This window comes from Arachis ipaensis, chromosome B1, assembly GCF_059453495.1.
Source record: "Arachis ipaensis isolate K30076 ecotype BB chromosome B1, ASM5945349v1, whole genome shotgun sequence".
Classification (NCBI taxonomy): Eukaryota; Viridiplantae; Streptophyta; class Magnoliopsida; order Fabales; family Fabaceae; genus Arachis; species Arachis ipaensis.
In genome coordinates, this window is record NC_142436.1 from 46792093 (window position 1) to 46858842 (window position 66750).

The window sequence follows — 66750 nt, forward strand, 5'->3', positions numbered from 1 at the left end:
AAAGCCACGACTATGCTTTTGTTACTCTCTTGAAGGATGTTGTTAATTAACCTTTCTTTTAGATTGCGAAGTGGTTTTTCCGCAAGTTTCGGTTCCTTTATGAACAATGTATTTGGGAGTACTTTTAATCGTGCTCTTGAGTTTTATGAGCTTTGTCTTGGGTTTGATATTCCTTTTTATAAACCTCCTACTTCTTCGACTCAATTTGAATTTGTTTCGAACTAAGGCGCTGGTTCTCTTCTTATTAGTCCTATTGAATTTCTTGGATTCAAGGGTTATCTTTGAAGTTGTCAATTGATTTATTTCTAGCAAACTTCATTGCTTGAGCGTCTTTGTTTATCTGGGAATTGGATACATTCTCTTAAATCTATGAGTATTACCCTTGACAATTGTCTCTCCGTTCTAAATCTGGTATCCTTCTGAGTAGACTCGAGAATTATTTTGATATCACGTGCGACTTGTAGACGTAGTAACGTGATGCGTTAGTTCTTTAAGACGTGATATGTGTACACGGAAGTTGAAGCGGTAGGTGTGCAACGTTATGAATTTTAGGTGTTTCGTTCCTTGCGAACGGGCTTGCAGTTGTCTGGCCTATGATCGGATATGAGGATTGTAAAGTGCTTAATGGGGTTGAAAAGTTGAAGCTTGGAGGTTGAGATGAGATTAGTGTGCGGAGGTTAAGCACGTCGTTTTAACCCCATCATGTTTTATAGCCTTCGATGCCTTGCCTTACTATCACATGTTTGAACCATGTCATCATTGCTTTGTGAACGCCCATCTTGATTTGCATCCTATTTGGTACCTCAAGTTTTTGTAAAGTTTTGAGATCATATGACCTTGTGCATCGAGCCTATCTTGTAACGTTTACTTTGCAATCACACTCCTACCTTTACATCCTTATGCTTATGACAATCAAAGTATTTAAAAAAATCGTATATATGATTATATTTTGAGATATTTTTGCTTCTTCCTTAAATGTTTTCAAGGATGAACTGTTATGGAAGTTCTTTCATTTTGTATCAATTTTCGAGGGCAAAAATTTTTATAAGGTGGGTAGGATGTAAGACCCTGAACTTTTGAAAAGTCTTATTATGATCAAGTCTCAAATCCTACAGTTATTTATAGCCTTAATTTCAGAGATTATTTTATTAAAGATAATTAAGGCAAGCTTTGATTTATTGGATTTGAGATAAGCTATGATTATTATCCAATTTTATAATTATTGGATTATTTTCTATATTTAAAGTATAAGGTTGATAGTTATGAAACAATAAGGATTTTATATGATTTGAATTAGATAAGTAATATTTTAAATATTATTACTGCTATTTTGGAAAATGAAGAAATTAAGTATATTATTTCTAATTTTTAGATTTGGGCATTTTATTGAAAATAATTTGTGAAATTGATGAGCAAGTAGTATTTTCTATATACCTCTAGTGTTGGATTTAATTTGGGTTTCAATTACCATATTATTCTCAACTTTATTTGAAATTACCAAAATGCCCCTAACTCTAGCTTTTGAAAATAAAACCCTAATTCCTAAGCATAGCAGCCGCCACCCCTTTTCTTCTTCCCTTCAGCAAACCTGCAAGCCAATAATTTCCTAAGAGAAAACGAAACAGAAGCAGAAAACGCAGAGAAGGGAGAGTGCACCGGCCAGGGGGGGAGAGAGAGAGAGCTCGCTGCCGTCGCGCTGTGCAGAGCCGCCGCTGTTCGCTCCCCAGTTCGCCGTGCCCTGTCGATGCCACGGCGCCGCCGCCACCGTGCCACGCCTCGCCGTCGAAGCTCGTCATTCGCCACTGCCAATCGCGAAGAGAGAGAGACAGCAGCGCCGAGAGGGGGGTTCGAGGGGGCAGCTACCATGTGCGAGCTAGAGGAGCTCGTCCCTACCGTTCTGCCGTCGACGTTGAACCTTGACCGCCGCCGTCGGAGGAGCCCGAGGAGACAGAGAGATGATGCGACGGGAGGAAGGGGATAAGCCACCGCGACGCCACTGGAGCTCCTGTCGCTGTCAGAAGCGGCCACTACCGCCGCGCCCAGCTGCCGCTGCCTGCTCCGCCGCTGGGAACGCCTCAGATCCGTACTGTCTCCACTACCGTTCACCGCCGCTGATGTTGGCATTCGCTACTTGCCGAAAACCCCCAGTGCTCCATAACACTTCTGTTGCTCTAGGCCACCGCTGCTGCTTGCGCTTTGAGCGGCTGCACCGCTACTGCTGTGGTTGGGGGTCTGCTGTGTATGGTCGCTGGAAAACCTTTCTGCCGCCGGAGAACGCTTTGCTGGTAAGGGTTTTATTTGAGGTTCTTGTCCTTTTTGAATTCCGAGAATACCGTAGTCACTGCGTGTTGGTTTCAGTTGGCGCGATCGAAAATTGTCGTCGCTGTCGCTCAAGGTGGCTGCTGGGCTGCCGCTGAACCAGTTCGCAGACCATCGTCGTTTCTTCTTCGGTTCGGTAAACGTTTCGATTTGAAAGCCCTTTTGTTACTGTTCTGTTATCTTACGCTGAGGTTTGTGGCGTTAATTGCTATACGATTGAGTTTCGGTTGTTATATGTTGCGATTAGAGTTGTTGAGACTGTTGCGAAAGTGGCGTGGAACCGAGGTTTTGGCTGACGGGATTTTGTTTGTTGATCTTGGGTCAAGGCGGAAAGGATTCTTGACGCGTTTGGGCTATGGTTTTGCATTTCGAGGTAGGGGCGCTTTCCGAAAACTACAGTTTATTATTGGAATTATTACATATGGATACTGATGTGAGATATGGTGTAATTAGTGATTGTATCTGCCTTATGTATTATTTGATTGACTCGAATGATTATGGATGTTGGCTTGGCTGAATTGTTGTGTGGCTTGTGAAATGTAATGTTTGAAGTTGACTCTTTAAATATTTGAAATGAGTTTAATCCGTTGAGGATTGGTTTGAATTGAGTCAATTATTTTGATGATGTGAAAGATAGAATGTTCTTGAAATTCAGCCTGGGTTGCTTTAATTGCTCTGGTTTTGATAAATGATTTATTGCTGAACCGATTCTTTAAAGCTTTATAAATGAGTTAAATCGGTTGATATTGAGTTGATTTTTAAAGTGGTTTCCTTGAGGTATGCCATTGAGGCGACTGTTGGATTTAGCTTGCTTTTGAATTAATTTCTGGTTTTGAGCTGTTGAAAAGGAATAAGAAACGGTTTAGTTGGGACTCGAACCGGGTGGCAAAAGTCCAAGTTTTAGGGGAGGTGCTGCCGAAATTTCTATAAAATCCGAGTCTTTATTGAAATGTTGTCTGGAAAATGATGAGTTAAAGACTTCTACTATTTTATTTGAATTATCGAGAAAAGGATGATTCATGCTTTCGAAATGAATTAATAAAGAGGAAATTGTGATTTAGTCTTGCTTCATAAGAAAGGCATTGTATCTCTTTCAGGAGAAGGTTATTTAGATGAAACTTGTGTTTTAAAGTTGTTTGGATGTGAAAGGGGTTTATGCCTTTGAATTTGACTTGGGGGTTTCAATTAAAGAAGTTTTAATGACTTTGAAAGAACCTGAATGTCTATTGACAAGTTTCATTTTGAAATGTTTTGAGAAAGGTTTTAAGTACTCTTTGAATTCTGAATTCTTGCAAGACTAAAACAATTTTGAACAGTTGAAACGTTCTAGAATTTATCATGGGGGTTGAAGTTGGTTTTGCCTAAGTAAAGGAAACGGCTTTGAAAGAAGTAAATGATTACATGACTCGGTTTGGCTCAGATCCTATTTTCTTACTCAAATCAGAAAGCCAATGTTTTAATGATTTTAAATGAATTTGGCGAAATGAGTTATGTTATTCTCCCCTAAAGACTTGGGACTCTGCCGAGAAACTTTTGTTATGAAATCCCATTGTTGTATAGGTGATTTTGAATACTTTGAAATAAATCTTTAATTTGCCATGGTTTTGGAAGTTTTGGAAAGAGAATGCCGAGAGTGGCTTTGTTTTAAAAAGGGAACTCACTTTGAGTAAATTTGGCTTATGAGCCTGAGATGATTTGAGAAACGAGATTTCTAAAGCCAAGGCTGAAAAGAGTTGAAACTTGATTTCAAAGTGAAGCGATTTGAGAAAAAGTGATTTATGGCTTAAATGCCGGTTTTATGAATTTGATGATGTTAGATGGAGGAAGTGCTGTTTTGTTATGGGCCGGAATGGCTGTGTATGATTATGAATATTGGCTGGTTCTGGATTGAACCGTGAGCCGGAATGGCTGTGTATGATATTGATTTATGGCTGATTGCCGAATGAGCTATGGGCCGTATGGCTGACTATGAATTATGAATTTAAGCCGGATGGCTAAGATGGATGTTGATCCATGGTTGGGACTGAATGAATATATGCTTGAGATACCTGGGTAGTAGCAAGGGTTGTGGTTCGTCCCACTTGCTCCAGGTCAGAGATTGTGGCGCTAGGTAGTAGCGGTAGTAGTGGTGATTCCACTCGCTCCAGGTTGAGCTTTTAAACACCCGCCTGGGTAGTAGCCGCAGTAGTGGTTGTTCCACTGGCTCTGGGTTGAGCGGGTAGTAGCAATGGGGTTGTAGCTTAAACCTACTTACTCCGCGAGGGGTGTTTCTGTCCATGGTTAGCTACCAGGACGTGTCGGGTTGGCTATATAATCGACAGATGATATCATCAGCCACTAGGGACAGGCATGCATCATATGCATTTATGTGACATTGTTTGGGTGTGCATATTATACTTGGTTTGCCTATGTGACTAATTGCTAATTATTCTACTTGCAATAACTGTTTGTTTGTGCCTGCATCCTTCTATTTGTGTTTGCATCTGGGACTCTGTTGGATTGTGGTGATTTGGTTGATGGTTGGATTGTTTGGGCCTAGGGCCGTGGTTGAATTGAGATGGACCGATAGTTGGTTTCGGTTTGGTGTTTCTGTTTGGAAAGATATGAAAGTCTATTTTGGTTCAGCATAGATAAACCTTTTTGAAAGGCTTTTGAGTTTTTGAGAATTGAATGGTTCCTCTTTCAGAAAAGATTTTCCGACTTTACTTTTACTGTAAATCGTTGATTTTGAAAAGAGGCATAAGACGGTTATTAATCACTGGTGCGATTATCTTCACGTATCCTATTACAGTAATTCCCAAAAACCCTCTACTGAGAACCCTTTCGAGGATGATGTTCTCACCCCCTGGTGCACGAAATTGTGATCTCTGGTAATGGCTCCAAAAACTTGGTGCTCTAATCTCAATTCATGATTTGTCACAACTTCGATACATCTAACCAGCAAGTGCACTGGGTCGTCCAAGTAATAAACCTTATGTGAGTAAGGGTTGATCCCACGGAGATTGTTGGTATGAAGCAAGCTATGGTCACCTTGTAAATCTCAGTCAGGCGGATATAAAATAATTATGGAGTTTTCGAAATTAAATAATAAAAGAAGGATAGAAACACTTATGTAACTCATTGGTGAGAATTTCAGATAAGCGTATGGAGATGCTTTCGTCCCTCTGAACCTCTGCTTTCCCGCTGTCTTCATCCAATCAGTCTTACTCCTTTCCATGGCAAGCTTTATGCAAGGGCATCACCGTTGTCAGTGGCTACAATCCCCTCCTCTTGTGAAAATGGTCCAAATACTCTGTCACGGCACGGCTAATCATCCGAGGTTCCCGATCATACTGGAATAGGATTTACTATCCTTTTGCGTCTGTCACTACGCCCAGCACTCGCGAGTTTGAAGTACGTCACAGCCATCCCTTCCTGGATCCTACTCGGAATACCACAGACGAGGTTTAGACTTTCCGGACCTCAGGAATGGCCATCCATGGGTTCTAACTTATACCACGAAGATCCTGATTAAGAGATCCAAGAGATATTCATTCTAGCTTGTTCGCATGTAGAACGGAAGTGTTTGTCAGGCACGCGTTCATAAGGGAGAATGATGATGAGCGTCACAGAATCATCACATTCATCATGTTCTTGGGTGCGAATGGATATCTTAGAAGCGGAATAAGTTGAATTGAATAGAAAACAGTAGTACTTTGCATTAATCTTTGAGGAACAGCAGAGCTCCACACCTTAATCTATGGAGTGTAGAAACTCTACCGTGGAAAATACATAAGTGAAAGGTTCAGGCATGGCCAAGAGGCCAGCCCTCAAACGTGATCTAAAATAGCATACAACTGATCAAAGATGTCTAATACAATAGTAAAAAGTCCTATTTATAATAAACTAGCTACTAGGGTTTACAGAAGTAAGTAATTGATGCATAAATCCACTTCCGGGGCCCACTTGGTGTGTGCTTGGACTGAGCTTGAAGTCTACACATGGAGAGGTCATTCTTGGAGTTTAACGCCAGCTTTTGTGCCAGTTTGGGCGTTGAACTCCACTTTGCAACTTGTTTCTGGCGCTGGACGCCAGAATTGGGCAGAGAGCTGGCGTTGAACGCCAGTTTGCGTCATCTAAACTTGGGCAAAGTATGGACTATTATATATTGCTGGAAAGCCCTGGATGTCTACTTTCTAATGCAATTTGAAGCGCGCCATTTAGAGTTCTGTAGCTCCAGAAAATCCATTTTGAGTGCAGGGAGGTTAGAATCCAACAGCATCAGTAGTCCTTCTTCAACCTCTGAATCTGATTTTTGCTCAAGTCCCTCAATTTCAGCCAGAAAATACCTGAAATCACAGAAAAACACACAAACTCATAGTAAAGTCCAGAAATGTGGATTTAACATAAAAACTAATGAAAACATCCCTAAAAGTAACTAGATCCTACTAAAAACATACTAAAAACAATGCCAAAAAGCGTATAAATTATCCGCTCATCACAACACCAAACTTAAATTGTTACTTGTCCCCAAGCAACTGAAAATCAATTAGGATAAAAAGAAGAGAATATACTATAAATTCCAAACTATCAATGAAACATAGCTCCAATCAGATGAGCGGGACTTGTAGATTTTTGCCTCGTGAATAGTTTTGGCATCTCACTTTATCCATTGAAGTTCAGAATGATTGGCATCTATAGGAACTCAGAGTTCAGATAGTGTTATTGATTCTCCTAGTTCAGTATGATGATTCTTGAACACAGCTATTTTATGAGTCTTGGCCGTGGCCCTAAGCACTTTGTTTTCGAGTATTACCACCGGATACATAAATGCCACAGACACATAATTGGGTGAACCTTTTCAGATTGTGACTCAGCTTTGCTAAAGTCCCCAATTAGAGGTGTCCAGGGTTCTTAAGCACACTCTTTTTTTGCTTTGGACCTTGAATTTAACCGCTCAGTCTCAAGTTTTCACTTGACACCTTCACGCCACAAGCACATGGTTAGGGACAGCTTGGTTTAGCCGCTTAGGCCAGGATTTTATTCCTTTAGGCCCTCCTATCCACTGATGCTCAAAGCCTTGGGATCCTTTTTATTTACCCTTGCCTTTTGGTTTTAAGGGTTATTGGCTTTTTGCTCTTGCCTCTTGGTTTTAAGAGCTTTTGGCTTTTTCTGCTTGCTTTTTCTTTTTCTTTCTATTTTTTTTCGCCTATTTTTTTCTGCAAGCTTTATTCTTTGCTGCTTTTTCTTGCTTCAAGAATCATTTTTTTTTATTTTTCAGATTATCAAATAACATGTCTCCTTGTCATCATTCTTTTAAGAGCCAACATATTTAACATTCTTAAACAACAACTTCAAAAGACATATGCACTGTTCAAGCATTCATTCAGAAAACAAGAAGCATTGTCACCACATCAATATAATTAAACTAAGTTCAAGGATAAATTCAAAACTCATGTACTTCTTGTTCTTTTGAATTAAAACATTTTTTATTTAAGAGAGGTGATGGATTCATAGGACATTCATAACTTTAAGACATAGTTACTAACTACTAATGATCATGTAATGAAGACACAAACACAGATAAGCACTTAACATAGAAAACGAAAAATAGAAGAAATAAGAACAAGGAATGAATCCACCTTAGTGATGATGGCGTTTCCTTCTTGAGGAACCAATGATGTTCTTGAGCTCTTCTATGTCTCTTCCTTGCCTTTGTGGCTTGATTTCTAGTGATTTTTGGTATTTCTATCCTCAGTTGCTTCCAATAACTATGTGGAGGGAAGTGCATCCCCTGAGGTATCTCAGGGATCTCTTGATTTGCAGCCACATGTTCTACCACTGAGCTATAGATCCTTCACATAATTGTTTTACCACACCAAACTTAGAATGTTACTCGCCCTCGAGCAAAAGAAGAAGGAATAGATGAAGAAGAAGATGTGGAAAAAAAACTAGGATTATAAGGAAGGAAGGTGGGGATCCTGTGGGGTCCACAGATCTTGAGATGATCCTGTGAGGTCCACAGATCTTGAGGTGTCAAGGCATTTACATCCCTGCACCAATTTAGGCATGCAAAATGTCCTTGCACACAACTCTGGGCGTTCAGTGCCAGGTTGGTGCCCATTTTGGGCGTTCAACGCCCATTTGTTGCCCATTTCTGGCGTTGAACGCCAGAACCATGCTTGTTCTGGGCGTTCAGCGCCAGCTCCTCTCCAGGGTGCAATTCTGGCGTTCAGCGCCCAGATGATGCCCATTTTGGGCGTTCAGCACCCAGATACTGCCCATTTTGGGCGTTCAGTGTCAGAACCATGCTCTGTTCTGGCGTTGAACGCCAGGCAGGTGCTTCCTCTAGGGTGTGATTTTTCTTCTGCTGTTTTTGATTCTGTTTCTAAATTTTTCGTTTATTTTGTGACTCCACATGATCATGAACCTATAAAGACATATAACTAAGAAAAATATAGTTAGATAAATAAAAATTGGGTTGTCTCCCAATAAGCGCTTCTTTAATGTCAATAGCTTGACAGTGGGCTCTCATGGAGCCTCACAGATGTGCAGAGCTTTGTTGAGACTTCCCAACACCAAACTTAGAGTTTGGATATGGGGGTTTGACACCAAACTTAGAGTATGGTTGTGGCCTCCCAACACCAAACTTAGAGTTTGACTGTGGGGGCTTTGGTTGACTCTGCTTTGAGAGAAGTTTTTTCTACTTCCTCTCCATGGATGCAGAGAGAGATCCTTGAGTTGTAAACACAAGGTTGTCCTCATTTATTTGAAGGATCAATTCTCCTCTGTCCATATCAATCACAGCTCTTGCTGTTGCCAGGAAAGGTCTTCCTTGGATGATGGATTCATCCTCATCCTTCCCAGTATCTAGGACTATGAAATCTGTAGGGATGTAAAGGCCTTCAACCTTTACTAACACGTCCTCTACTTGTCCATAAGCCTGTTTTCTTGAATTATCTGCCATCTCTAATGAGATTTTAGCAGCTTGCACCCCATAGATTCCCAGTTTCTCTATTACAGAGAGGGGCATGAGGTTTATCCCTGAACCAAGGTCACACAGGGCCTTGAAGATCATGGTGCCTATGGTACAAGGTATTATGAACTTTCCAGGATCCTGTTTCTTCTGAGGCAATGTCAGTTGATCCAGATCACTTAGTTCATTGGTGAACAAGGGAGGTTCATCTTCCCAAGTCTCAATACCAAATAATTTGGCATTTAGCTTCATGATTGCACCAAGGAACTTGGCAGCTTGCTCTTCAGTAACATCCTCATTCTCTTCAGAAGAGGAATACTCATCAGAGCTCATAAATGGCATAAGGAGGTTCAATGGAATCTCTATGGTCTCTAGATGAGCCTCAGAGTCCTTTGGTTCCTCAGAGGGAAGCTCCTTATTGATCACTGGACGTCCCAGGAGGTCTTCCTCCTTGGGATTCACGTCCTCTCCTTCCCTTACAGGTTCGACCATGGTGCTTATGTCAATGGCCTTGCACTCTCCTTTTGGATTCTCTTCTGTATTGCTTAGGAGGGTACTAGGAGGGATTTCAGTGATCCTTTTACTCAGCTGGCCCACTTGTGCTTCCAAATTTCTAATGGAAGACCTTGTTTCATTCATGAAACTTACAGTGGTCTTAGATAGATCAGAGACTAAATTTGCTAAGCTAGATGGATTCTGCTCAGAATTCTCTGTCTGTTGCTGAGTGGATGATGGAAAAGGCTTACTATTGCTAAACCTATTTCTTCCACCATTATTAAAGCCTTGTTGAGGCTTTTGATCATTCCATGAGAAATTTGGATGATTTCTCCATGATGCATTATAGGTGTTTCCATAAGGTTCACCCATGTAATTTACTTCTGCTATTGCAGGGTTCTCAGGATCATAAGCTTCTTCTTCATACGAAGCCTCTTGAGTACTGTTGGATGCAGCTTGCATTCCAGTCAGACTCTGAGAAATCATATTGACTTGTTGAGTCAATATTTTGTTCTGAGCCAATATGGCATTCAGAGTATCAATTTCAAGAACTACCTTCTTCATAGGCGTCCCATTACTCACAGGATTCCTCTCAGAAGTGTACATGAACTGGTTATTAGCAACCATGTCAATGAGTTCTTGAGCTTCTGCAGGCATTTTCTTTAGGTGAATGGATCCACCTGCAGAAGTATCCAATGACATCTTTGATAGCTCAGATAAACCATCATAGAATATATCCAGGATGGTCCATTCTGAAAGCATGTCAGAAGGACACTTTTTGGTCAGCTGCTTGTATCTTTCCCAAGCTTCATAGAGGGATTCACCTTCTTTCTGTCTGAAGGTTTGAACATCCACTCTAAGCTTGCTCAGCTTTTGAGGAGGAAAGAACTTGGCTAAGAAAGCCGTGACCAGCTTATCCCAAGAATTTAGGCTATCTCTGGGTTAAAAATCCAACCACACTCTAGCTCTGTCTCTTACAGCAAAAGGGAAAAGCATAAGCCTGTAGACTTCAGGATATACTCCATTAGTCTTAACAGTATCATAGATCTGCAAGAATTCAGTTAAGAACTGAAAAGGATCTTCAGATGGAAGTCCATGAAACTTGCAGTTCTGCTGCATCAGAGAAACTAGCTGAGGTTTCAGCTCAAAGTTGTTTGCTCCAATGGTAGGAATGGAGATGCTCCTTCCATGTAAATTGGAATTAGGTGCAGTAAAGTCACCAAGCATTCTCCTTGCATTATTGTTGTTGGGTTCGGCTGCCATCTCCTTTACTTGTTCGAAATTTTCAATAAGGTTGTCTCTGGATTGTTGTAATTTAGCTTCTCTTAATTTTCTCTTCAGAGTCCTTTCAGGTTCTGGATCAGCTTCAACAAGAATGCCTTTTTCTTTGTCCCTACTCATAAGAAAGAGAAGAGAACAAGAAAAGAAGAGGAATCCTCTATGTCACAGTAAAGAGGTTCCTTATTGTTAGTAGAAGAAGAAAAGGAATAGGGATGAAGAAGAATGAAGAATCCAAACACAAGGGTAAGGATAGGAGTAGTGATGTGAGATGAAGAGAAGTGTTAGTAGATGAATAAATAATTAGAAGGAGATGAGGGAGAAGAATTTTCGAAAATTATTTTTGAAAAAGAGTTAGTGATTTTCGAAAATAGTTTTTGAAAAAGGTTAGTAATTTTTGAAAATTAAAATAAAAAATTAAAATAATTAGTTAATTAAAAAGAATTTTTGAAAAAGAGGGAAGATATTTTCGAAAATTAGAGAGAGAGAGGGTTAGTTAGGTAGTTTTGAAAAAGATAAGAAACAAACAAAAAGTTAGTTAGTTAGTTGAAACAAATTTTGAAAAGATAAGAAGTTAGGAAGTTAGAAAAGATATTTTGAAATCAAAATTTTGAAAAAGGTAAGATAAGAAGATATTTTTGAAAAGATATGATAGAAATTAGTTTTTGAAAAAGATTTGATTTTTAAAATCTCAATTAATGACTTGATTCACAAGAAATCACAAGATATGATTCTAGAACTTAAAGTTTGAATCTTTCTTAACAAGTAAGTAACAAACTTGAAATTTTTTGAATCAAAACATTAATTGATGATGTTATTTTCGAAAATATGATGTAAAATTAAGAAAAAGATTTTTGAAAAATATTTTTGGAATTTTCGAAAATAACTAAGAAATTTGAAAAAGATTTGATTTTTGAAAAAGATTTTGAAAAAGATAAGATTTTCAAATTGAAAATTTGATTTGACTCATAAGAAACAACTTGATTTTAAAAATTTTTGAAAAAGTCAATCCAAATTTTCGAATTTGATGAGAGAAAAAAGGGAAAGATATTTTTTTTTATTTTTGAATTTTGAATGATGAGAGAGAAAAACATGAAAATGATGCAATGCATGAGATTTTTAGATCAAAACAATGAATGCATGCAAGAATGCTATGAATGTCAAGATGAACACCAAGAACACTATGAAGATCATGATGAACATCAAGAACACACATTTTTTTTTTGAAAATTTTTATATGCAAAGAAAACATGCATGACACCAAACTTAGAAATCTTTAATGCTTAGGCACTAAGAATTCAAGAATGCATATGAAAAACACCATACAACACAAAAACAATGTAATATGAAGATCAATCAAGAAGGTTTATCAAGAACAACTTGAAGATCATGATGAATGCAATGCATGAATGCAATTTTCGAAAAATGCAAGATGATTATGCAATTGACACCAAACTTATAACATGACACATGACTCAAACAAGAAACATGAAAAAATATTTTTGATTTTTATGATTTTATGATTTTTTTGTATTTTCTTTTAATTTTTTTTCGAAAATCATTTTGAAAAAATAAGGATTCCAAAATTTTTAATATGAATTCCAGGAATCTAGCATTCTTAGTCTAAAGCTCCAATCAAAGGGTCAGGTATGGCTTAATAGCCAGCCAAGCTTTAGTATGTACTTCAGACATGACACGGCTAACATGCCCTACAGTCGTGGCTTTACAGCCAGCCAGGCTTCAACATGCTTTATGAAACACTAGAATTCATTCTTAAAAATTCTGAAGAAAAATATATTTTTGAAAACATTTTTATTTTTAAAAATTTTTTTTTCGAAAACAAAGGAGAAATTTTTGAAAGATTTTTGAAAACTTTTTGAAAAGAAAACAAAAAGAAAGTTACCTAATCTGAGCAACAAGATGAACCGTCAGTTGTCCAAACTCGAACAATCCCCGGCAACGGCGCCAAAAACTTGGTGCACGAAATTGTGATCTCTGGTAATGGCTCTAAAAACTTGGTGCTCTAATCTCAATTCATGATTTGTCACAACTTCGATACATCTAACCAGCAAGTGCACTGGGTCGTCCAAGTAATAAACCTTACGTGAGTAAGGGTCGATCCCACGGAGATTGTTGGTATGAAGCAAGCTATGGTCACCTTGTAAATCTCAGTCAGGCGGATATAAAATAATTATGGAGTTTTCAAAATTAAATAATAAAAGAAGGATAGAAACACTTATGTAACTCATTGGTGAGAATTTCAGATAAGCGTATGGAGATGCTTTCGTCCCTCTGAACCTCTGCTTTCCCGCTGTCTTCATCCAATCAGTCTTACTCCTTTCCATGGCAAGCTTTATGCAAGGGCATCACCGTTGTCAGTGGCTACAATCCCCTCCTCTTGTGAAAATGGTCCAAATGCTCTGTCACGGCACGGCTAATCATCTGAGGTTCCCGATCATACTGGAATAGGATTTACTATCCTTTTGCGTCTGTCACTACTCCCAGCACTCGCGACTTTGAAGTACGTCACAGCCATCCCTTCCCGGATCCTACTCGGAATACCACAGATAAGGTTTAGACTTTCCAGACCTCAGGAATGGCCATCCATGGGTTCTAACTTATACCACGAAGATCCTGATTAAGAGATCCAAGAGATATTCATTCTAGCTTGTTCGCATGTAGAACGGAAGTGTTTGTCAGGCACGCGTTCATAAGGGAGAATGATGATGAGCGTCACATAATCATCACATTCATCATGTTCTTGGGTGTGAATGGATATCTTAGAAGCGGAATAAGTTGAATTGAATAGAAAACAGTAGTACTTTGCATTAATCTTTGAGGAACAGCAGAGCTCCACACCTTAATCTATGGAGTGTAGAAACTCTACCGTTGAAAATACATAAGTGAAAGGTTCAGGCATGGCTGAGAGGCCAGCCATCAAACGTGATCTAAAATAGCATACAACTGATCAAAGATGTCTAATACAATAGTAAAAGGTCCTATTTATAATAAACTAGCTACTAGGGTTTACAGAAGTAAGTAATTGATGCATAAATCCACTTCCGGGGCCCACTTGGTGTGTGCTTGGGCTGAGCTTGAAGTCTACACGTGGAGAGGTCATTCTTGGAGTTTAACACCAGCTTTTGTGCCAGTTTGGGCATTGAACTCCACTTTGCAACTTGTTTCTGGCGCTGGACGCCAGAATTGGGCAGAGAGCTGGCGTTGAACGCCAGTTTGCGTCATCTAAACTTGGGCAAAGTATGGACTATTATATATTGCTGGAAAGCCCTAAATGTCTACTTTCCAATGCAATTGGAAGCGCGCCATTTTGTGTTCTGTAGCTCCAGAAACTTCATTTTGAGTACAGGGAGGTCAGAATCCAACAATATCAGCAGTCCTTCTTCAACCTCTGAATCTGATTTTTGCTCAAGTCCCTCAATTTCAGCCAGAAAATACATGAAATCACAGAAAAATACACAAACTCATAGTAAAGTCCAGAAATGTGGATTTAACATAAAAACTAATGAAAACATCCCTAAAAGTAACTAGATCCTACTAAAAACAAACTAAAAACAATGCCAAAAAGCGTATAAATTATCCGCTCATCACCCCCCTACATTTTTCCCCTTTTAGATTATTATTCTTGTACCCTCGCCTTTATCTTGATATAATCTGTAAGAGGGATAGGGATTGTATTGGATTATGTTTGTAATATTATTTATATATATATATATATATATATATATATGGATGTACTCTTTATGAGTTGTTGAGATGCTCTGTATTGCTTTAGATTATTATTCTTGTACCCTCGCCTTTATCTTGATATAATCTGTAAGAGGGATAAGGATTGTATTGGATTATGTTTGTAATATCATTTATATATATTTGTATATATATATGGATGTACTCTTTATGAGTTGTTCTAAGTTGTATGGTATTTATGGAAGTATGTTATCGAACGAGAGTATTTTTGGGAGCGGTGTTGCGGTTTAAAGTTTCAAACAGGCTCATATTTTAGTATTAAATAGTATAAGTGTCGTCGTAATATCCGAGCTATCAGAGTTGCGCAGCCGAAAGCGTGAGCTTTGGTAGTTAGGGTGTTACATCTCCACTCTCTATGTGAAAATGAATGAAATTTGGGAGTGACGGGGGTGTGTGTCACGTTTTTCTCTAAACGGATGAGGGGCATTTTTGTCCTTTTGCCCATTGGCCCCACCTAAGGCCAAAATTTTAAAAATAATTATTCTATTTTTTTATTCTAAATATTTTTTTGGTTAATCCTACATTTTTACTTTTCTGATACGCAATATCAGACAGACTTAAGTCGGTACAGTTAATTATAACGCCGGTACACGTTTTCCATAAATAATTACATTTTTGCGCTCCAATTAATTTTCTAAGTTAAATCTTTATTGGTAAATTTTCAAATTATACATTTTAATTTTTTAACCCAGTCCGAACAATTTAAAACCTTCTTAATTCCCTCTTAATCAATCGGTGAATTAATTATCTAATTACTATTTTTTCGGGTCTTACAAGAGAGGGTTGCGATAGAGGGTGCTAGAGAGGGTTAGGAGAGAGAGCTAGGAGAGAGGGTTCTCAGTTATTAAGATGGGTTAACGTTCGATAGTTCTCATAGTGTGAGTGAATGTTGAAAGTGAGGGTTGAGGGTCCTCACTTCTCAGTAGGGTTCTCACTTCTCATTTTAAAAAAAAAATTAAAGTGTTTGGACAAAAAATTAATTTTTTGTGGGAACTCTATTGCTACACTTTTTTAGCGTACCAAAATAATTAGAGGATATTAGCACACTTTAAAAATGTGACTGTAGAAATATAAACTAGCCACACGTTTAAAAGCATGCCTTTTTTCCCTCTGTGACCGTGCTTTTGAAGCGTAGCAAAAAAAAGCGTGCCCAAATCACTAATTAGTCACCGCCCTCATAAAAGCATGCTTGTTTCCCTCTATGGCCACGTTTTGAAGCGTGAAAAGAAAAAGTGTGGTCAAATCTCTAATCAATTGCCACCCTCATAAAAGCATGGTCGTTGACCATTTTTGGCCACGCTTTTAAAGCGTGGCAAGAAAAAGGTGTGTGGTGCGGATTTTGAATACCACAAACTTACCGGCAAGTGCATCAGGTCGTTCCAAGTAATAACTCAGGTGAGTGAGTGTCGATTCCCACGAGGATTAATGGATCAAGCAACAGCAGTTGAATGATTAAACTAGTTAGACAAGCAAAAAGGGAGTGTTTCCAAGTTCAAATGGCATAAAACAGTAATTTAGAGGAATCAAGAAAGCAAACAGTGATTGGTTGGTGAAAATAGTATGAGAAAATAGTTAAGGTTTTGGAGATATTAAATTTTTGGTTAATAGTTCTTATCACTCACTTTAATCATGCAAAGGTCCAATTCATGGTAAACCCTAATTGATTAAACCCTAATTCCTTAGCAATTTAATCTCTTTTAACCAAACCAACTGCAAATTCTTTGGTCACTTAATTTATATTAGAAGTTTAAGTCCAATCCTAGTTTATGAGCAACACAAACCCTAGGTACCCAAAGATAAGATGATTATATGTCATGTATCACGTTAAGTCCAGGTAATTAGAGAATTATGAGGAATTGATTTCAAGCTGTTATTTAAGTGATTTAACTTTTCCAAGATTCAACAAGAATTAAATTAGAAAAAGAGTTATCTTCTAATATACTCTAATTCCTAGGATGAAGAACGAAACCAATCCTTGAAAATAAACCAGTGCATTGACTAAGAGAAGAATGACAATAGTATTAGTCAATTAAAATAACAGAGCTCCTAACCTTAACAATGGAGAATTAGTTGCTCATGGTGCGAAAAAATCCCAGTAGAGAAAAAGTGTAAAAGTGCGGAGAAGAGGAGGAAAAAGAAGATAGTAGAAGAGAAGAGAGAAGATATCTTCTTTTTTATATATAATCCTAATTGATACAAAATTTAAATTCTAAAATCTAAAAATATCTTTTCTTAATTCAAAATTGATAAAAAAATCAAATTAGAACAAGGGATTTGGTGCTGAATCACGTGGGGATCATTCCGGTTTGCGCTACTAGTGCCAAAATTTGGGTTGATGGCGTTTGGCATCACCTAGGCAGCAACTTTTCATGCAAAATGAGGTCCCTGGTGCCAAACTTGGCCATCTGGCATTTGGCGCTACCATGGCAGAGACGATAGTGAGCTTTCTGTGTTCTGGCGCCAAACTTGGCTATCTGACGTTTGGCGCCGGGACTCCCGCATGGTGTAAGACCCAGAACTTTTAAAAAGTCTTATTATGAACTAATTTAAAATTATATATTTATTTATAGTTTTGATTTCAGAAATTATTTTATTGAAGATAATTAAAGGCAGTTTTGATTAATTGAATTTAAAATAAATTAATGTTTTTATCCAAACTCTAACATGGGTTATTTTCCTATTTTACAATTTAAAATTTTATAAATTCAAAAATAATGAGATTTGGCTATTTAAATTAGGATTTTATTTAATTTTATAATTATTGAGTTATTTTCTATATTTAAATTATAAAATTAGTAGTTATGAAATAATAAGAGTTTTTATATGATTTAATTCAACTAATTGATATTTTTATGATTTAATACTTTAAGTTTTAGAAATAAAGAAAATTAATTTTATTATCTTATAATTTCAATTTGATTAATTGATTTCAAACCAACTAGTATTTTGATACAACAAATAATATTTTAAAGTAATTTTGAGAACTAAGTTAGATTTTAACTTAAATCCAAAAATTTTCAAATTAAAACTCTAACCCTAATTACACTCAAACACACTCTGCCTCACCTAAGTGAAACCCTAGCCGCCACCCCCTCCATCAGCAAACAAAAACAAAACAAAAGAAAACACACACACCCAGCAAAAGAAAGAAGAAAGGGAAGAGAAGAGAGGGGAGCCGCGGGAAAGGGAAGGATGGGGGGAAGAGGAAGGACGGCGTCGGCGGGCATCGCTGCCGTCGCGCTACTGTGTTGCATTGAGGAGGGAGAGAGCGCGAAGAGCAAAGGCAAGAGAGAGGAAGAAGGCGCACACGAGGAAGTTCAGCCGCGAAGAGAGGGAGTCGTGCCGCCCAGTCGCGTCGCCGTCCGTGAAGCTCACCGCTGCTGCTGCTGTCCATCCATCCCAACCCGTCGTCGTCACGGCTGGTCCACCTTGGAGCCGCCGTCATCACCATTGAAGCCGAAGAGAGAAAGAGAGAGAGAGAGAGAGAGAGAGAGAGAGAGAGAGAGAGAGAGAGAGAGAGAGAGAGAGAGAGAGAGAGAGAGAGAGAGAGAGAGAGTTCGCGAGGAGAGAGGGGACGCACGTATGGCATCGCCGTTGCTGTCATACCAGCCGCTGCCGTCGCGTGCTCCGTCGCCGCTCATGGAGGTGGGTGGCTGAGCCTCTACCACCGGAGAATGCCACTATTGCCACTGAGATCCACTGTCAGTAAGGGTTTTAAGTTGGTTTCTGTTCTTTTGGGTTCCGGGAAGATTTTTTACGCTGCGTGGTTATTACAGTCGCTGTCACCCAGGTTTTTGCTCGCTGCTGTTGCTCGAAGTTATTGTCGGAGCTGCTCCTGGGTCGATTCAGAGTTTCAGTCGCTTTGTTTTTCCATTATAGTAAGTATTTATGTTTCGAAAACTCCTGCGTTAGTATTCTGTTATGTTGGTTATAAACTCTGAGGTTTGGTAACGTATGTTCGAGTTCTGATTGTTGCATGCCGCTTTTAAGTTGCTGTGGTTGCTGCAACAGTGGTTAGGGACTGAGGTTGCGGATGCCGTTGGTTTCGGGTTGAGAGAAAAGGTTCCTTTGACGCGTTTGGTTTATGGCTTCGACGAGTCAAGGTAGGGACTTTTTCTAAAAACTAATTTATTTTAAATTAGAATTGTTATAAATTGATATGATGTGCAAAATGCATTTCTAGTGATTATTTGAGTCTTATGAATTTTCTGATTTATCTTGGATGAATATGGTTTTCTGTTTGATTGAAATATTGTCTGATTTTGTTAAATTGGAGATTTCTGATTGGTATGATTTGAAATGATTTTGATAGTTTGAAAGTCTGGATTTTATTTTATTAGAAACTGATTTGGTTTTGAACCCGTTGGAAAAGGTTGAGGATTGGTTTGGTTGGGACCCATAAAGGGTGGCAAAGTCCAAGTTTTAGGGGAGGTGCTGCCGAAATTTCTATAAAATTCGAGACTTTGTTTGAAATATTGTTTTGAAAATAATGAATTATGATTTGAATTGGATTATTGATAAATGAATCATGTTTGAAATTATTTATTAGGAAAAATATTATATTTTTTAGTGTAATTTATTTACGAAAAGAATTATGTTTTAAAGTCGATTTAAAGATGAAAATACTTATGTTTTAGAAATTAATTAAATAAGTAAAATCGAAGGAGTTTTAGTGGATTTAAGAGAAACTTGAATTTCGATTGACTAATTTCATTTTACGACGTTTTAGGAAACGTTTGAAGCATTCTTTGAAATTTTGATTTAGCAAATCTAAAACAATTTCCGAGCCCTTGAAAAATGCTTCAGATTTAAGAATGAAATTAAAATTGGTTTATTGTTCAAATGATTTAGTTTTAGTTTAAGTAAGTTGGTTTTGAAATTGGTTCGGAATATTTGGATACATGACTTGGTTTTGGTTTAAATTCTATTTCTTTATTTTTAATTATTCAAATAAAAAAGCCAAGGTTTTAGAAGTTTTAATTGAATTTAAGGAAATGAGTTAGTTTATTTTCCCCTAAAATCTTAAAGCTCTGCTGAGGGATTTAAGACCAAATCCTAATTTAGAATGAATGATTTTGAGTCTTTCAGAAGAGATTTTGAATTTGGCATAGTTTTAAAGTCGTTTGGGAGTTTTGGAAAGATGTTGCAAAAAGTGGCTCTGTTGTGAAAGGAAATTGACTCGAGAAAAAGTGATTCTTGAATACGTTTGTTATTTGAAAGTAAATGGGCCGAGGATGAGTTTGATTATGATTTGAGACTGATTTGGAACCTATGATTGAATGATGAATATATGTTGAGATTAGGACAAGCTGAGAATATGACCAATGACAATTGAACTGTTTTCAAAATGATATTCTGTTTTTTACTGGTACATATGTATTCCATAAAGCGGCCGAGCACTATATCTCTGAAAAAGTGAGCCGAGCACTATATCTTTGGGAGTAAGCATAAATACAGTGATTAATCTCGTACGCCGAACAATCTTTCGGTTATAAGAGTGAGCCGAACACTATATCTCTGGGAAAGTGGCCGGGCACTATAACCCTGGGGAGGTTCCCTTTTTTATAAACGTAACCGAAAGTGACATTCCTATGGGAATGTTTCGGGTTGGCAATTGAACCGACAATGTGATATCATATCCAGTAGAACAGGCATTCATCATATGCATCTATGTGATATTATTTAGGTGTGCATATTGTAATTGGTTTGCCTATGTGAATAATTATGATTAACTGCTAATTGCTATACTTGATGTAACTACTTGATTGTGTTTGAACTTCTCTACTTGTGTTTGTGACTGAAATTGGTTGGATTGTGGTAGATTGGATGTTGATTGAGTTGTGTGGGCCAGAGGCCGTGTTTGATTATGTGATGGGCCTAAGGCCGTGATTGGTTTGTGCTGGAGGTCTAGTTCTGTATGAAAAATCAAATTGGTTCAGCATAGACTTAATGAACCTATGTTTGGAACAGGTTGATCATTCATACTGTTTAGGAAAATATTTAAGATTTTACAAGAAAGGAAAAAGGTTTTGGATTTTGAGGAATTAACTAAGTTCTCTTTAAAAAGGATTTTTGGATATTTTAATGTGAATCTTTAGATTTTAAAAAGGCACATAAGACGAGCAATGATCACTGTACTTTAAAAATAACTTTATTTTACGTATCTTATTATAGCAATTCTGTAACCTTATAGTGAGAACCAGTGAGGACGATGTTCTCACTCCCTTACAGATTTTCTCCTTTTCAGGACATGGGTGAAGATATTATGAAGGCTCTACTTCTAGTTTTGTTATATGATATGTTTTTGTACTATTTTAGATGTTATACTTTTCTCCTCGTCTTTATCTTTACCAATTTTGTAAGAGGGATAGGATTTAGATATGTAAAGTTTGTATATTGGTACTATGTGTATATATGTATTCTTTGTATGTATGTATATATATATATATATATATATATATATATATATATATATATATGTTTTCAACGAAAAAGTCTTTCGAAAGGTTATGCGTATTTTAAGTTTTAAACAGGCTACTATTATTAAATTAAATATATTTAGAGTCATCGTAATATCTAAGCTATCAGAGTGGCACAGCTGGAAGCATGACATTCTGATAGTAAGGGTGTTACACATGGAATGGTGATGCTGGATGCGGTTTGTCGCTAAACTCCAATGTCGCGGAGTTTAGCGCCATGATGCTAGAGAAAAAGTATAAACTATTATACATTGTTGGAAATCTCTGAAAGTTAGTTTTCTAATGCTGCTAGAACCGCATCAATTGGACTTATATAGCTCAAGTTTTGCTCGTTGGAGTGTAAAGAGGTCAGGGTTAACAGTATCCACAAATTCTCTTTGTACTTGTCTTTAATTCTTGGTTCCTCCTTATTCTTTTGCTTCTTTTTTCCTAACAATTTTCTATAAGAATCATGAAACCAAGAAAATTAAAGTACTAATAGAAAAGTCTTAAAAATCATATAATTATTAAGCAAAAGTCACAACTTTTCTATAAAAAAATGCTAATGAAAAGTGCTTAAGATGCTCACGCATTAGTGTGGCGACAGGCCTTTTTTCTTCTAATGATGATTTAACCATGAGACATGGAAAAATAAATAAAAGTCAATGATTTAGTTTGTGGATCCAAATATTTTGAAGGTATAAATAGCTCGCACTAGCGTGGAGAGTGTAGCAGAGTGAAGAAATGAGTGATAGTTTCTTAGCACTTGTCCTTTGTAACGGAGAGATTAAAGAAACTAGGGAGGGTCTCACCTTTATTGAAAAGAAGAAGCTATATGCTATATTTATCATGCCATCTACAATATTTGAGAGTTGCAGGATAATATTTTACAAAAAACTGGGTTATATGGAGAAGGGAAAGTGGGTCAATTATTATATAGGATTCCGATTGCAATTGGGAAATGATTTGTGAGTTCTATTCCTTTGAGACTTTAAGTTATAGAGCGATTATGACTTGCAGGAATATTTCATTACCGTAAAAGCTTTTCGGAGATTGTACGACAAAGTTATATGCAAAACTTGAAGAGGTGGTTCCAATTTTTGGAGGATCGGTTCTAAATCCCCATTATCTGGGCACAATTAGAGCTTCAAGCTCAACACCTGTGGGTTTAGCTCCTACACCATTGGTGGCATCAACTTCTTTCGCCGCAAATTTCAATTATAAAGTGGACCATGCATATGACATAGGAGATAATTGCACATTTTGTGAGCCTACGCTTACAATATCATCACCTATTAGAGTGGCTGGAGATTCCATGGATGTTAGGAAGGCAGATTCAAGCGAAGAAGCGCTTGGTGATCACGATGACAATGAGGAGCCTCCTACAATTGGTGTTGCTAGTAATAAGGACAGTGGTACTATTCCGGTCAGATCCGCCAGCGGTCCGTCTGAACGTTCAGCCACACAACAATACCCTCTTCACTTGTCAACCTTCAATCTTGATGTTATGGCTGAGTAGGGATTTCCAAACTTAGGCTATAGGATTGGCCAAGCTGAGGCATCTGGGCTCCTTCATCGACTTATGCTCGATGCCCCTATGGTAATTTTTGACTCTCCATGGTTTTGATTTACATGTTAATCGTGGTATTATCACATGAAATAGGTTTACTTTTTTTAACCTTATAAAATTAGCATATTTGCCATGAATTATGCATGATACTTTACCATATAAGTCGTGGTATTTCTATATGTTTTATTCCAAAAAATTGTAGAGAAACCACAATTTATATTAAAGATGGGAGAACAAAATTATAGTACATTCATTTTTAGGATTATCTAGTAATATTGATCTTCAACTAGTTTAAATAAGTAAATTATCCATATATAATAGGAATATGAGACAGCTTTGGTGTCCAATTTTTTTTCTAAAATACCCTTTATTATATATAACTTATAAACTTTTTTTTCTATTATATCAAAGACTTGAACCGAAAATCTTTTTTTAGGCTATAAACAACTCACTATCTCAATTAATTTCATTTTTATTATTTTTACATCTATTTAATAAATAAAAGAGTAAATCAAGAGGTACTTGAGTTTCTATTGATACACTAGTTATTACAAATGAAAAAGTGTAGTAGAAAAATAAAAAAGAAAAAAAATATATAAAAAATATTATTAGATAAAATTAAATTGCACAAATATGTATAGATAATTAATTTTTTCTTTTTATCCATATTTTTATTTGCAATAAGATAGTTATTTTGAGAAGCTAGACTTCTTAGCATGGTAAATCAAAATAGGCCTTCTTAGCATAGTAAATAAAAATAGGCCAATTCAATTTACAGAATAGTAAAAAATATTTATTAAGAATTTATAACAAACTTCACACAATCAATAAATAACTTGATTAAAAAAATTTAATATTATTCATAACTGGTTGAAAAAAATTGTATAATAGCCCAATTCATAATCTTATAATTTATTAACTTTTCCTTAAGTGATGATAATTTTATCCTAAAAAGTTAAAGTCCAATCATGTCATATATGCAAAATCCAATTTTGGTGTCTTCACCGCATATGCTCTAATCTTATCCGTAAAAATCAAATTCCTAAAATTCTATATTTAACTATAATCACTACCTATATATATTTAGTTAAGTCCTGCTAGAGAGCCAATGGACTATTTGTACAATATATACAATGAGCTATTGAGTTACAAAATGAACATTCTCCATAATAACCATCTGAGTACTAGGGATAATAAACATCTTCCCAAAAACTTAAACTGATTTTGGAGTTCACCCAAGATCGAACTCTTGACCTTTCAGATCCAGAGCTCTAATACCATGTCATGATACCACTCATCCCAAAAGTTTCAGCTGATGGCAAAAGGTAATACTAATAGTTATATCTCTAATACTCCATAATCCTCCATTGTACACATTGTACAAATATTCCATTGGCTCCTCATACTTTCCCATTTAGTTATGATCAACTATTCTAAATCACTACTGTCACTAACAAATCCAATTTAAAAATTCTAGTTAACAATTCTAAATTACTAAAAATTCTAACATTTCAAATCTAACATGAAGAAAAAAAATTTGGGTAGTCACCTCCTCATTGATGTTACCAGCAATACGAGCAATTTCATTTAGTCTATAGAATTCAATTCGGATCGTCCTCTATGATCGCAGTTTTGAACTTGATCGCTTTCTGCCCTTTGGATTCTCTCTCATAGTTAGTAAATCGAATTAGAATAATTTGATTTACTCTTTATCTCTCTCTCTTATAATTCGATATTGCCTATTTCGATTTACCATGAAACGAAGCACTCTCTCTCCTTTTTTAGTAAATCGAATTAGGTTAGTTCGATTTACCTAGATTTTTACATTTGTGCACAAATTGAATTGGGCATATTTGATTTATGTGTATATGCTTAAATTAAGTTTATCTGATTTGATTTATATAGATTTATTTAGGACAGGCGTGTAACTAATTTTTATTTAGAACATTTGCATAATTTTAGCTTCCAATCAATTTATTAACGTAAATTACCCAATTTTTAATACATGAAGAAATTACAACTGAATAAAATTTTTATTTTGATCTGTCATTTTTATTTTGTGTGTGTGAATCACTTAAATCCTAAGGTTGCGTTTGGAGGAGAGACTGAGACTAAAAGACAAATACTGGGAGATAGAGACTGAGAGACTGTGACTAAATTAAGTTTCTGTATTGTGTTTGGTGTAAAAAGTATAGGACCGAGTTATGTCTCAGTATCCTGTTTGATTTAAGATAAATACAGAGACTGAAATAAACAAAATTACTTAAATAACCCATTTTTCTTTCCCCTTCTCCTTCTCAAATTTCTTTTTCTGTTACACTGCCTTGTAACGACCCAAGTTTCGGTAGTTCAAATCACTACCAGTCATCAGGTGTTTGATGGAGGCCAAAAGTAGGTTTGGAATTTTTCTCAAAATAGAATTGGTGTTGCAAGTATAGTCCAAACCCAACAATTGACCAACATCAAAGTTTAAAAATCAAAGATATCACAATTAACACAAATTAACTGGGAGTTTTGAAGTCCCGGGTCATTTTCCTATGAATTTTAATGAAGTGTACAATTATTGGCTATGAGAGAATAGGGGTTAAGGTAGCAATTGACAAGAAAATAAAAGGCAAGAAAGTAAATGAGCTTGCAAGGAATTAAATGAAAGCAATTAAAGCAATAAAAAAAGGAAATTCAAATGCTAAAAAGACCCTCTTGGCAATGATTGAGGGTTAAGGTTATCTATCATAGCCATTGACCACAAGTATGGTAATTGTGAAGAATTAATCCCAATTAGTTAACCCTAACATCGAGGATAAGTCAAAAGGGGATAATTGATCTCAATCCACAAGTTCTATCCAACTTATTAATTAACTTAGTGAAAGACTAGCGTTAGTGGAAACCAAACCAACTAACAATCCTAATCACAATTAGTCTTGGACATCAATGACTCAAGGTCGCCTAAGTCTTCAATCACAAGACAAGAGTGCTAAAATCTACTCAAAAATCCAACCAAGAATTTTATCAAACACTTGGAAGGCATAAAAGGAAAGTATGGTAAAATAGTAAGAAATATAAAATCTACAACTACCCAAATGCAATAAAGTAACAACTAACAATTAAAGAAAGCAATAATGACATGAAAACATAAATTGCATTAAATAAAATCAAAACTAAATAAGAGTCATGAACCTAAAGGCAACAAAATAAAGGAAATTGCAAGTAAAACTAAAGGAACAAAGATACAAGAACAATAAAGTGCAAGGAAAAGTAAATCAAGACAAGAAGTAAACCTAAATCTAACCTAATTCTAGAGAAAAGAGAGAGCTTCTCTCTCTAGAATATGACCTACAACATGTTTCTATTCCACCCTAATTGCTCTCCCCTTGTTTCTCTTGAATTAGGCTTGAAATAGCTTCAAAAATAAGTCGGATTGGGCTCTGGAAGCCTAGAATTTGCCCCCAGTGTTTTGCATTAAATGAAGTCACGTGCCAGGACTTGTGCGTACGCACAGGTGTGTGCGTACGCACACTTGCTAATTTTCTTCTCGTGCGTACGCATGCATAACTGTGCGTACGCACACTTGCTGAAGAGCTCCAAACTCTATTTTTTCAATGAATCCTCCACTTTTGCATGCTTTCTCCTCTCTTCTTCAATCCATACTTTGCCTTGGAAACTTGAAATTACTCAACAAATACATCAAGGCATCGAATGAGATTAAAGTGAATGAAATTTAGCAATTATAAGGCCTAAAAAGCATGTTTAAGCACAAATTAGGAGGAAATCATGAAATTATGCCATTTCAATGAATAAATGCAAGAAAAGGCAATGAAATCCACTAAATTAAAGCAAATAAATACCATGAAATGTGGATTCATCACATTTCCACCTTAAACAATAGCATGTCCTCATGCTATACCAAAGATGGATACAAGAAAGGGATACCAATATTTATTCAATGCAAGTAAACTATCTAAATCATGCAACTACTTAGTCAAAATAAGTCAATTTCCAAGAATACATATATGAACATAGGGCTAAAGCAATCACAATCAAATCAACAATTGAATTGAGTTATTGAAAATAATTATAAACTTGCAAGATAAGAGATAAAATAGGTGAAAACATAGAATTGAGCAATCAAACCCTCACCGAATGTGTATATACTCTAGTCACTCAAGTGTTTAGGGTCAATTCACTCAATTCTCCTCTAATCATGCTTTCTAAGATTTGTTTTTTATCTAACAATTAATAATTATTCAATGCATGCATACAAATATCATGAGGACTTTCAAAGGTTGTAATCGGGCTAGGATCAAGGTAAGATTGTATTTGGTCAAGTAGACTAAAATTTGAATCTTTGATTAACTTAAACTTCCTAACTAACTTATGACAACCTATTTAATTCTAATGCAAAACTAGCTACCCATTATTCACTTTTTCACACACTCATACATTCTTTTCAATTCACAACCTATATGCATTATTCTTATTACTTTCCTTTGGGGTTAACATTTGTACCCTTTTTATTGCTTTCTTTTTCTCTTTTTCTTTTTTTTTTAATTTTCTTTCTTTTTTTTCAAGATAAAATATATACAAAAGTATCAATGCATATGGTTTAAACATTTAATGCATGAGTATATATCCAATTCCCAAGATCTTCAACAAAAACACACTTTTATCTCATCCCATATTCTCAAACTTTCCCATACTTAAATGATGCACACTCTCACCAGACTAAGCTAATCAAAGATCCAAATAAGTACATTTATTGATTTTCACTTAGGGGTAGTGATGTGCTAAAATTAAGAACAAATGGGGATTAACATAGGCTCATCAGTGTCACTTCTCAGTAACCCTAGAACTTTCTAGACTCTTTAATATTTAATACATATGAGTCTTTCGTACTAACAGAATCGTGTATGTTAGCTTATATTTATCATATTCTTTTCTTTAATAAACCCGCTAGTAACAACCAAAAACATTATCAGAGATATACAATATAAAATAAATACTAAACTAACAGCAAAATCAAATAACGACGAGATTACAGAAAAGCTTTCATGCATATATACATCCCAAATTAGTTCATACAAACTCGACATACTTAGATATATATTCATATAGACATATATACAACTGACAACTTTCCAGATACTTGGTTCATGTAGATCCTAGGCTGGTACCTGGGTTAACAAAAGAAAATATTAAGTCTTATCCCTAAAAAATGCTACAAAAGTGATGCACGGAAACTTGTCTCTCAACAATTTTCCTTCGACAAGTATACCGAATTGTCGTCAAGTAAAAACTCATAATAGAGTGAGGTCGAATCCCACAGGGATTGATTGGTCAAGCAACTTTAATTAGAGGAATGTTCTAGTTGAGCGAAGTAGAATTTGGTGTGAGAGTTGCAGGAAATTAAATGGCGGAAAAGTAAATAGCAGAAAATGTAAATGCTGGAAGTAAAGAGCTGAAAATAAATGGCGGAAAGTAAATTGCAGGATTGTAAATGGGAATGGGGAAGATGCTCATAAAAGTAAATTGCAGAAATTAAAAAGAATGGGTAAGATCAGAATGGGAAATTCATTGGGTTTAGGAGATGTTGCATTCTCCGGATCAAGTTCATTTTCATCTCTTCCTCAATCAATGCGTTCATTGATCTCCTTGGCAATCTTAAGTGATCGAATTACAATTCCTTGTAATTCAATCTCTCAAATCTTGATCAATAGCCAATTTCTTGGTCAATTGCTCATGAGAAGAGATGAAGTATGGTCACTAATTATACCACATGCATTCCCAAATCAAGTGTTGGTAGGATTATAGTCACCATATCCTTCCAACCCCAATTTGGTCTAACATGAGAAAGTATTTCTAGCATGATCTCTTCATTCCTCTTCCAAGGTTCAGAAGAGATCCAAGTATGAATAGCTTCTTTTCCAAGATAACTACCCAATTGGATGAAGATTGAAAGCTTTCTAGTAAAATCAAGAGAAAAGATAGAAGAAGAATAATGAAAACTAATATTGATCCATCAAATTACAACAGAGCTCCCTAACCCAATGAAGGGGGTTTAGTTGTTCATAGCTCTGGAAATGGAAAACGAAGATGGAAGATACATTCTGAAAAGTAAACTAGAAGTGCAAAGAAAGTAAAATTATACAGAGAGTAGTTCTCCAATTTCCAACTCCCCCAAAAGCTCCTCTCTAATTCAAAACTACCCCTATATATACTACTCTTCTGATCTTCTAGTTGATTCTTCAAGTCTTGGATATGGGCCTTTGGATCTTGAGTTTGAAGCAGTTATCTTCTGCAGTGGGCTTAGCTTTACTTGTAGAGAGAAAGTGTGAAGTAGGCAGGGTGTTTAGCTCAGGACGTTAGTGGCGTTAACGTTAAGTGAGAGTGTGGGTTTGAGAACGTTAGTGACAATCACATTTTTTACTAACGTTCCTAACCCAGAGATGATCCACGTTAACTTCAACGTTAGTAGCATCGACGTGACCACTAACGTTGCCTCTTGGTCCTTCGCACATGTTATTGGGACTCACCTTTTCCAATAACGTTGAGAGTCCTCCCTTCCCCCTACGTTAGAGTTCACGTTAACTTAGTTAACGTGGCTCTTAACGTAGGCTTGCCAATTCTTCGAGAACGTTAGTGACACTTACCTTTGTCACTAACATTCCAAGGTGCCCCTACTTCCCACGTTAAAGTCCACGTTAACTAAGTTAACGTGGCTTCTAACATGGTAATGATAGCCATCTCCAACGTTAGTGACAAAGGTGAGTGTCACTAACGTTGGCTCATCATCCTATCCTCCATGTTAGCTTCCACGTTAACTAAAGTTAACGTGGGAGTTAACGTGGCTCATAGTGGCTCATTGTGGCTCATTCCAATGTTAGTGACAAAGGTGAGTGTCACTAACGTTGGTGATTGTTTGCTTTCTCTACGTTAGCTTCCATGTTAACTAAGTTAACGTGGGAGTTAACGTAGCTCAAGGTGGCTTAGTCCAACGTTAGTGACAATGGTGAGCGTCACTAACATTGGCCACTCTTTTGCTTCCCAACGTTAGAGTCCACGTTAACTAAGTTAACGTGGAAGCTAACGTGGCCAATATGAGCTTGGTCCAACGTTAGTGACAAAGGTGAGTGTCACTAACGTTGGCTCCACTTTCTTTCTTTCATGTTAGAGTTCACGTTAACTTAGTTAACATGACTCTTAACGTGGGCTATGATGGCTTCGAGGACGTTATTGGCGATTACTTTTCTCATTAATGTTGCAAGCTAGCTCCCATTCCACGTTAGTGGTCACGTTAGTTAGACTAACGTGGCTACTAATGTGGTTCTTTCTTGCTTCCTTTGTCCTGAAATCAAGCAATAAAGTGCATCAAAGTTCTAATCCACATCATAAGACATGCATCATCTAATTTGTCATATAATTCATGCATAATTCTCATGAAATCATGTAAAGTGCATCATGTTTGCTTGAATTAAGATGTAAGTGAAATTCTACCCAAAACTTACTTATTTCCTAAGAAAATGCATGAAACTACCCTAAAACAGTAAAAAAAAGGTCAGTGAAACTGGCCAAAATGCCCCGGCATCACAACACCAAACTTAAAGCTTGCTTGTCCCTAAGCAAGTACTGGAACAAGAGAATGATGAATGAAATGCCAAGAGAAATGAGTCATTATTGTGGAAGTTATGTCCTTGGTTTTATGGTGGTTTCATGCATAGCAACTTAGGTTCATTCCTTCACTGGCTTTCAGACCTTTATCATGTCATGGAATACTCACTTGACTGCACCCTATGAGACTCTTATTCATTGATCCTTTTTGTCATTTCAAGACTTATTTGTGTTCTCAGACTAGGTGCTCTGTAAGGGGGCGACTCTTTAAGATAAGCTTTCAGCCAGCACTCCCGAACCAGTTGGTTCAAGGTGCTAGGTGTTAAGACACCCCTAAGGACTTACTCCCTCAAGTCTCTTTCCCCCATACATACACACCATAGGCACATGGTTTGTTATTTTCTTTCCTTGAGGTCTTGGTGTCCAGCACCTCTTTGGGTTACTAAATGTTCTGTAGCAAGGTTGCTCTTGATAGTGGATTTTCAGTTGATAATCCCGGGTTAGTTAACCTAAGTTACCAAGTGATGAAGCACTCCTAAGAACTTATTCATCCAAGTAGATCCTTGGTACAAGAGCACCACAGACACATCCCTCAAGTTTCAAGCCCTTGGTGCCTAGCCTTATTTTTTTATTAACTTTTCTTTCTTTTTCAACTCTTATTGTTCTTTTCCTTTTTCTTATTAGGATCTTGTTATTCAGCTAGTCTCATGGGGTGTGTTTCAAGCACATGATTCAGGATAGATAGTTGCCTTCCCACCTTATTGGTGAACCAACTTAGCTAATCTATTACCACACCACAGAATTAGGAACTTACTCCACAATATGGATTCCACTCTGGTCTTTGATAACACACATTCTCTTTTTATTTGATTCAAAAGGAGACAAGCATACAAGTAAGCAAGGTGAAGATGCAACAGTGACATTCAGACTAGCAAGCATAGACCTAAGCAATGAAAAACTTAAAGGCATAATTCAAAATCCTAACTACCATGGAACATGTTCTATTTCATATATGATTTTCCTTATTAAAGCTTGAAAAATATGGATTAAAGAGGGAACTCCACCACCTTTTAATCATGGGGTTGCCCATGCTCTTCCTCTTGCTGGTCCTCTTTGTGTTTTTCTTGAGTGCTTGCACTCCCGCTTCCCTTGCTTTTTCCAATCAACTTCTTTCAGAAGCCAGCATCTTCCATCTTCTTCTTCAATATTTCCTTCTGCTGTTTCACCTTCCTTTCCTCTTGTTCTGTAAAATCTTTTTGGACCTCATCATACTTAGGGATTGCAGAGTGTAGATTATGCAGATGACTAGACATGTAGTTCAACTTGGCTTGAGTGTTTATGTTGAACTCCTCCCTATGTAGTTGCCGTCCTTTATTAAGTACACTGAATTCATTGAACACCTTCGTTTGAGCTAGCTAACGTTGGTTGAGTTCTTGAAGGCATTTGTCTTGACGCTCTTACCTTTCAGTCACCTGATTGATGGCTTGAGTGAGCTGGGAGTAGTGTTCCATTTGCTGTTTTTGCCATTCTCCTTGTTGATTCATCCAATTAGAAAGGAGTTCTTCTTAACGATCCATCCTTTGAGCTTGAATGTGCAGTTGTTGTTCTTGTTCCTCCATATAACTCCTTGCTAGCTCCTCAATGGCTCCATGAATGTTATTCATGTTTATGTTGGTTGGGTCATAATATTCTCTTTGTTGGTGTTCTTCCTGATGAGACTCTTCTTGGTGAGATCCTCCTTTTGGTTTTGGCTTTCCTATGTGAGGTCTTCTTTGTTGTTGGGCTGGTGTCACATAAGTTAGACGCTGAAACGTAATTAGCCTCCCAGGATTTAACCAATCTGGGTTGCTATCTTCGAAGACAACCTTGGCCTTCGTGCACAGTCTGAGGATGGTGCTGGGGTACCAAAGCCTGGCACCCGAATCAATCTTCTTAGCTGACTCTTGAATTTCCTCAGCTATAAGTTCGTGCACATTGATATCTCCACCTTGTACTAAGTAATGTACCATAGTAGCTCGAGTGACGTTGACCTCAGAATTGTTCGCTGCTGGGAGGATAGATCTCCTCACGAGTTCAAACCATCCCTTGGCTTCAGGGCTGAGGTCTCCTCTCTAGATGAACCTGGGTCTCTTATCCGCATACCTTTCCCAGTCAGCTCCTATAACACATATGTCATTCACAATTTGTTCGAGTTCATCATTGTCAGGGCTCTTACTTACTCTTGCTTGATAACCAAGCTCATCAAAATGTGGTGATTTCAACTGAAGAGTCCTTGTTATAGCATTGGGGCTAAAGTCCACCTCTCTTCCTCTTACGTAACTTTTGAAGGTGGGGGCCTTGGTTTTGTCTTCTCTGACCACATTTGCATAGAACTCTTTGATGAGGTTTGCATTTATCTTTCCCTCTGGGTTCGTCAGCCTTTGCCAACCCCTTTGTTCAATCTTCTCTCGAATCTGTGGGCACTCATCCTCATCAATTTGGAATGTTAACTCAGGCAGTATCTTCTTGAGCTTTATCCGTTCAAATTCGAGTTCATGGAATGCAGTTTTGAATCTCTTCTCATCGAAAAGAATGCTCTCCACTGGTTCCTTCCTCTTTTGCCTCTTGGAGCTTGATGATGCCATGAGTCTGGGTTGATGTGTGAAAAGGATGGAAGGTACGGATAGATGAGGAATTCGGTTGGTTAGGACAAGGTGTGATGAAGGGGTTTGGATGCCGAAGGTGTGTAGTGTGAGGAATGGGAATTGGAATGTGAAGGTGGGGTACGGAACAAGGATCACTTATATAGAGAGGTGGTGTGTGAATGAAAGGTTTGGATTGATGGAGTGGTTGTGTGATGAACGGATGGGGTTTTTGCATAGGATGAGCACAAGGATCCTCATCTTTATGAAGGAGATTGGTTCGGTCTCCAAGGGTCTCATTCTTTCAATTTTTGCATGGCAACATTTCCCAATGCATTCCCCCTTGAGACACGTGTGAAATACTCCCCTTTTGTGGTGGCCGAATCTTCCTTTCAATTGTCCATCAATTTTCCTACAAAACAAGAAAAAGTGTAATTATTAATTGTGTGGATAGTGGCGGCAAAATAAAAATGGGAACAACTACCACCCTTTTTTTTAGTTTTTGTTTATAACTAACTAAGTAGTATTCATGAATGCCAACCAACTGATTAACTGAATGTGTCCGTGTATGCAACATTGGTGACACCATGGGTGACACCAAACTTAGTTTGTGGCCATGTGATGTAAGATTTTTTTTTTGTTCAAGGCTCTAAGAGTAACATCACAATTATGCTCTCTTAGTATGCCTTGAACACCAAACTTGTTCTTTACTATATGCTGCATAAAAGGATTCATTCAAGTGTATGTCAGGGTTGGTTTGGAATTCATGAACCTTGCATTATTAACTCTTCTAAAAGCATGTAAAACATGGGTTGCCTCCCATGAAGCGCTTCTTTAGCGTCACTAGCTTGACGTTTTTCCTTTGTCAGGGTGGCTGGTAGTGCTTCAAGTCCTCCCCCCTTGCAGTAAATCTATCTCCATTGGCTTCATCAAGGATTTTCACATGTTCTAGGGAGAGAACTCTGTTGATGGTAAAAACCTTAGGTAGCTGAGATGGGATGGTGGGGAGATCGGGGAGAATAGCTGGGAAGTACGCTGAGATTACTTTATCCCCTAGAGAGAAGTCCTCTGTAGGGATCTTCTTGTTCCTCCACCTCCTTGGTACCTTCTTCTTTGTTCCTTTTGATGTTGCCTTGCTCTTTGTGACCTCCTCTTCCAAATCGGTTTTGTTGCTGGTCTCATATAGCTCTGGTGGTTTAGGTTTCTCCTGATTTTCTTTGAGCTGTGACAGCTGCTGATTGCCTTGTTCCTCAACTAAGGGGATTCCCAGATGTGCTGATTGTGCTTCAGTGCCTGTTTCTTCCTTCAGTATCTCACTGTGATCTTTGCTTGGTTCTTTGTTCTCTTGATCTGTTTTTTGTGAGGGCTTGAAAACATTGAAAGTAAGTTGTTCATCATGAATCCTCAAAATTAGCTCCCCTCGCTCCACATCTATAAGTACTCTGGCTGTAGCTAGGAATGGTCTTCCCAATATGATTGGGTGGAGGTGACTCTATTCCATGTCCAAGATGACAAAGTCTGTGGGCAGGAAGTATTTTCCAACCTTCACCAGCACATTTTCAACCACTCCTACTGCTTGTTTTTGAGTTTTATCAGCCAGCCTGATAACTACATCTGTGGGTATTATCTCATTGATCTGTAGCTTCTTCATAAGTGATAAAGGCATTAAGTTGATGCTTGCTCCCAGATCGCAAAGTCCTTTATCAAACATTATTTCTCCTATGGCACAGGGGATGTGAAAACTCCCGGGGTCATTCCTTTTCGTAGGCAGCTCTGGTTGAATGAGAGCACTGCACTCCTTGTTCATCACTATGGTTTGTCCTCCCTTGAGTGAGCTTTTCCTGGTCAGCAGCTCCTTCATATACTTAATGTATGAGGGCATTTGTTGGAGGGCCTTGATGAATGGTATGTTTACATGGAGAGATGCAAACATGTCAATAAACCTCGAGTATAGTCTCTTCTCTACACAGCCATTTAGTAATTGGGGAAAGGGTGCATATAGTCTCAGCAGCTCCTTCTGTGTCAGCTCCTTCTGTGTAATTGTGGTTTCTTGATGATTCTCCCCCTGCTTTCCTGCTGAAGTATCTTCAGGTTGTTCTAATGGGTTGTTCAGCTCTTCCTTAGTCTCCTTATTACTTATAGTAACCATCTTGCAATCTTCCCATCTGACCTTCTTTGCTTCACCTCTCGGATTTTTCTCTGTGTTACTTAGGAAGCTATCAGTAGGTTTGGGAATCTTCTCAGATAAGTATCCCACTTGAAATTCCAGCCTCTTGATGGTGTCTCCCTAGTTCTTGATACTGGCTCGCACCTCCTCTTTAAACACCTTGTTATCTTGAATCTCTTTGCATATGCCCTCAAGTAGAGTCTCAATTCTGGAGAGTCTATCTTCAGATGATGGTGGGTTGGGATTGGAGAGATGAGAAGGGTTGTTTTGGTTTTGGTATGGATATTAAGAGGTGTTGTTAGGGTGATGTTAATATGATCTTTGTGTGGAATGTTGGTGAGCCGCATGGTTGTTGGGGTTGTGACGTCTCTGATCTTGGCTTTGATCTTGTTGATTTTCCCACCCAAAGTTTGGGTGATTCCTCCAACCAGGGTTGTAGGTCTTGGAGTATGGATCATGGGTCTGCCTGGGTGAGTTTCCAATGTAGTTGGCTTGTTCTTGCTCATCCTCTGCTTCTGCATTCACTCTCTCTTGGGTTGTTGATAAGGTGGTGATTGCTGCTACTTGGTTCCTCTTCATCTTCTTGGTAAGGTCAGCTAATTGCTTGGTAATGAGCTTGTTTTGGGCTAGCAGTGCATCTACATTGTTTAGCTCCATCACTCCTCTAGTGTTGCCTTTTTCGGAGGCATAGAAGTAGTCATTCTCTGCTACAGTCTCAATAACATCTATGGCCTCCTCAATAGTCTTCTTCTTGTTCAGAGATCCCTCGGATGAGTGGTCTACTGCCTTCTTTGATTCATAGGAAAGGCCTTCGTAGAAAATGTTCAGTTGCACCCATTCATTGAACATATCTGGTGGACACCTTCTTGTCAAGTCCTTAAACCTCTCCCATGCTTCATATAAGGTCTCACCATCTTGCTGCCTGAAGGTTTGCACCTCAGCTCTCAGCCTGTTGATCCGTTGAGGAGGATAGAACTTTGCCAAGAATTTGTTCACCACATCTTCCCAGGTTGCTAAACTCTCTTTTGGGAAGGATTCCAGCCATTTAGATGCCTTGTCCTTGAGTGAGAAAGGGAACAGAAGTAATCTATAGGTGTCAGGATGAACACCATTAGACTTCACAGTATCACATATCCTCAGGAAGGTGGTTAGATGTTGATTGGGGTCTTCTTGGACGCCTCCTCCGAATGAACAGTTGTTCTGAACAAGGGTGATGAGCTGTGATTTTAGTTCAAAATTGTTGGCATGTATGGTTGGCTTTTGGATGCTACTCCCATAATTTCCTGGGTTTGGATTGATGTAAGAGCCTAAAACTCTTCTCTCTTGCCCAGCATGATTTGCTAGACCTTCTCTGCCATGGTTGTGAGCCTCTTCTTCATGATGGTTCTCCATATTCTCCTCCATGTCTGGTTCAAAGTACTCTTCCTCTTCCTTAGCACCCACTACTCTTTTTCCTCTTGCTTCCCTCCTTAATCTAAGGAAGGTCCTCTCAGGTTCAGAATCAAAAGAAGTTGAAGCCCCGCTTCTTCTCCCTGTCATACAACCAACAAGGCACAAGCAAGAAAATAGATGCAGAAACTATTCTTGTTAGAAATGCTGTTAGTATGAGTGATGCAATATATCAAACAGTTAGTGGGTTAGTGGACTGAATTGTAAACAACTAAGAAAATGGGTAGGGGAAAGGGAAGAAAATAACTAAAACTGAAAGTAAATTACTCAAACAGAAATTTAAATCAAACAAAAGAAAAATGCTCAATATAGTTATCCTCCAATCTAATCATTGTTGATACAAAATCAATCCCCGGCAACGGCGCCATAAACTTGATGCACGGAAACTTGTCTCTCAACAATTTTCCTTTGGCAAGTATACCGAATTGTCATCAAGTAAAAACTCACAATAGAGTGAGGTCGAATCCCACAGGGATTGATTGGTCAAGCAACTTTAATTAGAGGAATGTTCTAGTTGAGCGAAGCAGAATTTGGTGTGAGAGTTGCAGGAAATTAAATGGCGGAAAAGTAAATAGCATAAAATGTAAATGCTGGAAGTAAAGAGCTGAAAATAAATGGCGGAAAGTAAATTGCAGGATTGTAAATGGGAATGGGGAAGATGCTCATAAAAGTAAATTACAGAAATTAAAAAGAATGGGTAAGATCAGAATGGGAAATTCATTGGGTTTAGGAGATGTTGCATTCTCCGGATCAAGTTCATTTTCATCTCTTCCTCAATTAATGCGTTCATTGATCTCCTTGGCAATCTTAAGTGATCGAATTACAATTCCTTGTAATTCAATCTCTCAAATCTTGATCAATAGCCAATTCCTTGGTCAATTGCTCATGAGAAGAGATGAAGTATGGTCACTGATTATACCACATGCATTCCCAAATCAAGTGTTGGTAGGATTATAGTCACTATATCCTTCCAACCCCAATTTGGTCCAACATGAGAAAGTATTTCTAGCATGATCTCTTCATTCCTCTTCCAAGGTTCAGAAGAGATCCGAGTATGAATAGCTTCTTTTCCAAGATAACTACCCAATTGGATGAAGATTGAAAGCTTTCTAGTAAAATCAAGAGAAAAGAAGAAGAAGAATAATAAAAACTAATATTGATCCATCAAATTACAACAGAGCTCCCTAACCCAATGAAGGGGGTTTAGTTGTTCATAGCTCTAGAAATGGAAAACGAAGATGGAAGATACATTATGAAAAGTAAACTAGAAGTGCAGAGAAAGTAAAATTATACAGAGAGTAGTTCTCCAATTTCCAGCTCCCCTAAAAGCTCCTCTCTAATTCAAAACTACCCCTATATATACTACTCTTCTGATCTTCTAGTTGATTCTTCAAGTCTTGGATATGGGCCTTTGGATCTTGAGTTTGAAGCAGTTATCTTCTGCAGTAGGCTTAGCTTTACATGCAAAGAGAAAGTGTGAAGTAGGCAGGGTGTTTAGCTCAGGACGTTAGTGGCGTTAACGTTAAGTGAGAGTGTGGGTTCGAGAACGTTAGTGACAATCACCTTTTTCACTAACGTTCCTAACCCAGAGATGATCCACGTTAACTTCAACGTTAGTAGCATCGACGTGACTACTAACGTTGCCTCTTGGTCCTTCGCACACGTTATTGGGACTCACCTTTTCCAATAACGTTGAGAGTCCTCCCTTCCCCCTACGTTAGAGTTCACGTTAACTTAGTTAACGTGGCTCTTAACGTAGGCTTGCCAATTCTTCGAGAATGTTAGTGACACTTACCTTTGTCACTAACGTTCCAAGGTGCCCCTACTTCCCACGTTAAAGTCTACGTTAACTAAGTTAACGTGACTTCTAACGTGATAATGATAGCCATCTCCAACCTTAGTGACAAAGGTGAGTGTCACTAACGTTGGCTCATCATCCTATCCTCCACGTTAGCTTCCACGTTAACTAAGTTAACATGGGAATTAACGTGGCTCATAGTGGCTCATTGTGGCTCATTCCAACGTTAGTGACAAAGGTGAGTGTCACTAACGTTGGCGATTGTTTGCTTTCTCTACGTTAGCTTTCATGTTAACTAAGTTAACGTGGGAGTTAACGTAGCTCAAGGTGGCTTAGTCCAACATTAGTGACAATAGTGACTGTCACTAACGTTGGCCACTCTTTTGCTTCCCAATGTTAGAGTCCACGTTAACTAAGTTAATGTGGAAGCTAACGTGGCCAATATGAGCTTGGTCCAACGTTAGTAACAAAGGTGAGTGTCACTAACGTTGGCTCCACTTTCTTTCTTCCACATTAGAGTTCACGTTAACTTAGTTAACATGACTCTTAACGTGGGCTATGATGGCTTCGAAGACGTTATTGGTGATTACTTTTCTCATTAACGTTGCAAGCTAGCTCCCATTCCACGTTAGTGGTCACGTTAGTTAGACTAACGTGGCTGCTAACGTGGTTCTTTCTTGCTTCTTTTGTCCTGAAATCAAGCAATAAAGTGCATCAAAGTTCTAATCCACATCATGAGACATGCATCATCTAATTTGTCATATAATTCATGCATAATTCTCATGAAATCATGTAAAGTGCACCATGTTTGCTTGAATCAAGATGTAAGTGAAATTCTACCCAAAACTTGCTTATTTCCTAAGAAAATGCATGAAACTACCCTAAAACAGTAAAGAAAAGGTCAGTGAAACTGGCCAAAAAGCCCCGGCATAAAAAAGTAGTAAAAGAAACAGAGTCTAAGGAACAAAGACAATCTATCTTACAATCCTTCCACCGTGATGCACAAATTTGCTGGCATCATCTCAGGACTAGTCTTGAGCATCTCTCGCAGTATTTCCTGTAGGGTCCTAAAACACATACTCCTCTGGTACCTCTATGAATAGAACTCTAGTGGCGGCGACTAAATCAGGATCTTCCATCTGTGGGGGAAAGGAAAAAGAAAGGGGGTGTGAACCTATATGACTCCCAGTAAGGTGATATTGTAAACACACATCATTCTCGTCAAACTTAGAGTCATGGCTCTATCGTATTATTTTTTTTCATTTTGTGGTCACTCAACTTGCTTTTACTATTTCTTCTATCAGAAAAGAAAAAATTAACCATATTTGTATAAATTATTTTTTAGTATAAATAAGTTTATAACATGTGTTTTGAACTTTTAATTGACATTGTTATTTATTTTAGAATAATATATTTTTATATGACTAATAAATTTATTAAAAAAATTATAATATAATTATAACATAAATTTTAAATTTCAAATTTGTTCGGTAAGTCGGGTACCGGACGGATCGGGTTGGTATACTGGTTGGTGGTGAGGGGTCTCGTCTCGTCGTGAACTACTGGTCTGGTGTAGGCAGGGTCCCGAGCACTTCTTGTAGAGGGGGGGTGTCACCTGCAAAGACACTCCGACGCTCTAGTCAGTAATGTGCAGGCGAAAAAGGGGGGAGAGTGAGGTGTGACGTACCTTGGGGGAAAGGTAAAACCTTCCCCTTATATACTGTGTCAGAGGTGGGCCCTACAAGGGTAGGCCCACTTTTTCTGAGACGTTGTCCCACAGCTATAAGTGAGCTGTATGGGACGCGTGTCCGGGTCGGTTGCGGGGCGCCTCACCCTTAACCGTTCGGGTCGGGTGGCGTTCGGGTCGGACCGACCCGCGGAGGGTTTGGGCCAGGCCGTAACAGTGCCCCCACGCGCCAGTGATAGTCGTGGGATCTATTAGTGGCGTGTTATTTCATGTTCTATGCATCATCGTCAGGTCGGTCGCCCGTGGAAGGGACATGCCCCCTGCGCGCGTGTCTCTTGGTTGTTGAAGCAACCGTTCGTCGCTTCGTTCTTCGTGCTGAGCATTAAATGCTCATAATGGGTTGCAAAACCCCATGCGCAAATACTATTTTGCCCCCAAGTCTTTCGCGCTTCTTGAGTGACAGTTTTAAACAGTTTGCTTCAACCTTTTTCCCCTTTACACTCATATTTCTTCCATCTCCTTGTTATATCCCTCTTCTTCTTTCAAAAATCCCAGAGCGTTGTTGTAGTATCCTCGTGCATTTTCCCTTCATCCTTCTCAGTTTTCGCAACAAATTCAGGTAATCCTTGGACTTCTCTCTTTTCTGTTTCGTCGTTGTATGCTTGTTGTTTGTATTTGTTTTGTGTTCTTGCTGTTTTGTTTGGTTTTTGTTGCTAGATGACCTTTTAGTGCTAAGTAGATGTGTTAGGGGAGGGGTACCATTCCAGGGTAGGTCTTTAGGTAGCTTGCGTGATAGGTGTAGCTTTGGCCATGCTTGGGCTTAACTGTTGAATAAGATGGATATAGTTTCTGGGTTTTTTCCGGACTCCCGATCTCCTAGATTAATGGAGTGGTACCCCCACTGTAGGTATGCCTCGTGTCGTCTCCCGGGCTTCTATTTCCACCGCAAACTATGATCCCTACGCCTGGGTGACCTCCGATGTGAAGGACTCGCCAAACCAGATGGATCTGGCAGAGTTGACGGAGTTCCGGCAAGCCGGGTATCTGTGTGGGGGAACAGATGAGGAGGCCAATTACGAGACCTTCGTTCCTGCCCCCAACGAGCGATTGTATGAGATCAACTTCCGTTCTCCCCGGGTCGCCGACTAGATTTGATTTTACAAAGCCATGTTCACCCAGGTTGGCGTTCGCCTACCGTTTTCCGATTTTCAGATGTCGCTTCTTAATCGGATATCCGTGTCGCCGTCACAACTCCATCCGAATAGTTGGGCTTCTATCTGCTGTTTCAAGATGGTTTGTGAATATCTCGAGCTGCCGGCGTCAGTGGATGTCTTCCTCTTCTTTTTCAACCTTACCAACCCCTCCAAACAAGGAAAGGCAAGGAAAGGGTTCCTGTCCTTCCGGTCTGCCCAAGGCTGGAGGATATTTGGCTTGTTCGAGGACTCTTATCATGGGTTCAAGGACAAATTCTTCAAAGTTCGTCCCGTTAAAGATCGCCATCCCTTTTGGTTATCGTTAGAGGGGGAACGCCTCATCCCGACTTATTGGAGCTTCGGGGCGGGGTCTAATTCTTTCATTAAGGTGACCTACAAGGGAATGTCCCCTGTAAATAAAAGGGTTGCCGATGTGCTGTTTGCTCTTTTTGGGAAGAATCCCGTGAACCCCCACCTCCTTATGGGTGAACGGGAGTCCGCCAGGAATTATATTTGTGAGCTGTTCTGTCTTGTGTTTTTGCATTGTTTGCTGTTTGATTTGTTCTCCTCGACTTCACGACTAACGTATTCGTTTCTCTGTTGTAGTGGAGATGTCTGCTTCGGTGACCGGGCTTGAAAATTTAGTCAAGACCTTCTTGGAGGATAGTGATGAGGAGAACGCTGACGAGAGGGAGGCCGGGAAGCCGGAAGCCCCTTCCGAGGAGAAGGAAAATCAGGCCGTGCCGTCTCCCCAGGACACCGAGATGAACAAAAAGAATTTGGCCGAGGCGCAGGCTTCCCCTATTCCCGAGGAAACGGTTGTTGGTCATTCGACCTCTACCCTCCAAGAAGAAGATGTGGAAGTTGTTCATACTCCCAAGAGACTGAGGGCCTCTGCCAGCCCGGAAGGAACCCTCACCGTGATGGAGAAAAATTTTGATGCTGGAACTTTCATCGACTCCCAGCTGATCCCTGGCACGGAGGAGCACTTCCTTGGCACCGACCTAGCCGGGCAGGCGAGGTGGATGTATCGAACCCTTCTTCGTGGAGCTGTGATAGCTCGGAAGGCCGAGTTCGAGTTGTCGAGTATGAAGGCGCTGCGAAGGAAACTTGATACTGCTGCCAAAGCCAACAACGAGTTCAAGGTCCAGGTCGAAAAGCTTCAGGAACAACTGGCCGCTGCGGAGAGGGGGTGGAAGGAGGCTGAGGAGAGGGCTGCGTCATTTAAGGAAAAAATGAATGCCTCTGATGCCACCGTTTCTCATATAACCGAGCGGGAGATGATTCTAGAGAGCCAGCTTAACGCCGCGCAAGGTCGGGTGGTCGCTGTGGAGAAGGAGCGCGACGCGGCCGTTTCGTCGGCTGAGGCTGCGCGAGCCGAGACGGGAGAGTTGAAAAGGAAGTATAAGGCGGCCAGGGAACAGGGGAAGAACGCAATCTTTATGACCGAGGAAGCCCTCAAGGCCCAAGTGAAGATCGTGGTCCCGGAATTCGATACGTCGGCTATTGGGGTCTTCAAAACAATCCAGGACGGCAAGATTGTTGATATGCCTCGAAAATGAGCCCTTGTAACTTTGTGTTTTTGTGTGGTTTTGTAAGATACTTGTTATAACTGTTGAGGCCTTCGCTACTTTTAGTGGTCTCCTGGTCGGCCTTTTATTATCGCCTTTATTCTGTTTGTTTAGTAGCGCCTATGTTTTGTTACCGTTCTTCTGGTGTGGACTTATTGTTCGTGTTCGTTTTGCCGTTTATGTTGGTAACGGTTGGAACCGTCTTGGTCGTGTTATCGCGGCCGTTAGCCATGGCTATGATTCGACTGGCTCCCGGGATGATCAGTCCCAGGTTGCCGTTGAAGAACGCGATTGTGTGGAATACGTATTGGAGAATAGTAGATAAAAGAATTTAGACAAGTAAAAGTTAGTCGTTAGTCAGACAAATTTGTGAACATGGCAGATACTTGATTAAGATAAATAGCTAAGGAATAACACATGAATAGAGTAGGAATCTATTGGCTCGTCAGGCCGTTTGGCCGGTGTGCCATGCTACGAATAGAATCTCCTTAGGTTACCTGCATTCCACGTTCTTGGGATTTCTTTGCCGTCGAGCCTCTCCAGCTTGTAGGCGCCTTTGTCGAGCACTTCTTTGATTCTATAGGGACCTTCCCATTTTGCCGCCAGCTTTCCTTCTCCTGGGGTTGGTAACCCGACGTCGTTGCGTCGCAGGACGAGGTCTCTTTCTTCAAATTTTCTCCTGAGGACTTTAGTGTTGTAGCGCAGAGCTATTCTTTGTTTCAGTGCTATTTCTGACAAGTGGGCCATCTCTCTGGTTTCGTCCACCAGGTCCTTTTCCACTGCTTCGTCTACTCTTATGAGGAGTAGTCGTGGGCTCGGTTCGCCAATTTCCATAGGTATCACCGCGTCGACCCCGAACGTTAGGCGAAAGGGGGTTTCCCCCGTGGAGCTTTGCTCGGTTGTCCGGTAGGACCAGAAGACCGAAGCGAGCTCGTCGGCCCATGTGCCTTTCTTGTTGTCTAGGCGCTTCTTGAGGCCTAGTAGGATGACTTTGTTTGTGGACTCTACTTGTCCATTTGTCTGGGGGTGTTCAACTGAGGAAAACTTTTGTTTTACCCCCAAGCCGGTGAGAAATTCCACGAACTTCTTGTCGGTGAACTGCGTCCTATTATCCGAGATGACGACCTCGGGGATGCCGAACCGGGTTATCACCTGCCTCCACATGAACTTTCTACAATTGGATGAGGATATGCTGGCCAGTGGTTCAGCCTCTATCCATTTGGTGTAGTAGTCGATGGCAACTATGAGATACTTAACTTGTCCTGGGCCGACCGGGAAGGGCCCCAAGAGGTCGACTCCCCATTGAGCGAAAGGTCGGGTAGACATCAGTAAGCTCAACTCGGAAGCCGGCACTTTGTGGAAGTTGGCGTTTTCTTGACACTTGACGCATTTTCTAACAAATTCCCTGGAGTATTTCATCATTGATGGCCAGTAATACCCAGCTCAGATGAGCTTCCTTGCTAGGGCTTTGCCCCCGATGTGGTGGCCGCAACATCCCTCGTGGACTTCTCTAAGTACGTAGTTCGTCTGGTCGGGGTGCAAGCACTTCAATAGGGATTGGCTGAGTCCCTTTCTGAACAGTTGTCCTTGTATGATTGCATATTTGGCCGCCTTCCTTCTCAACGTTTTGGTTGTCTTCTCATCATCAGGTAGTTTGCCATGTTCTAGGAAGTTTGTGATGGGGTCCAGCCAGGAGGGGCTTGATTCCGTCACATGTAGGGCGACCGTTGGCTCCTTTACCATGCCTTAGATGAGGGACCGGTTGCCCGCTCTTGGTTTTGTGCTTGCTAGTTTAGATAGGAGGTCCGCCTGTGTGTTCCTCTCCCTTGGAACGTGTTGGACCGTGACTTCCTGGAATTGCCTGGTGAGTTCTCTAACCTTTTCCAAGTACCTTTGCAGCAACGGGTCTCTTGCTTGGTAGCTTCTGTTCACTTGCAAGGTGACGACCTGTGAGTCGCTGCACACTTCCAGCCTTGTCGCCCCGACTTCCCGGGCTAGGGTCAGTCCTCCCAAGAGGGCTTCATATTCCGCTTGGTTGTTCGATACGAAGAATTCGAACTTGGTCGACTGCTCGTATACGACCCCGGCTGGGCTCTCCAAGATGACCCCGGCGCCTCCGGAAGTCTGGTTGGAGGCCCCGTCCACATGGAGCCTCCACCGTGTGCCCGTTTTCTCTGGGGATCGCCTGTTACCTCTACTAGGAAATCTGCCATTGCCTGGGCTTGATTGCATGTCGGGGCTCGTACTGCAAATCATATTGGGAGAGCTCGATGGCCCAAGTCATCATCCTTCCCGCCAAGTTAGTCTTTTGGAGTACTTGGCGAATTGCTTGGTCCGTTCTTACGACAACATGGTGGCTTTGGAAGTATTGTCTCAGCCTTTGGGAGGAGGTTAGGAGTGCCAACGCCAGTTTTTCCAATTTGCTATACCTCAGCTCTGCTCCTTACAACGCCCTGCTTACAAAGTAAATTGGTTGCTGAGCCTTTCCTTCCTCCCGTACCAGCACTGCTGCAAGTGCTTCCTCCGTTACGGCCAGGTAGAGGTAGAGTGGTTCTCCGGCCATTGGTTTTCCGAGCACCGGAGGTGATGCCAGGATCTCTTTGAAGTGGTTGAATGCCTTCTCACACGCAGGGGTCCATTCGAACGCTATCCCCTTTTTCATCAGATTGAAAAAGGGTAGGGCTTTTCCTGCCTATGCGCCAAGGAAACGGGATAACGTCGTCAGCCTCCCTGCTAATCGTTGTACGTCTTTGATACAACCCGGGCTCTTCATCTAGAGAATCGCTTGGCATTTCTCAGGGTTGGCTTCTACTCCTCTCTGGGTTATCATGAACCCTAGGAACTTCCCGGCTTCCATGTCAAAGGTGCATTTGTGCGGGTTAAGCTTCATGCCGTTTTGTCGGAGGGACGCGAACACGCCCCCCAGGTCGCTTAGGAGATCGTCTGGTCGTGTGGTTTTCGCAAGGATGTCATCCACGTAGACTTCTACTGTCTTGCCTATGAGCTCGCTGAATATCTTGTTCGTCAGCCTCTGGTATGTGGCACCAGCGTTTTTCAAGCGAAACGGCATCACCTTGTAGCAATAGATCCCTCAAGGCGTTATGAACGCCGTTTTGTCTTCGTCGGGCTGGTGCATCGGTATTTGATTGTACCCAGAGTAAGCGTCCATGAAGCTCAGATACCGGTACCCCGCCGCCGCGTCAACGAGTGCGTCGATGTTGGCGTGGGGATAGCAGTCTTTGGGGCATGCTTTGTTGAGGTCGGAGTAGTCCACACACATTCTCCACCTCCCGTTGTGCTTTTTCACCAAGACCACATTCGATAGCCAAGTCGAGTAGTCCAACTCTCGGATGAACCCCGCTTCGAGAAGGCTGGCCGTCTGCCTGGCCACCTCCTCTGCCCTTTCCTGTGACATCTTCCTCCTCCTTTAGGCCACTGGTTTGGCTTCCGGCTTGACGGCCAGACAGTGCGACATGAGTCGGGGATCGATCCCCGGCATGTCGGCCAGTGTCCAAACGAACAGGTCGGCATTGGCTCTGATCATCTCCATCAAAGGTCCCTTCAATCCATGGGGGAGATTTCTGTTTATGAACGTGAACTTCTCCTCCGTGTCCCCGACCTTAAATTTTTCCAGGTCCCCCTCTGGTTCGGGTCTGGGTTTGTCATCTATTCTGGCATCCAGGTCGGCTAGAAAAACCCCTGATGCTTCTTTAGACTTCTTCCTCAGGGAGAGGCTGGCGTAGTCGCAGGCGACTGCCGTTTCCAGGTCTCCTTTGATGGATCCTATAGATCCGTTATCAGCAACAAACTTTATTACAAGCAATTTCGTGCTGATCGCCGCGCCAAGGTCGTTGATGGTTTTTCTCCCCAGAATGATGTTGTAAGCTGTGGAATCTTGCAAGACCACAAATTCTGCCATTACTGTCCTCCGCCCCTGTCCTTGTCCCACTGAGGTCGGGAGTGAGATGATCCCGTCTGGCTTGATGAAGTGGTCGCCTAACCCTACCACACCGTGCTGGTGGGTCGCTAGGTCGGTGTCACGAAGCCCCAGGGCGTCAAATACGTTGCGGAACATGATGTTCGAGTCCGCCCCCGTATCCACGAGGATCCGCTTGACGAGGCCGGTTCCGACTCTGGCCGTAATAACCATAGGTGGACTTTCCAGTATCTCGTCAAACCACTGGTCTTCGGGACCAAAGGAGATGGATGAGAGCTTTCGGGAATTTCTCGCAGATGAGGAGGAGACGGCCAGGATCCTGGCGTCTTTCTTCTGTGCCACTTTCGACCTTGGGGCCGAATTCCTGGCAGTTACCACATTAACCACTGTGAGGCCGTGGTCGTCTCCCTCCGGTTCTTGGCATCGCCTTATCGCTCGGGACCTGTCTTCGCCTTCGTGGTCGCGGTTCCGTCTCCTTGGCTCTCTAATGAGGTGGGAGAATTCGGCGAGCTTCCCATCCCTGATTGCTTGCTCTAGCGCATCCTTCAGGTCGAAGCAGTCTTGGGTCTTGTGTCCGTACCCCTTGTGATATTCGCAATAAAGGTTCTTGTTTCCTCCTGTTCGATCCTTCAGAGGTCGGGGTTTCGATAGTATTTCTTTCTCGGCTATCTGTTGGTAAACTTCCACGATTGGTGCTGCCAGGGGGGTGTAGTTGGTGAACTTCCTGACTCGGGGGAATGGCCTTGGTGTTTTGCTCGGGCCCCCGTCCCTGGCGTGTTCCTTTCGCCTTTCTCCGCCCTCTTGGTGCCGGGTTTGGACGTAGGGGGTTGCCGTTTATTGGCAGCCACGACCCGGCTGACTTCTTCGTCATTAATGTACTCCTTAGCCACACATTGGATCTCCTGCATTGTCCATACTGGCTTCGTAGTGATGTGCTTTCTGAAGTCCTCGTTCAGGAGTCCGTTCGTCAAGCACAGGCTTGCCACTGAGTCTGTCAGCCCGTCGATTTCCAGGCACTCGTCGTTGAATCTGTCTAGGTATTTCCTGGTCGACTCGTCGGGTCATTGGGTCACCCCAAGCAGGTTGATCGGGTGCTTCACCTTTGCAATTCTGGTCGTGAATTGGGCTAAGAAGGCATGGCTGATGTCCGCGAAGCCGGTTACCGAGCCCTGCGGGAGGTTATTGAACCACCGTATTGCAGGTCCTGCCAGGGTGACCGGAAAAGCGCGGCATCTTACCTCGTCCCCGACTCCCTCCAGGTTCATCCTGGCCTCGAAGGCCGTGAGGTGCTCCAGAGGGTCTTGTGTTCCGTCATACCTCATGTCCGTGGGCTTGTCAAAATATTTTGGCAGCTGGACTTCGAGTATGGAACGATAAAATGGGGTCGCCCCCATTATCACGGGTCCTCGTGTTCTCGTCGTTCTCCCTTCGTCGTTCTCCCCGCGGGCGTCTTCGGTTTCGCGATTTGTGGTACGCCGCCTCTCACGCCTGGCATAAATGACGGGGTCATGGCGTCTTCTCGCGCGTCCCCTTTCCCCAGCGCTTTCGGACTCAGCTTGGGGGCTGGGCGTGTGCCTGGAGTTGCTCCTTGAATGGGAGTGAGAGTGGCTTTGTTCTGGGGCGTGTTCGCGTCCCCTTTCCGCCAGCCGACGTTCCAAGTCTTGCATTCTGTGGCGTAGCTCTTGCATTATTCTAGCGTGGTTGTCGCCTGTTTCTCCGAAGGGGCGTCTCTCGTGAGGTTGTGTTGTGTGTCTCGGAGGGGATCCTGTGCGCTGCTGGGGAGCAGTCGCGGCGGGGTCCCCTATGGGCTCAGCCTCGCGGGCTGTCTCACCTTGGACCACCACGTGGTCGTGGGTTCGATCCCCACAGATGGTGCCAATGTTCGGTAAGTCGGGTACCGGACGGATCGGGTTGGTATACTGGTTGGTGGTGAGGGGTCTCGTCTCGTCGTGAACTACCGGTCTGGTGTAGGCGGGGTCCCGAGCACTTCTTGTAGAGGGGGGTGTCACCTGCAAAGACACTCCGACGCTCTAGTCAGTAATGTGCAGGCGAAAAAGGGGGGGGGGAGTGAGGTGTGACGTACCTTGGGGGAAGGGTAAAACCTTCCCCTTATATACTGTGTCAGAGGTGGACCCTACAAGGGTAGGCCCGCTTTTTCTGAGACGTTGTCCCACAGCTGTAAGTGAGCTGTATGGGACGCGTGTCCGGGTCGGTTGCGGGGTGCCTCACCCTTGACCGTTCGAGTCGGATGGCATTCGGGTCGGACCGACCCGTAGAGAGTTTGGATCAGGCCGTAACAAAATTTAATAATTTAAGAGACAATCAATATAATAAAGATATTATCATACATTCATACTAATATAACCAAAAGAAATACCATAATTTATAATTATTAATTTTCCTATGACCACTAAATTTTAACTTGACCATCTCTATTTTGTCAAGTACATAATAATAACAATTCGTCTGACCATACTACATTTTCTTGTTACATCGAAAAATAATTTAATAAAAGGTTGAGTAAAAAGAAAAAAAGTGTGCATAATATAAAATAGTGAGAATACAAACAAAAAATAAAAGAGTTTAAAAAAATTGTGTATCCTTGTAAAAGGAAAATTTAAAAAGTGCTCTAATCGACAAGAGAACTATGATTATGATTCGGTTTAAAAATATTTTATTTTTTGACACTTAATTTTTTATCTAATTTTTTAATATAATAAGAGAGATTTATTTACTGTTATTTGTTTATATCATGATTTAATCACAAAAGCAAAAAAAAAAAATTTTTCACATTTCTAATCACTATAATAGTTTAAGAAGTATGTATAACTTCATGTTAAGTTAAAATTAAAAAAAAACCTAAACCTATTAATATAAAACTCAATTTACTAAATAAATAAATAAATAAAATTAAAATATATTAAATTAAATATTTTAATTTTTAAAAATATAAACTCATAATTACTAAATAATATTTGAATTTTTCAATCGGTTAATAAACCGGTAGGATAATTGGTTTACTGGTTCAATAATTTGACCCGAATTTAACTGGAATTCAATCGGTTTAATTAAATATTAATTAAAAATTTAATATATAATTTCAAATATTTAAATTCAATAATTTCTAACCTAATAAACTTTAAATTTCACAATTTCATATAATAAATTGTCTATAATTTATCAATAAAAGTTCATAAATAACTTCAAACATTAAAATTTATAACTAAAGTTGATTAAAACGTCCGTAAATGACAAACACATAATGCTCTACCACTAAAAAAAAAACATTAAGAAAGAAATTTTCAACTAAACAAAGGTACTAATCATCAGAAAATCAGCAAGCCAACAACATATTAGTAACAACATCATCATCATTTTATAATAAGCAAACATCAACAAAATCAGTATTATTAGTTTAGCAACTCATCAGAAAATCAGCAAGCCAACAACATATTAGTAACAACATCATCATCATTTTATAATAAGCAAACATCAACAAAATCAGTATTATTAGTTTAGCAACTCAGAACTCTCGCAACGGCGATGCTATGAGTTCGACCTTCATGCGAGGAGAAGGATTTCGGGCTTTCGGCGATGAGTTTGAGGCTTTGAGCTCGACCTTGAAGCCGAGAGAAGAGGAACGATGAGAAGAACCCGCCACAAACGACAATGGCAAGGAGAATGATTTGGCTGGAGTGCGTGTGATGGACGATGGTGGCTACTTGTTGAAAGGGTAGGTTGCATAGGGTTTAGGATTTCTTTTCAAATTTCATTCAATTCAGGAAGAGTGAGAGACTTACAAAGGGATAGGATTTCGGTGTATTTGGCCGTCCTTCCCCGTTTTTCTTTTAAATTTAATCCCAAAACGATGCTATTTTGATGTCATACTAAAAATCTTTCAAAAATCAAATCAATTCTTGCGGTTTACCGATTAACTGTCGATTCGGTCAAATTTTAGACCAATTTTTTGCCAAATAATTTTTCTTATCAATAAGAACAACTAAAAGACCGATTTTTTATTAATCCAATTAAACCGATCTGTTGAGTCCAGTTTTCACAACCATAATAAATATCTCCCATACTACTTAAATTGAATATTGGACAACTAACATCAGAAGCTTCATCCGCGGTGGCGATTCTGGCTCTGTTCCAACTGGACTGCCTTGAAATGCTCTGCGTCTAGTCCTCCCTCCTTCTATGAGCACACTGCACACTGCCATTGAGAATCCGTGATGCACTTCCACAACAGCTCCTTCCCATATGAGAGGTTGCTCCGCTCAGTAGTCGTGCTGCTCTGGTCCCCGGTTTCCTTGTAAAAGAAGAAAACCAATTGTTGGCGCATTATTCATAAACCAATCACTAGTTCTTATGGACTGAAACGGCAGGCCCAGTCCAATTGAAAGCCCAATAACCCACTCCACCTTCAGAGAAGAAAGAAAACACCATCGACGTCGTCGGGCATGACGCAAAACCCTAAACCCTTTGCATCGCGCCGTTCTTACGATCCTCTTCATCAATGGCTTCAGCGTGCAGCAGAATTGCGCAAAGAGCATATTCATTTTCTCGCATAAAATCAAGCATCAAATCTACTCTTCGCTCTTCATCCTTCTCCAAGTCAGCCACCAACACCGCCACCACTTCTTCTCCTCTTTGCCGATCCATTTTAACCAGGTTCCCCCTCCCCCCCCTCCCTATTTCCAAGTTCCTAAGGGAAACTAGATCCAAAAGGGATCGGAATTTTTATTTCTGAAGTGTTGTTCTCGTTGTGGTGGTTGTTGTAGGGTTGCTCCGGAACTAAGATGCGCGCAGTCGTTGCTGCCGCTGCATAGTGCGGTTGCGACGGCGAGGATGATGTCATGCCTGAGTACAACTTCTCGGAGCTGCCGAGCTCTATCACAGGGTACTCTCTGCTGCACCTCTCCCGGCCTCTAATACTTACTTTTTCCGCAATAAAAAATCTTCAACCGTGAGTCGCTAGTTTCTTTGCTTCATAGACTGAAGTTTCTCTATGGATTTTTTCCTTTTTGACGTCTTGTTTTATGCTGTGTTGTCAACTGTGAGTTGTACTGAGTAACAACATGTTTAGATATTGGATTAGCTTTCATGAAAGATGGCATTATTTTTTCTTCCTAATATATGCTGCTCTAAATATAGAAGAAGGAAATCTGAAAACATACTAAGCTCTTGAAGTGGAAAAGACTGATTTTTTTAAAAGATGCAATTGTTATATATGAAGTAACGTTTTAGGAATGTGCCTTTATTATTTAAGGGTGAATCGAACGACTACAATGAACCAACAGTGGTTACTTGGAAAGGGTAGATAGATCGCTTAGATGAAATCGAGACTTTGTTCTCTGAGTTGATAGAAAGTTGCAATTGGTTTCGGCTTTCAAAATTTCCTGTTCACCAATTGAACTTTGTTGAACGACTGGATCCTCTTATTGGTTTGTAGCACAATCTTGACGTGTAGTGTGTCTATGCTCGATACTATCTAGAACATTTAAATGTGTTGGAAGTTGGAACAACCTCTAATTTGACTCTAATGTATAGAGGGGGCATTGCCAGCTGGGTAGGTTGGTTTTGTGTATAAAACAATTTGAAGGCCAAAAATTACAAAGTGAATGTGATGTTATAAACTAACTGTAAAATTTGGTTCCTGCAGGCACATAGTTAATTGGGAGCTTGCGGGACCAGTCACTTTTGACCTACTGCCTCATTACCAAGTATGAAAAGATTAAGTGTTCTTTTAACATTTAATAATAATATCTTCAGCAATCTTATAATACAGCTCTATCTGATTCAAAAAAAATGCTCTGCTTCCATTTCCACAAATGTATGCTAGAATAAGAATGGATTTCGTGTGCAGTAATACCCTCTTTTCTTTTGTTTTGGAATCGATAAGTGGAATTAAGAAGTTTAGGAATGAAATTGTGTTTGGTGGTCAGAACTAAAATTTCACTCTCAGGACACACGATTTCAGTTCCTTCAGTACCTCCAGAAAGTTGGGACACAAGGAACTGAAATTTCTAGGGATAGAAATTAAAACTTTAACATTTTCTTTAATAATTAAGGGTGTTTTAGTAAATATTCTTATTTTCATCTCCATATTTATCTTGAATCAAACAAAATATTAAGACATAATTTAGTTTTGTACACTTTACACCAAACGTAATACAAAGACTTAATTTAGTTTCAGTCTCCCAGTCTCTGTCTTTTAGTCTCGGCCTCTTTTCCAAACGCAGCCTAAAATCTAAATGTGATGAACAATTGAAACATTAGATGGGGGCATTTTTGGCAATCTATTTCAGTTTGATGCATTACGGAGGCCTATAGAAGTCCTAGTAAGGAGGAAGGAGAGTAGATAAGATGGTGGTTAGTCTAATAGAGGTGGTGGAGGGAGATTTGGAAACCTTGGAAGAAACAAGAATTTAGCATTCTAAATATGAACAGGATTTCATGCATCATCTAATCATTGTTTGTTGCCAATCTCACCTATTGGGTTAACGCTTAATAATTGTGGTAGTTGTTGTATTTTGGTTTGATGCCCCATTGGATTAGTTGCAATGTTTCTTCCATCCATTAGTTCAGTATGATGATTTTAGTGTGGTGGATGCAATATTCCAGAGAACTTTTCATTGTGAGATCAATTTATTACCATACTCACACTGTTCCTTAACCTTAACAAGTAACATGTAATTTTAATAAGAAATCTTCAAATTAATAAAATAACCATGCTACGAGATGGTTATCTCACACCTTTCTTTTGTGTTAATTATTTGCTGGTATAAATCTCGTCAGTTGTTTACTGGTGGGATATATTAGGAAATAAAAGGAAAAATGTAAGGAAACTGAAATTTGGAGTGCATTAATGCTAAATAGATAATTAAAGACTTTTGTCGAATAACCTGATTTTTGGATGAGAACGGTTGGCTTAAAATTTATAGAAATCAGATGATCCTTTTATAGTAAATAAGTATCCTGTTGGTAGTTAACAAAACTGCTACGTTCGCCAGATGGAATTGATGGGACGTGAGACATGCATGCTGTTCTTAAGGTGGGATATTTTTCTTTGCTGTCCAAAGAGTGAGAATCGTAGATAATAGTCACCTCATAATTTGTGTCTAGTGTCTATACATGTTTGTGAATAAAATTGTACAAACACCATTGGTATGGATTAAAGGATCTTAGATCTTCCAGTTGCCATGTTTCAAGTTGATCTGTTGATGTTCTTTCACTCTTTGGCCCTTGATTATGTAAGCATTCTTTATTTTCTCCGGCATGTTTCTAACTGAGACTTTATCTATTTGTTCTATAGAGCTCGGTCTATCAGTTCCAAGGTAACATGCTAGAAGTGAGACTGAAGAAAGCCTTTTACATTTGTGAGGTTGGATTTTGTAATTCTGCTGTCAATACCCAAAAGCCGCTATACTCAATTTTATTTTTTCAGGCTGAGAATGATTTTGTTGCTGAATAATGGTTACTTGCCGGATTATATAAATTTGATTAATCAATATGCTTAATTAAAGCAAACTCTGGTTCATCAAGAAATGGAGGTCAAGTTCTATTTTTATATCTTAGTGCATCAAATACTTTCCAAGAATTTAAATATATTTGTTTTCCAGGGAAACATCTTTTTCTTTTTTGATTCCATCGATTAAAACTGAAGGCTAAGTACAAGTTGATCACACTCGAATAGCCTTTTGCAAACACCATAACTAAACACTTGCGAAATTAAATTACACATCTAACTAATGAATATACAACAATATTATATCACACTACTGATAATGATAACATTAATGGTCATTAACTATAGTTATTTGTAGTTATTACTTCATTGGTGCTAACTCTAGTCCTACAAAATTCTTTTATACAACTCTTGATACCCTGACTTAATAAGTAAAGTCAGACTCAATAAACAAAAAGGCCCATCAAGAAAGGTAGCTTGCGCAAACGTACCCGAAGAGGTTGGATCCTGCAAAGGAGCGAATCTCTCTTGCTATCTCGATCTTTCCTAAAAACTAGGTGTTAATGAACTCCTAAGATAAAGGGAACGGTTATTCATCAAATAAAGATGGAACTATTCCAACAAAGGTGGTTATTGATTATATTATAAATACACTGACATTCCTCAGGTATAATTTAGATTTTAATCTACAAAAAACTTACCTAAAGCACTTGTTAATTTAAGCATCAGAGTCTCTTGCAGAGACCACTTCCTACCTCCTCACGAAGAACTTGGTCAGGCGGCACTTTGACATCAACAAGTCGGATGCTGCCATACAAAGGGATTTGGAACTTGCGTTCATGTCCAAATCAACGTTTCAGGTAACCTTCAGAACATTGGCGCCGTTGCTGGGGACCTGGAATTTATCCTTTAACCGTGGCGAATCACCAATATGAAGACGGTCATACGGCATCTGAATCTGAAGCCGAGCCCCAACTAGAGAGCCATGCCATCATACTACCTCCACCACACCAAATGTATGGTCCTCATGGGGAAGGGCCACCAAGAAACCCCTACTTTAGGCGAATTCATTCGGAGATCCACCCTCCCGAAGACGAAAAGCCTCCTCAGACAGTGAAGATATTTGGCCTAGTCCATGGTCAACAGGAACGACTAGAACAGCTAGAACATGAGGCTGAACGACAACGGAAAGCAGAACGGGAGTTACAAAGAGAAGTGAGACAACGAAGGGAGCTAGAAGAAAAACTCTTGAAGTTAGAGGCCGACCTTCGAAACCGGGGTAATCGAACAGACCGGGAAGAATGCCCCATAGATGGAGAAGATTCATTCATAAAAGATATAATGCGGGCTGAAGTTCCTAGAAATTTTAAAACCCTTGACATCGATCTCTATGATGGGACGATCGATCCAAGACATCACCTCAGCAATTTCAAGAGCCGGATGTACCAAGCCGACACCTCTGACACCACCTGTTGCAAAGCCTTCCTGACCACTCTGACTAAAGCGAAAATGAAGTGGTTTGATAACTTAGCCCCCAGGTCGATAACTAGCTTCGACGACCTGATAAGGAAGTTTCTGACCAAATTCTCCATCCAAAAAGATAAAACAAAACACGCCCCGAGCTTGTTAGGAGTCAAACAAAAGGTCGGGGAAACCCTTCGAGATTACATGGAAAGGTTCAACAAGGCATGCTTGGAGATTCAAAATCTACCTACTGAAGCTGTGATAATGGGATTAGTTAATGACTTTATAGAGAAGCCATTTTCTCAATCCATATCCAAGCGGCATCCAGTCTCATTGAATGAAGTCCAAGAAAGGGCAGAGAAATACATCAACATGGAGTATAATTTTTGATTAAGGGAACCTTTTTCACGACCAAACCTGCCCTATCAACCTCCGGAAAAGGAAAAAGAACCTAAAAAGAGGGAAGAGCAAAATCCAGAGAAGCTCCGAAGATACCACAACTACACCCCCTCTGGGTCTCTCTAGTGGATGTTTACAAAGAGATATGCCACACAGAGAAGCTTCCACCTCCTCGCTCGATCAAACATAAGGTCTGGAAATCGGACTAAATATTGCGACTACCACAAGCTCTATGGACATTCCACCAACGGATGTTATGATTTGAAGAATGTCATAGAAAATTTGGCCAGCGAAGGCTGGCTAGACAGATATTTGGCTGACAGATCAGATGACTCGAGGAATAGGAGAAGAGAGGATGAAGGAGGATGACAAGAGCGTCCACCTGAGACCCTGGAGCGACACATACACATGATCAATGGGGGATTCGCTGAAGGAGGAATGTCAAAATCATTACAGAAGATGCACATCAACGAGGTATACCAGGTTGGGGAAGATAACCGGCTGCTCGACTTGCCCACCATTTTGTTCACTAAAGAAGACGCCCAAGGAGCAACACTCGGGCATGATGATCCCGTGGTGATAACAATGATCTTCGCGAATGCCAACGACCATAGAACCCGGATAGATCAGGGTAGCTCGACAGATATCTTATTTAAGCCCGCCTTCTGGTGCGCGAAATTTGAACTCGCACAACTTCACCGGCAAGTGCACCGGGTCGTCCAAGTAATACCTCAAGTGAGTAAGGGTCGATCCCATGAGGATTGTTGGATTGAGCAAGTAATAGTTATATTGCTAGACTTAGTCGGGCGAACAGAAAAAAAGTTGTTGTTGTTGAATGTGCATAAACAAGAAAATAAAGAAAGGCAATTAAAGATCAGTAAAGAGATAATATACGGAAGCAGTTAAGGCCTTGGAGATGCTCATCTCTCCAGATTAATACTTCTTACTCACGATCTTAACAATGAACGATTCATTCCATGGCAAACCATTAGTAATTAAAACCTAATGTCTTAACGAGTTAATCTCCCCTGACCTTATAAAACACCACAGACAAGGTCAATTCTTTCAAATCAGAGGGTGAAGCTCAGAAATCTAGTTTAGCGCCACAAAAACCTCAATTACCCAAAGCTAACCGGATTATATGTCACATATCTAATTAGCCCAGATAAATTGCGATTTAGGAGGAGTGCTTTCAAGCTATAGCCCAAGCGCGATAACTCTGTCGAGAATTACAAGTGCTCATGTAGAATAAGGGGTCATACTGTCGTTCCACCCTAGATTCATAAGATAAGAACGAAAGCAACACCTTAGAATTGAATCAAACATGTATTAAGATAGAAGAGAAATAATATTAAGCCATTGAAATAAGCAGAGCTCCTAACCTTAACCAGGAGGTTTAGTTACTCATACTTTACAAAAGGAAAGGTAAAAGAAGATCTCTCTGTGAATGATCGGTGTTTGTAGACCTAGGTGATCTCCTCTTTAAATAGTAAAATACTAACCCTAAAAGATGTTAATTTAAATTTAAAAGTTACAAAGATAAAACTAAATAAGCTAAAGAGTGTTAAAATCCACTTTGGGCCCACTTTGGTCATGTGCGTGGGTCAAGCCTAGCGTTAAACTTGGGATATAGGCGTTGAACGCCCATTAGGGGGTTGAGCTCGCTGTCTTCTGCTCCCTGGCTGGCGTTGAACGCCAGTTTTGGGCGTTCAACTTGGGAGATTAGTCATTTTTGGGCGTTAAACGCCAGATGTGGACGTCTAACGCTAGTTTTGGCAGTGATTCTGAAAGAGAAGTATAGACTATCATATATTGCTGGAAAGCTCTGTAAGTTAGCTTTCCAACTTCGTTGAGACCGCATCAATTGGACCTCTATAGCTCAAGATATGCTCGTTAGAATGCACGGAGGTCAGGATTGACAACATCTGCTATCTTTTCTTCGTCTCTGAACAAGATTCTGCCAAATTCGTCCAAAATTCACCTAAAATCATAAAAATAACACAAAAACTCAAAGTAGCATCCAAAAGATGAATTTTGCACTAAAACATACTAAATATTACTAAAATCTAACTAAAAACAACTAGAAAATGTTATGAAAAGGGTATAAAATGTTTGTGAATCACAATATCAAATTTAAATTGTTGCTTGTTCTTAAGCAACCAAAAACAAAATAGGACTTAATAGAAGAGAAAAATACATTAGGTTTTAGAGTTGTCAATGAAGCTCAGTTCTAATTACTGAATAGGGCTATTAGCTCCTTTTTTCTGAACAGCATTGGCATCTCACTTTCCTTTGAAGCTCAGAAATATTGGCATCCCTTTGAACTAGAATTCGGATGATATTATTGATTCTCTTCTTTTAGTTTTTCTTGATTCTTGAACACAGCTTTTTCTTTTGGTGCTTTGCACCTTTTGAGCCTAGCCGTGACTCTAAGCATTTTGTTTTCAAGTATTACCATCTGATACATAAACGCCACAAGCACTTAACTGGGGGAACCCTTTAGATTCGAATTTAACTTTGCTTAAATTCCCAGACAGTGGTGCTTAGAGTTCTTAAGCGTAATTTTTATAGCTTTGGATCACGACTTTAAATGTTCAGTCTCAAGATTTTCTTGACACCTTCACACCGCAAGCATATAGTTAGGGATAGCAACTCATTTGAGCTTTTTAGGCCAACTTTGACCCTCCTAACCATTGATGCTCAAAGCCTTGGATCATTGTTCTTTCGATTTTTTCTTTTTCTTTTTATATTATTTTTTCTTTTTCTTTTGCTTCAAGAATCAATCTTTTTGATATTTCAGAAAACCAATAATATTTCTTTAAATTCACTGTTCATCAAGAGCCGATACGCTTAACTTCAATATCAAGTATGCAAAGTTAATTCATGCATTCAGAAAATAAAGGTAAGGCCACCACATCAAAGCAATTGGAATAACTTATGATATTACTCGAAACCTTGTGTATTTCACTGCTTCTTCTTAATAAATTTTTCTTTTAAGCTTGATGTGAGATACATAAGGTATCTTATAATGAAACAAAGAAAAGAAAAGAATACTAGAAAAGAACTAAATCCTAAATGTGATCATGCACTAGAATAGAAAACAGATAATAAAATAAAGCACAAAGAAAACAAAAATATACAAAGGGAGAATGAAACTTGACCACCTCAGTAATGGCGGCCACTGCTCCCTCTGGGGAATCCTTTGGAGCGTTTAAGCTCCTCAATGTTGCGTCCCTACTTCAGCTGCTCCTCCCTCATGCTCCTTTGATCTTCCATCATCTGATGGAGGATGGTAGACTGATCTTGATGTTCTATCCTCAACTGATCAACAGATGAAGTCAACTCCCCTAGAGATGTAGTCAATTGATACCAATAGTCACGGAGAGGGAAGTACATCCCTTGAGGCATCTCCGAGATCTCCTGTGGAGGTGGCAGAATGGGCTCTTGCTGTAGTCCGTGTGAAGCTCCCTGACGTGCTCCATACCCTTCCCTGGGCGTTCAATGCCAGGTTTGGGCATTGAACGCCAGCGGTTGATCACATTTTTTTAAATGATGGGGCGTTCAACGCCAAGAATAGGCATTGAATGCCCAAAGAGGACCAGAAAAAGGTCCTAGGTAGCTCCTGAATGGGTGTTGAACGCCTTTGTTTTCTCCCCCTTCTAGTGTTGTACGCCAGTTCTGGCGTTCAACGCTAGTGAGGGGTACCTCCAGGGTGTTTTGTTTTCACTCCTATGCGTTTCTGCTTTTGTTCTAGGTGCTACACATGATCACAATTGTTAAAAAGAAAAGGAAACTATGAAAATGAATAGAAACTAAAATAATATGAAATTAAACGAAAATAAAAGAAAGAAAGAAAATAAAGGTACTGTTATGGTTGGGTTGCCTCCCAACAAGTGCTTCTTTATCGTCATTAGCTTGACGGACGGCTCCTTTACGGAGGTTGATAGGGGCTCAGTTCTTTACCCCTAATGATGAACTTCTATCCTGTGCTCTCATGAATCAGCTCAACATGCTACAAAGACAGGATCCGGCTCATAGTGTGTGGAATGACTGGGCTTCTAGTGAAGACAACTCTCATGCCAGGAGAGAAGTCTTCATTTGGGATCTTCTTATTCCGCCAGGCTTTGGGTACCTTCTTCTTAGTGCCTCCATCTTCTGGGGGTTATGTGAGGCTCTGCACTGAAAGAGAAGGCTGAAACACTAAGTGTTGTACAGTAGTACCTCCTTTATCCGAGAGAGTGTGAGGGTTGGGGATCTTAAACAGGATATGATCCTCCCATAGCATCTGAATCAGCTCTCCTTTTTCCACATCAATCAAGGCTTTCGTAGTAGCTAGGAAGGGTCTTCCAAGGATGATGGAGTTGTCCTTCTCCTCTCCAGTATCAAGTATCACGAAGTCGGCAGGGAGGTAAAGGTCTTCAACCTTTACAAGGATGTTTTCCATCATGCCATATGCCCGTTTCAAGGACTTATCTGCCATCTCCAGTGAGATCTTGGTGGGCTGCACCTCTTGGATTCCCAGCTTCCCCATCACTAAAAGAGGCATAAGATTGATGCTTGATCTCAGGTCGCACAATGCCTTCTCAAAAGTGATGGTCCCTATAGTACAGGGAATAAGGAAGCTTCCTGGATTTGGCAGCTTCTAAGATAGCTTCTTTTTGACCAGGGTGCTGCATTCCTTGGTCAGCACCACAGTTTCATTCCCCTTCAGGGCCATCTTTTCAGAGATGGCACTTTTTAAAGAGGCCATACAAGGGGGTTTCTTCTCCAATACCTCTACAAAAGAGATATTAACTTGCAGTTTCTTGAGGACTGCCAAGAACTGAGCAACTTGCTCATCCTCAGGCTCCTCTTGTACGTTTGGAGAGGGTTGTTCTTCAGGCTCCTTTATTTCTAGAGAGGCATGCATGGTGACACTCTCAGTCTCCTCCTGAGTCTTGTTCCTCGTCAATTCCTCAGTAGCAGGTCCTTCTTGGGTTCGGCCTCAACTTCTATAGTGAGGGTCTTGCACTCTTTCCTTAGATTCACCTCTGTGTTTCTTGGAAGAATGTTGGAGGGAGCCTCGGGTATCCTCTAGCTCAGCTGACCTACATGTATCTCCAAATTTCGAATGGAAGACCTAGTTTCTGCCAGGAAACTAAGAGTGGTCTTGGAGAGGTTACAGACTATTGTAACCAGGTCAGAGAAGCTCTGTGTGGGTGTCTCCATCTGCTACTGAGAGGAGTGGAACTGTATGTTGTTGAACCTATTATGGTTGGTTCCGCCCTGATTGTTGTTGAAGCCTTGTTGAGGCCTCTGCTGATCTCTCCACGCGAAGTTAGGGTGATTCCTCCATCCCTGATTGAAAGTATTCAAATAGGGATTATTATTGGAATTTCTGGAGGAATTTCCCATGTAGTTCACCTCCTCCAAGGTGGCCCAAGCGTTGTCACCAGCGTCCTCTTCATAAGCTGCCTCTTAAGAATTGATAGCTGAGCTCTGCACCCCACTCAAGTGCTGGGAGATCATGTTAATCTGTTGGGACATGAGCTTTTTCTGTGCCAAAATGGTGTCCATAGTGTCCACCTCCATGACTTTTCTCTTATGAGTAGCCCCAGTGTTCACAGGGTTCCTCTCAGAAGTGTACATGTATTGGTTGTTGGCAACCATCTCTATAAACTCCAGTGCCTCCTCAGTCGCCTTCTTCATGTTGAGTGAGCAACCGGCAGAGTGGTCCAATGACATCTTGGACATCTCAAAGAGGCCATCATAGAAGATCTCCAACATGGTACACTCTGAGATCATGTCAGGAGGGCATCTTCTGATTAGCTGCTTGTACCTCTCCCAGGATTCATAGAGGAATTTTCCCTCTTTCTGTCTGAAAGTCTGGACTTCCACCCTAAGCTTACTCAGCTTCTGAGGTAGAAAGAACTTGGTCAAAACTCCATTGACCACTGGTGCGCGAAATTAGAACTTGCACAACTTCACCGGCAAGTACACCGGGTCATCCAAGTAATACCTCAGGTGAGTGAGGGTCGATCTCACGAGAATTGTTGGATTGAGAAAATAATAGTTATCTTGCAGATCTTAGTCAGACGAATAGAAAAAATAATTGTTGTTGTTGTAGGCGCATAAAACAAAACAATAAAGAAAGCAATAAAGAACTGATATAGAAACAGTAATAAGAAATCCTTTAAGGTTTTGGAGATGCTTTATCTTTCTGGATTAATACTTCTTACCGACTACTTTAACAATGAATGATTCATTCTATGGCAAAGCTGTAAGTGATTAACGCCATGGATCGTGGTCAATTAATCTCCTTTAATCCATATCAAACGCCATGGATCGTGGTCATTCAATATGAACGAGGGTGAAGCTCACGCAATTCATTCTCACTTGATCCTACTTAAAACGCCACAGACAAGGTCAGATCTTCCGGATCGGAGAATGAAGCTCAATGTTCTAGCCTTAGCACCATAGAAACCTCATCACCTATAACTAACGAGATTATATGTCACGTATCCCAATTATCCCAGATGAATTATTGATCTAGGTGATGTATTCTCAAGCTTATAGCTCAATACTATCTGGGTCAGGACTCGCAAGAACTCATTAGAATAAGGGGTCATACTCTCGTTCCACCCCAGATTCATTAGATGAAGAACAACAATACATCATAGAATAGAATCAAACATATATTAAAGTAGAGAAGTAATCATATTAATACATAGGAATGAGCAGAACTCCTAACCTTAACCTAGGAGGTCTAGTTGCTCATAATTTACAGAGAGATCTAAGGTCTGAAAAGTATGATACAAGTTGATTTGTGATCTCCTCCTTATATAGGAGATGCTAACCCTAGGAAATGTTAAATTTAAATTAAAAGGTACAAATATAAACTAAACTAAGCTAAAGAGTGCTAAAATCCACTTTGGGCCCACTTTGATCTTGTGCTCGTGCAAGCCTGGTGTTCAACTTGGAGAATGGGCGTTGAATGCCAGTTAGGGGGGTGAACTCGTGCTCCCTTAGTCCCTTGGTGGCGTTGAACGTGAACGCCAGTCTTGGGTGTTCAACGCTGGATTTTGATCCTTCTTGGGCGTTGAACTCCAGATGTGGGCGTTCAACGTCAGTTGTGGGAAGTGATCTGGAAAAGAAGTATAGACTATTATATATTGCTAGAAAGCTCTGAAGTTAGCTTTTCAACGCCATCGAGAGCACGTCGATTGGACCTTTGTATCTCGATATATACTCGTTGGAGTGCACAGAGGTAAGGATTTGACAGCATCTGCTATCCTTTCTTCCTCTCTGAACAAGACTCTGCTAATTTTGTCATTTTTGCCTAAAAATCATCTAAACTCATAGGAAAAACAAACAAAAACTCAAAGTAGCATCCAAAAGGTAAATTTTGCACTAAAACACACTAAAACTTAATAAAACTTAACAAAATCTAACTAAAAACACTATGAAAATACTATGAAAAGCGTATAAGATATCCACTTATCATAACAGCAAACTTAAACTGTTGCTTGTCCTCGAGCAACCGAAAACAAGTTAGGACTAGAGAAGAGAAAAATGCATAAGGTTTTTGAGTTGTCAATGAAGCTCAGTTCCAATTATTGAATGGGGCTATGAGCTCTTTATTTCTGAATAGCTTCGGCATCTCACTTTTCTTTGAAGCTCAGTACATTGGCATCCTTTGGAACTAGAATCCGGATGATATTATTGATTCTCTTCTTTTACTTTTTCTTGATTCTTGAACACAACTTCTTTTTGGTGCTTTGCACCTTTGAGTCTAGCCATGACTCTAGGCGTTTTGTTTTCAAGTATTACCACCGGATACATAAACGCCACAAGTAATTAACTAGGAGAACCCTTTGGATTTGAATTTAGATTTGCTTAAATTCCCAGACAATGGTGCTCAGAGTTCTTATGCGTACTCTTTAGCTTTGGATCACGACTTTAAATGCTCAATCTCAAGATTTTTACTTGACACCTTCACATCACAACCATTTAGTTAGGGATAGCAACTCATTTGAGCTTTTTAGGCCAATTTTTCGATACTCCTAACCATTAATGCTAAAAAACTTAGATCCTTTTTCTTTTGATTTTTTTCTTTTTCTTTCTATTTTTTCCTTTTGCTGTTTCTTTTGCTTCAAGAATTAATCTTTTTTTATTTTTCAGAGAGTCAAGAATATTTTTCTAAATCCACTGTTCTTCAAGAGCTAACATTCTCAACTTCAATGTTAATTATGCACAGTTGATTCATACATGCAGAAAATAAAGATGAGGCCACCACTTTAACATAAGTAGAACTGTTGGCAATAATTCAAGACCTTTTATATTTTAATGCTTCTTAATTAAAATTTTTATTTAAGTTCAATGGAGGATATGCGAAACATCTTAAGATATAATCAACAGGAATTGAAATTAACTACTAAACTACAAAGTAGGAAATTCTAATGGTGATCATGTAGCCTAGAATTGAAAATCATAAAGTGAAGTACTAAAAATAGGGATAGAATAGGGGAGATGGAACTCAACCACCTCACTCATGGTGAATGCCGCCCTCTTCTAAGAATTTCTGGCGCTTCAACTCCTTCGAGTCTTGACCTTGGCTCTCTTGCAATTCGGTCAGCTTGTGAAGCATCCGGGACTGATCTTTTTGCTCTTTCTTTAGTTGATCCACTATGGATTGCAACTGTTCAATGGAGGCTGCCAGTTGAGTCCAATATTCAATTGGAGGGATGCTCTGTTCTTGAGGCTGCTCGGGCATCTTCCTCTTAGAGGGGGAAATCGCCCTCTGAACCCTGGCTTGCGCCGGTTTCCTAGTTTGTTCTATGTCCTCCTTGGTGATTGGGGCATCTCCTGTAATGAATGTATCTCTGTCAATGAAGATTCTTTCCTCATCACACAAGCGAGAGATGAGGTGTGGAAAAGCCAGCCTTGACTGAGTTGAGGTATTGGCTGCAATTTTGTACATCTCACAAGGGATTATTTGATGAACTCCCACCTCATTGCCAAGTATGATGCAGTGGATCATCACAGCCCACTTTACTATGACCTCGGAGCGGTTGCTAGTGGCGTGGATAGAGCGCCCAATAAAATCCAGCCATCCCCTAGCAATTGGCTTGAGATCCATCCTCCTTAGTTGGATTGGTTAACCCTTTTTATCAGCTATCCACTGTGTTCTAGGGAGACATATATCCTGTAGGACTTGGTCTAGCCTTGGATCAGCGTGCACTTTCCTATTAAAGGAGTTAGGGTCGTCCTCTAATGGGGGCAGCTGGAAAACTTTCCTCACTTTATCCAGACCGCAATGCAAGGCCTTCCCTCGGACCATGGTACGCCATAGGTTGAATTCTGGTCCCTCTTTCTTTTGTTTGTTCGACCTCCATAAGTTTGAATAGAAATCTCAGACTTCCAGGATTCCAACCTTAGTTGCAGGGTTGGCCAAAATTTTCCAACCCCTTGTTCGGATTTGCTCTTGAATCTCAGGATATTCGTTATCCTTCAGGTCGAACTTAACTTCCGGAATTACAACCTTCTTGCACACTACATCATAGTAGTGTTCCTCATGAAGCTTGGAGTAAAATCTGTAGAATAGGCAATAGTTGAGGGATACTTTTCTTTCTTGTTTCTTGAAATAGATCTTTCACCTTTTGGTGCCATGGAATGTGAGAAAGTGACAGAGCAGAGCAAAAAGCAACACCAAACTTAGAAGGTTGCTCGTCCCGAGCAAAGAGAGAAGAAAACAGAGGGAGGAAAAGCAGAAAGTGCGTAAGCTGGATGAGGAGGGGCGTGATTGAGGGAGAGGGGGCCCTAGGTTTATAAATAGGGGGAGTGGTGTTGAATTTGAAATTGAATTTCAGAAAGAGAGGGGATATGATAACAAATTTTGAATTTGTTTTTGGGGAAAAAGATAAGGGACATATGGGTTGTTAAGATATAAAAGATTTGAAAAAGATTTAAAGAAGTTATAAAAGATATGGTTTGCCAATATTTGAAAAGAAGTTATTGAAAATATTTGACATGAGGGGATATGGTTTTGAAAAGATAATATTTAGAAAAGATATTATTTAAAAAGATTTGAATTGAAGAGTTCTAAATTAAAAATGTAGTTTGAAAGAGTATGGAATGGAAAGATATGGTTAGAAAAGATAAGCTTGGAAAAGATTTGGTTTTGAAAAGTCAACTCCCTTTCTTTTTCTTTGAAATTCAAATTCTTGCCCTCCCCTTCTGGGCGTTCAACGTCCAGATCTGGCATTGAACGGCAGTTGGGGATCAAAATGTGTTTGTTTTTTTTTTAAAGAATGGTGGGGCGTTCAACGCCCAAGGGCGTTCAACGTCCAGATCTGGCATTGAACGGCAGTTGGGGATCAAAATGTGTTTGTTTTTTTTTTTAAAGAATGGTGGGGCGTTCAACGCCAAGGGCGTTGAACGCCCTATAGGGAATAAAATCCTAGTCCAAATGCCCCTCCATGGGCATTGAACGCCCACTTCACTTCCCTTTCTGACGCTGGGCGCCGGTTCTGACGTTCAACGCCAGTAAGGGGTATCCCCAGGGTGTTCTGT

The 66750-nt window shown here is 40.0% G+C and overlaps 1 protein-coding gene, 2 non-coding genes and 1 pseudogene across 8 annotated transcripts; 3 read left to right on the plus strand and 1 right to left on the minus strand.

Annotated features, from left to right (window-relative positions):
- The first annotated feature begins 10525 nt into the window (after nt 1-10525).
- Nucleotides 10526-10633, plus strand: LOC148576448 (small nucleolar RNA R71). Its single transcript, XR_015904003.1, has one exon. It is a non-coding gene; the product is annotated as a small nucleolar RNA R71 (small nucleolar RNA).
- A 20882-nt stretch (nt 10634-31515) lies between these two features.
- Nucleotides 31516-33069, minus strand: LOC148576449 (uncharacterized; annotated as a pseudogene).
- Nucleotides 33070-36077: 3008 nt separating this feature from the next.
- Nucleotides 36078-36184, plus strand: LOC148576450 (small nucleolar RNA R71). The gene has a single exon (XR_015904503.1). It is a non-coding gene; the product is annotated as a small nucleolar RNA R71 (small nucleolar RNA).
- Nucleotides 36185-51300: 15116 nt separating this feature from the next.
- On the plus strand, nt 51301-54416 carry LOC107629679 (protein NONRESPONDING TO OXYLIPINS 2, mitochondrial). 6 transcript variants are annotated; one of them, XR_015902337.1, is made up of 5 exons: nt 51301-51539; nt 51650-51834; nt 52531-52591; nt 53882-53922; nt 54184-54416. XR_015902337.1 is itself a non-coding variant. In XM_021120850.2 (3 exons), exons 1-2 carry the CDS (start codon nt 51385-51387, stop codon nt 51798-51800), a joined length of 306 nt encoding a protein of 101 aa, XP_020976509.1. In that variant the 5' UTR covers nt 51302-51384; the 3' UTR covers nt 51801-51834; nt 54184-54416. The 6 variants fall into 6 exon arrangements, 2 of the variants coding, with proteins under 2 accessions (XP_020976509.1, XP_016188010.1); XR_015902340.1 differs by having other exon boundaries at nt 51304-51539; nt 51650-51768; XR_015902338.1 differs by lacking the exon at nt 53882-53922 and having other exon boundaries at nt 54184-54236.
- The last annotated feature ends 12334 nt before the right edge of the window (nt 54417-66750 follow it).

What these genes read in the sequence shown, in the direction of transcription:
- LOC107629679 (XM_021120850.2), top strand. Translation starts at nt 51,385, where the DNA reads ATGGCTTCAGCGTGCAGCAGAATTGCGCAAAGAGCATATTCATTTTCT. An exon ending in TGCCGATCCATTTTAACCAG is followed by an intron (nt 51,540 to 51,649) that starts GTTCCCCCTCCC and finishes TGGTTGTTGTAG; the next exon opens with GGTTGCTCCGGAACTAAGAT.